The sequence below is a fragment of the Suricata suricatta genome, chromosome 16 (genome assembly GCF_006229205.1).
Source record: "Suricata suricatta isolate VVHF042 chromosome 16, meerkat_22Aug2017_6uvM2_HiC, whole genome shotgun sequence".
NCBI lineage: Eukaryota > Metazoa > Chordata > Mammalia > Carnivora > Herpestidae > Suricata > Suricata suricatta.
Genome location: NC_043715.1, coordinates 28,232,919 through 28,305,007, shown reverse-complemented (window position 1 = coordinate 28,305,007; position 72,089 = coordinate 28,232,919).

The following is a 72,089-nucleotide window of genomic DNA, read 5'->3' as shown; positions in this document are numbered from 1 at the left end:
ATAAGCAAATAGGCAAGCCGACTCTTCGGGGTCAAGCTTTATAGTCATTCTTATGACCCAGGAAATCATTTTCGGTGACAGTGGTGACAAACGCTGAACACGGGGCCTGCGGAAGTACATCCATGAATGTTGCATTACAAACCCTCAGGGTCATCGCCCGCCCAGGTCACTCCCACCCGGACCCCTGCATCGGGGCAGGTGCACACCCCGCTGGAAGAAAGAAGGTAGGAACGGTCAACACATTGACTCTTAAGTTTGTAACAGGAGGTGTAAGAGTGGGTGAGTGAGTGCCCTGCTCAACCCGGTGGTTAACCAGGTAGGGAGACGTTTGAACTTTCCAGATTCGGCCATAAGCATGGAGTAGGTGGGGACCAAAGTTCTCAAACATGGCCACCTACTGGAATTATCTTTATTATAGTTATTTATTTTTTTTTTTTTTTAAATTTATTTTTGAGAGACAGAGAGAGAGAGAGAGAGAGAGAGAGAGAGAGCAAGCAGGGGAGGGTCAGAGAGAGAGGGAGACACAGAATCTGAAGCAGGCTCCAGGCTCTGAGCTGTCAGCACAGAGCCTGATGTGGGGCTCAAACCCACAAACTGTGAGATCATGACCTGAGCTGAAGTCAGACACTTAACCGACTGAGCCGTCCAGGTGCCCCTGGAATTATCTTTAAAAAGAATCTTTATCCTGGGGGCCCTGGGTGGCTCAGTCTGTTAAGCATCTGACTCTCTCTCAGGTCCTGATCTCACGGTTCGTGAGTTTGAGCCCCGCGTCAGGCTCAGCAACAGTGCAAAGCTTGCTTGGAATTCTCTCTCTCCCTCTTTATCTGCCTTTCCCCCACTCTTATCTTCTCTCTCTCTCTCTGTCTTTCACAATAAATAGCTGAACTTTAAAAAAAATTGACCAATTTTTAAAAATGAAAAGAATCTTTATCAATTAAAACCATTTTGAATTGAAATGGTAATGATAATAATCAAGCTTTAAAATACATCCCTTCATGCCAGCTCCCACCCCTGGCCCATTACATCAGAATTCCTGGAGGCAGGATCCAAGCACCAGAGTTAAAAAAAAAACAAAACAACCCAAGTGGTTCAACACGCGGCCACGTCAGAGTGCCGGTGGTTTAAGAAACATTTGGAAATGGGATGCTGAGGGGACTCTTTGTTTTAGAACCTCGAGGTTTGATGGCTATGTTGCCGTTCTGCAGAAACAAACAAAATAATAACGATCGGTTAAAGATATGGACACGCAACAGCCTAATTCCACAAATATTGTCGGTATCCAGACGCCTTTGCTCCAGAGCCTCCGGTTTCGCCTACACAGCGTGTTTGTGATGCTCATAATGGAAGCCCTCCTCCCTCCCTCCCACTATCTATTGAACTAGTAGCACAGGGGCCGCCCTTTATCTCATATTTAAAACACAAGCAATGACTGAAATTCATTTTCAATTTATTTTCCAATCATATGTGAGGAAGAGAGAGAGAAAGATTATTCTATTGAATCTTCCTCTGGCTGGTAAAAGGTTGGTGAGGTTTCTCCTGGACGCAGGCAGAGAGCTCCCAGGATAGTCTATAGGGAGCAGAGTTAATCGAATAAACTAATCTTGGCTGTGGAGATTAACAGGAGCGCGGTGGCTACAGGAAATGAGGAGAGGCAGAATGCAAAAGGCAGAGGTCTCAAGGTGCTGGAGGCCCCAGTGCTGGGCTCTCTGCCCTGTTCCTAGGTTTGGGGCACGTGGTGGCCCTGTGGTTAGCGCCCGCATGCCTACTGGGTGTCGCTCAGCCCCGGGTGCGGAACTTTGAGGCCAAGGCCCATGTGGGATGCCTTCTTGGCTTTTCTGAAGGGGCAGGACAGCCCTCCTGGGGAGCTGGACCTTTGCCAACCATGGAGGCCCCAGGCTGAGTGTGTGCCACGGGCATATACCACCTGGAGGTGAGGATCTGGTTCAGGGCCGCCCCTGACAGTGGGTAAGCACTGACTTGAGGAACACATACTTTCAGGGCTTGAATTCCCTTTGCCAAGGCACAGCAGGCCTCCTGGGGAAGGGGGTGGGGAACAATTGTATCAGAAGCCAGCTCCCAGCCTTCCTGGCCATCAACCCCAAGGGGGGGAGGGGGCGGTGGCCGTGGAGGGTTCTGGGGTCTGGAGGGGGCGTCCTGCCCCCTGGGAGGGCTGTCTCCCTGTTTGCCCAGTTCCTGGGGAAGCAGGCTGAACGCTGGTCTCCTGGGCTCTGCCTGCTCCTGCAGCCCCCAGACCGGAGCGGGGAGGGGCTCCGAGCCCCTCACCCTGACAGGAACGCCAGTGGAAAGTGACAGCGAGGTCCCTGGAGGGGCTGCTGAGGCTCTCTGGTGAGTTGCGACCTCCCTCCTCCGGCTAAGTGCTGAGGCAGTCAAGAGCTAATTCTTTTATCCCAGGAATAAAGTAGGGTAAGTGCAGAGGTGGGAACACCTAATGCCCCTAAAAGTGCCTGCTTCCCCCACACCTCCCGCATGCCCGCCCAGCAGGGGCTCCTAATGTCTCTAGTCCCAACACTTTTAAGGGGTTCTGCAGTGGGCGGGTGTCCAGACTTCACTCTTAACCTCTTCAAATCTATTCCCCACCAATCTTGTCATAGGATGCAGGTGAGGTTATGGGTTCCCCCCATCTCAGCCCTTGTTGCTTTTAGGATAACACCGGTACCTTTCATCCCTGCCCGGTGCCTGGGGCAGTGGAGCCGACCCGCTCTGTGGGTGCCAGGGGGTGCCAGGCGGGCTGGGCTGGCTTTAGATCCCGGCTTTGCCACTGATGGGCCGTGTGACACTGGATGGGTCACACACAGATGCCTGTGGCTAGTATGGATGGCGTGGGCTCATTGTGGGGCCTGGGTGGGTCAGTACAGGCTTAGAAGATGGCTGGGCGAGTGGCAAGTCTGTTGTCACTACTGTGTCCCATGCCTACTCCCGTCACCCATTCACTGGCTTTCTCTCTGCTCTTCCTGTCTCAGAGGCTTTGCACATTCTGTTCTCTCTCCCATGCTCTGCATCCCCCCAACCCCCCCACCCCGGTAGAGAAGAGCCCTGGCAGGTCCCTTGGCTTCCCCATCATCAGCCTGATTAATGCTGAAACGTGGACAGATTCTTGCCTGCCCCCCTGAGGAAAAGCAACTCTCTCCCCTCCCAGAGCCCCGAAGCCACCTTCGAGTATGGAAGGTCACTGCTTGATGACAGCAGGTGGCCTCCGGAGAGTAACCTGGGAAGTGGTGACATTGCATCATCTCCAGAGGAGCAGAGCTATAGGAGGAGAAAGGGCTACAGAATAAAAGGCAGCAGACGCATTTGCAAGCACTAGGGTCCAACCCAGGGCACGCTCCTGTGGCTCTCGGTCAGCAGTGACCTCTGCGCCCTCGGGTTGTCCCTGTGCCTACCAGACAGTTTGCTCTGTGTGCTCTATCTGTAGAGGATTCTTATTCATCCTCAGAGGAATTTTACAGGGTCGTTATTCTTGTGTTCTTCTCACAGATAAATTGAAAGGGCTCAGAGAGGCTAAGTGACCTGCCCAAAGCCACACAGCAGAGCTCAAACTTGAGCCAGATTTTTCTGATGGTGAAGGCTGGGATCTCAAACACCACTCTCTATTCATACTCAGGGCAGGCTATGGTTCTGGTTGAGTGGCCTCCCACCTTAACTGAGCTGAAAGACTTGGCATGAAATGCAAAGTCTTGTCTTCTCACCACAGAGCCCCTTAACCATGGAGTTCTTTGTGTCTCAGGGGAAGACTAAGACCCACCATTGTCTTCAAGTTTTCACTGCACCCTCTCTTTCAAATCCCAACCCTGATGATACCTCTTCCAGGCAGTGGTTGGGGCTCCCCCAGGGCACGGCGGTCTCTAAGACAGTCCTCTGTGCCTTCACTCTACCCGGTGGTAAAAGGTAAACCCCCCACTACCCGACAGTAGGGACTGTTTGGGTTCAAACCAGCATTTCCTGACCAGTTGCTACAGTGCCAGGTTCATGGGGACTGTTTCACACACATCCGTGGACCAGGACTCACAGAAAGCTGTCCACTTCTCTACAGCAAGCTGCTGATGATTCAGGCTTCATAGCCTCAAACTCAAGTGTATGACAACAGACCTTTATTCCTTGATGACAGAACTGAACTTGGCTCTCCAGCCTGGACTCCACCTATGATCAGAAAACTGGGGCCCTGGGGAGTTGGGTGGGGGTCATCCAGGGCATCCAGCAGATGCCTCTGGTCCATCCTCATCAGGAGCTGTCCATTCTAGGTTCTGCCATTGGTCATAGCTTACTGGCAGCCATGCCTGGTGGCCTCCACACAGAGATGTGTGGTGGCAATTGAAATGGTAGTGGAGACTCGGCCCTCTAGAGAACGAGACGGGACAGAAGAGTCTGTCTTTCACACTATGGATCTTTCTCTTGCACGTCTTCAAGAATAGGAACATGTAAATTTTTTAAGCTTATTTATTTATTTTGAGAGTTAGAGAGAGCATGGGGGAGGGGAAGAGAGAAAGGAAGAGAGAGAATCCCAAGCAGGCTCCTCGCTGTCAGCACAGAGCCCGACGTGAGGGGTGAACTCATTCATGAACTGTGAGATCATGACCTGAGTCAAAATCTAGAGTCAGATACTTAACTGACGGAGCCCCCACCACCACCACCACTGGCGCCCCACGAATGCATATTTTTTTAGTATAACTTGTCTTCTAAACACCAAGCAATGGTTTCATCTGATGCTCTACCAGATGACTGGTGACCTTTGCCGACACTAAGTCTATGTGGAAACTTCTCTAAGTTTCCACACTATAGTTCCCTGCTCTTTGTTAGCTTCTTTGGAATAAGGCTCTGTTCCCACTGCTCCTGCCAGTCACACAGCTGAGGACTTACAGGGCTCAGTGCTGGGGCACTAAACGTGCAGACTCATTGGCTTCTCACCACCCAATGGGGGATGCTCAGTGGTTATCCCTCGGTTGTACAGAGGAAGAAATTGACAATCACTGCAGGAGACTAAGTCCGAGTCCCATAGATGGTAAGTGGCATCACAGGGGTTAACTGTTACTTCTTCACAGCGGAGAGGATTTAGCCATTCAGGGGCAGTAGGACTAAACTGGCTCCGATCGAGCCCCCGAAGCAGCTGTTCTGTGCGAAATAGTTCCTTGAGGGGCATCCTCGGCTCCTCTCAAACTCACTTAAAACCCTGGTGTCTGGGGTGTGTGGGTGGCTCAGTCGGTCAAGCATCGGACTCTTGATTTCTGCTCAGGTCATGATCTCACGGTTTGTGAGTTCGAGCCCCGCATAGGGCTCTGCACTGACAGTACGAAGCTTGCTTGAGATTCTCTCTCTCATTCTGTCTCTTTGCCCCTCCCCTGCCTGATCTCTCTAAACAAACAAACTAAAAAACAACCATTAATGAAAAAACACCCAACCCTGGTGTCCTTTGTGTCTTTACCAGCCTCCATCTCATTTCCACACTGCCCAGCCAGGTGACCAGTGGCCTGCCTGGTTCAGGTCGGATTCCCAGGGACAGTAGCTGGTACATAGCAGGTGCACACTAAATATCTCCGAACTAGATGCAGGACGCTGTCCCCTCCATTCTACGTGTTTCTGCCCAGTTAGTTCTCCCCAAGACGATGTGTGTCTCCTCTGCTCAGACCCCTTTGGTGGCTCTGCAGGAACACAGAAAATGAAATCTGTGCCTTTTCCTCTGGCATTTCATGCCCCTGGAGTCCCTGCTGAAGCTCTGCTCTTCTTCTCCAGCTTCCCCTGGGGGCCATTTCTTTAAGAGACTCCATACAGCTCCTCCTTCCCTGTCTTGGCCAAGCTGTTCTTTGGAGCTGGAAGATTTGCCCTTTGCAGGACGGCCCCCACAGCCCTCCAATGTGGTCTCCATGAGGACCAACAAGCCCAGCCAAGCCCCAACAGCCTGGTGTCCTCCTCTAGGTGCAGTGACTAAGGGCCCAGCCAGCTCTGGGGTCAGGGAGTCCCGAGTGCAAATTCTGGCTCTTGTCACTTCTGGCCTTGTGACATTGGTCAAGCCACTGGAGAAATTCAAGAGCAGAAAAATGGAGGGAATACACATAGGCTAACTAGGCATTTTAAGAGAAATGGTGCTCTTGAAGGGCTTGGCCCTGTGCCGGGTGCTTAATGGTCTGGGCCACCCAGGGCCCCTTGCAATCCCATATGAATTTGAAGATGAGCTTTTCCATCTATTAAAAAAAAAAAAGACTTGGAATTTTGATCGGACTCCATTGAATCTGTAGATCTTTCTGGGAAGTATTGACATTATAACAAATGTTACATCTTCCTATCCATGAACAAGCAATATCTTTCTATTTATTTAGATCTTCATTAATTTCTTTTGGCTTTTTTCCTTTTTGTAGCTTTTCACATACAAATCGTCTACCTGCTTGGTTAGATTTATTTCTAAGTATTTAGTTCTTTTAGGCAGTAATGTAAATGGAATTGGTTTCCTAATTGCACTAATAGTTGTTAAGTGCTCCCCAAAAGGTGCTCATATGCAACTGGGGTTAACAACTACTGTCTGTGTCAGAGCTTCTTAAGGCCGATGGAAGGCCGTGTCAGCCTTGTTTCTCTTCCTATAGTGCTTGGCAAGGACCCTCACACTGAGTCTTTAGTTAGTATGTCTTTTTCGATGCATGTATGCACAGCTTCCTTCTTGGAAAATACATGTTTTATTTTAATATACTTTATGTGCCTGCCTTTTCCAGATCTATCCGTCAGTTCCCAGAGGGAAGGCCTATTTATCACCAACTCCGCAACAGTGGGCTTGTGGAGGGAGGGGCTGATCTTGGCTATCGGGCATCACCCACTGGGGTGGAACTGGGGACTCCCCCCCAAAGGAAAACAAGGGTACTTGATTTCAACCAGTCTTTGCAGAGAAATGACCCCTGGGGACCGGTGGTAACAGATAGACCCATGGGGTGTGGCCAGACAGCTGGACGGGCCAGCTGGAGGAAGGAAGTGGTCTGTTTAGATTGAGGAGACCAAAACGCGCCCCCCCGCCCCCGCACATCATGTCCATACAGGCACCCCTTTACTACCACCTTTATTCACAGGTATTACAGGCTCCCATCAGGGCTTGTGTCTGGGACCCCCCAGACCCCCCAGCCCCTCTTACTTGGGGACGGGTGGCCCTTCTGCTACAAGGTCTCTGGTCAGGAATTCACAACAATGAGGACTCCAAGTTCACCAGCCTGATTGGCACCGCTCTCCGAGAAACCCAACAGATGGGCTCTAATTGCAGACCTGTTGTGGGGACATTGTTAACAAACACACAAGTAGCAGTACACAGGGCTTTTTGGAACCGAATGTGACTTGGCAGCTGGGGACGGTGGTCTAATTACCAACATCTGAGTTTCTTGTTTAATGAAGGGGAATGTGGAAAACGGCCGTGCTTGCAGCAGCCGGGATGCAGGAAGGTGCCAGGCAGGGCTATGACGACCGTGCCCGCACACTCTCTTTGTGGCCAGGCGCCTCCATGTCAGGCAGGGGTGTCCGCTGCTCTTTCTCAGGAACCCAGACATCACTTTGGGGGGATGGGATTCCTGAGATCCTTAAGTATCCACCACAGACCATTTGATGATAGTGTAAGTCCCTGGGCGCCCGGGTGGCTCAGTCAGTTAAGCATCTGACTCTTGATTTAGGCTCAGGTCATGATCTCACAAGTTCGTGAGTTCAAGCCCTGCATCGGGCTCCATGTGCTGACAGCACAGAGCCTGCCTGAGATCCTCTCTCCCTCTTTCTCTGCCCCTTCCCTGCTTGTTTCCTCTCTCTCCGTTTCTCTCTCTCTCTCTCTCTCTCTCTCAAAATAAATAAATCTAAAAAGAAAATAGTGCAGGTCTCTTATATTCATTAGGTTTTTCTTCTTAAATCATCAAACTGACACTCCAGGAAAATACACCGTCTTACCCTGCTACCTCCTATATCCTTTTGCACAATGCTATTTAACCTTGAACTACACCTACCCCAGTCTCACAGATCATAAATTTGCAGTCACATTTGCTCAGGCTCACGTAGACTCACTTAGTCAAAGTCCTGCTTTAAGCTCCTTACATGATCAGCCCATTTGATCCTTTTCCTTAACTATTTAAACATTTTTTAAATGTTATTTTTCCTAGCTTAATAATAATTTTCCATACTTAGGTTGTATGGTGTGATTTTTTTTTTTTTGAGAGACTGAGAGAGAGAGAGAGAGAGCAAGAATGAGTAGGGGAAGGGCAGAGGGAACGGGAATCCCAAGCAGGCTCCATGCTCATTGCGGAGCCTGACGCATGGCTCGATCCCACGTCCCTTGGATCATGACCTGAGCCAAAATCAAGAGTTGGATGCTCAATGAACGGAGGTACTTAAGTGCTCCCATATGGTCGGAATTCTTAAAAAGTGTACAACGTGACGGTTTAATGCACATATATATTGCAACAAGATCATCACAATCAAGTTAATTACACACGCATCGCCTCACATAGTTAACATTTGTGTGTGTGAGCGTGGTGAGAACACTTAAAATCTACTCTATTAACAAGTTTCAAGAACACAATATAGTACTGCTAACTAAAGTTGACATGCTGCACATTCAATCCCCAGAACTTACTCGCCGTATCAACAAAATTTGTACCCTTTGACCAACATCCCCCCATGTCCCCCTCACCTCATTTAATTTTTTAAATAACCCTAAGAGAGAAATATCCTTTTTATTTCCACTTTACAGGTGGGAAAACTGAGGCACTGAGAGGTTGAGCAACCTCCCAGGGAGAAGCTGGCCTCAGGCTAGATTCTGGCCCACAGGCTGGCTTGTGTGACATTAGTAAGAACTGGCACTTGGAGTAGGTGGATTGCCGAGTCCCAGGCACCGTGTTTTCCAGGCTCGGAGCACCTGCGTGAGGTCGACACTATCATTGTCTCTAGGATTTTAAACCGACATTGGGAAGACTGAGTAACTTGCGCAAGTCACAGAACTCCCTGGTGCGCTGCGCTGGGACTCGGACTCGGGCTGTCTTCTCTGGGCCACACTGTCCCTCCTCTCTGTGAGAGGCCCTGAGATGCAGCCACACTGTGAGGATTCCGTTTTGGTTTTCTCATCATGGATCATCTCTCTGGTTGCAGGGTCCATTTAAGAGGGTCCGTGGAGGAAGCTTTGCTTGGGTTTCCAGACTGGGGAAAGGCGGATCATTTCTGGAAAGATCCGATTGCTTTTGGGGGAAACGTAGGACACCAACCTCTCGCACCAGGATACACATTCCCTGGGGGGATCGTCTGAGGCTTGTAAGGGTCTCCCGTTTGGAGTTGTGACAACTTCACACCCTCCCCACTGTGCCATCATTCCGTGCAAAGGAAAAGCCACTCACTCTCTGCTCCACAAGGGCGTTCTACTAGATACCTGTGAGGAGGACTCCTGTGAAGAATCCTGCTCTCCATCCTCCCCCTTCCCTTACTTGCTGGCGCTGTTTTGGACGCATGAGCAGCAGAGAAGAAGATATGCAGGATCTCAGGGCACACAATTCCTGTACGACCATCTTACCTTGAGCTTCTCGTTTCCCATTTGACCTAATTTCTTTCTTCCTTATTACGATTTGTGGCTGATTATATTTTCCCAAATTGAAGACTACCATATTTCTGGTCTCACATGTGCCTTCAGAACTTTGCCACACCCTCCCCTTGAACCAGGATGGGCTTTTGTAGGTGCCCTGATGGATGGGGGGGTGGTGGAAGTGAGGTCACGTGACTTGTAAGGTGAAATCATAAAAGATGAAATGGGTTGGTTCTGATTCTAGCCAAGATGGGGTATGCACACCTTTCCGTGTCTCTTTCAATGAATACAGATATGAAATGCAGACGTAAAACTTGGAGCAGATACGTGAGGGCTCTAAAGAGTAAGACTAGCAGGCAGATTCATGAAGAAGACCAGAACTTGAAGTATCACTGAACCGGGAGTGAGTGTATCGTTTTTTCCCCTGGTCCTTTCCCCACCTGGTTCTGGATATAGGTGCAGTCAGGGAAATATAGCAGATTGGGATAACGTAGCCCTAGATTCTAGGATAGAGAACAGAAAAGAGATTCCTCAGTGTATTAAAAAGTACCAGGGAGGGACGCCTGGGGGCTCAGTCAGTTAAACATCTGACTTGGGCTCAGGTCATGATCTCCCAGTTCATGCGTTTGAGCCGGGATCAGGTTCTGTACTGACAGCTCAGAGCCTGAAGCCTGCTTTGGATTCTGTGTCTCCCTCTCTCTCTCTCTCTGCCCCTCCTGCTTGCACTCTTGTTTCTCTCTCAAAGATAAATAAACATTTAAAAAAAATTTTAAGAAGGACAACGGAGATAAGAAAAAGTGGAGTTTAGGAAAGCAATTCCATAAAGTGGTTTATAAATTCCTGGGCTTACTTCTGGGCTACACACAAGTGGAGCTGAGCCCAATTAGCATCTCAAAGACCTTGAAACTGAAGGGACACAAGGACCATGCCCCAAGTGCCAGACTGGCCCTTGGGTGGTGTGTACACAGAACCAGAGTCAAAGAGCCTACAAACTGACCTTAAAAACTGAATTTAAAAATCCTATCCCACTGAAGACATGTTGGCCCTTGCGGCCCTAACAAGACACGCCAGCCCTATGCTAAAACAAAATGGCAGCCTTCTTCAAAGGATTTATATAAGCCCTAGAGTTTCATAATAGAACAGCCAAAATGTCCATGAGAGTATCCACAATTACATGGTCCATAAAGAACTAGGAAAGTATCAACTTTTACGGGAAAAGACAATCAACGGACGCCAACACTGAGGTAACAAAGCTGTTGGAATTGGCTGACAGAGCAGCCGCTATACAAAAACTCCAATAAACCATTATGAGCACACGCTCGTAGTAAATGAAATAATAAAAAGCTCATCCCCACCCCACCCCGCAAAAGGATATAAAGAGGAAAATGAAGTTTTTAGAATTGAAAAATATAATTACTGATGGAAACTCGGATGGGCTCCATAGCAGAACGAGATGGCAAAGGACAAAAAAATGAGCAAAGAGGAGACAAAAACCTCCAGATTCAAGAGGCTCAGTGATCCTCAGACAAGTAAACCTAAGGGAATCATAATAGAACAGTGAAACACCAAATTGAAGAAAAAAATCTTTAATGAGCCAGACTAAGATAATATATTACCAACAGGGGACAATGACTACAATAATTATGAAATTTTCAGCAGAAACTAAGAGGCCCCCAAAAAGTAAAATAACATTTTTATTTTTTTAATTTTTAAAAAAGTTTATGCACTTATTTTCACAGAGTGAGAGAAAGAGAAAGAGAGAGAGGTAGAATGCCAATGAGCATGTGCGGAGGCAGAAAGAGAAGACAGAGAGAATCCCACACAGGCTCTGAGCTGTCAGTGCAGAGCCAGATGGGGGCTCCATCCCATGAACCGTGACATCATGACTTGAGCTGAAATCAAGAGTCAGACGCTCAACCCACTCAGCCACTCAAGCATCCCCGGAATGGCATTTTTAAAGTGATAAAAGAAAAATACCAACCCAGAATTCGATAACCGGCAAAAATATCTTCAGAAATGAAAGTGAAATAAACATACTTTCAGAGGAAGAAAAACAAGAAGGAATGTATACTACTTTTCTCCTCTTAAACTCTCTAACACATGTTTGGTGTTTCAGAGAAAAATTATAACACTGTCTGATGGAATTTTTAATGCATATAGATATGACATATAAAACAATTATATTGTAAAGGAAGGTGAGTAAAAGGTCCTATATAGTGGTAAGGTTCTTACTTTCTACTTGAAGTGCTGAGCTATTGATTCTAAGTAGACTAGAAAAGTTAAGTCTGCATATTGTAATTGCAACAAATAAAAACCTAAACAAAGAACTATGGTTAAAAACACACACACATAGAAAAATTAACATCAAATATGGAAAATGTTCAAACAACCCAAAAGAGGGCAAAAAAAAAAAAATGGAAACAAGGGAAGAAAGACAGAGATAACAAAAATGAAAAATAAATGGTAGACTTAAATTCAAACATATCAGTAATTTCATTATGCAAATGGTCTAACATCATCCACTAAGAGACAGGATGTCAGAATAGATAAAAAGACTTGGCACACCTATATGCTGTCTACAAGAAATTTATTTCAAAGGTAATCATAATTTTTTTAATTAACATCAAGTGTGGAGCACCTGGGTGGTTTTCAGTCAGTTAAGCATCTGACTTTGGCTCAGGTCACGATCTCACAGTTTGTGGGTTCAAGCCCCGGTCGAGCTCTGTGCTGACAGCTCAGAACCTGGAGCCTGCTTCTGATTCTGTGTCTCCCTCTCTCTCTACCCCTCCCCAACTCGCACTCTGTTTCTCTGTCTCTCTCTCACACTAAAAAAATGAGTAAATATTTAAAAAATTTAAAAGATAATCTCATATGAAGATTAAAAGTAAAAAGGTAAGAGAAGATATGCCATGCAAACATAAATTTAAAAACAACTATATTAATATCAGCAAAGTATATTTCAAACAAAAATGACTAGAGATATAGACATTAAATAATGGTAAAAGGGTCAATTCATCAAGTAGATATATGATCATAAGTGAGCTTGCACTAAACAACACAGATTTTATGGAGAATAAATTGCAGGCATATCTCCTTTTATTGTGCTTTGCTTTATTGCACTTTCCAGATCTTGTGGCTTTTACAAATTGAATGTGTGTGGCAACCTGGTATCAAAAAGCCTGTTGGCACTATTTTTCCAACAGCAGTTGATCACATTGTGTCTCTGTGTCAGGTTTTGGTAATCCTCAGAGTATTTCAAATCTTCTCATTGTTCTTATATTTGTTACGGTGATCTATGATCTGTGATCATGACTTGCCAAAAGCTCAGATGGTGGTTAGCATTTTTTAACAATACAGTATTTTTTAAAATATATATTTATATATTTTTTAAATAGGAAACATAAGTATTTGTTTTATTGATAGGCGTAGACCTGTGTTTACCAAGCAAGCCTAACAATGGCACCGTGGTTAGACTATACGCCTGCTTTTCCAGCCGTCATTTTACAATTTATTAAGCAAACAAGGGATCAAATGTCTCATACACCTGATGTGATCTTTTTATACACATACAGCTAATAAGTCCCATTTGGAACAGCTGAAAATCTTTTAACGAAAGTTTTGAAGATGAGCTCATAAGCTCCATTTAAATTTCACCAGTGAAATTCCGTCAAATGGAAGGGACTCAAACGAGTAGCTGCCCAATCAGGACCCATTATTTCCAAGTCACCAGCCCACACCGCCCACCAAACTTAAAACTCCACCTTTGACTCAATTATTGAAAACCCCACATGTAATGAAGTGAAAGGTGAATTTCCATCGCAGTTAAAAAAAAAAAATTCTAAGACTACTTACCAGAATCAGACAGGAAAATTAAAGTCTGCATAGTTATGAATCAGAATTGTTCCACTACAACCAAGTCTCAAACAGTTACATCAACTGGTTCTGTATACAATCTATGACTGATGAGGACAAAAATTTAGAATAGAAAAGCTGTAAGAAATAGATTCCTAACTACAGAAGTTGAAAATTTCAAACGGGTATGCAAAAACTAATGTATTCTGAGATTTTTCATCCCTTTATATTTCAAAGAAATATACTTTCTGTAAAAACATATACAATTCTCACAGACAAAAATTGAGGCTATTTTCATATCTGCAACGGTCATTATTGATACTTAAGTCAAGTATTCCTGGCCATTACTAGACTAATAAACTAAACCACTCAAACCAAGCCGAAGTAGAACAGGTATAAAAAGTCCTGAACACTTGGACTTCTATTCAAGAAGGACACCTGGGAAAAGCTAATTGCAGAGAAAAAGCTTCCCTTCACACTCTGTTGTACAGTTCCGAGGCTTCTAGTCATAGTTTTATTACTTGTAGCTTAAATCCATTTTACACAGATCACTGCCATTGTTAGTGTTTCTCTTTCAACACTACAAGAAGTTAATAATTGACTCTTAACCAACACCAGGCACTTAGATCACATAACAACTGCTGTGAATCAGATGTATTTATGAAGTTGGACTTCAAGCAGTCCAGGCTGTAATCTCCAAGAGTTCTACTCTAGCAACTAGAAAAGCAAGTGGCAAGAGGATTATGGCTAACAGGAATAAATACATGGGAAAAGTAGTCTCCCTTGAAGAGTCACTGTCTAAAAGCAAGGTTCAATTTCGGCAACAGGCAAACTAGAAGGCTCTGGAGGAGGAGTTTTAGATTTAGTGAAGGTGGTAGGATTGAAGAGACTTGATTTCCTTGTCTAGAACAGAAGAGTGGCCAGTAGCCAGGCTAGTCATAGAGTTCATTAAATATGCCCACCGAAATAATTAAATTATATTTTAAATATTTATTTATTTTTGAGAGACCGAGAAAGACAGAGCATGAGCAGGGGAGGGGCAGAGAGAGAGAGAGAGACAGAATCGGAAGCAGGCTCCAGGCTCTGAGCTGTCAGCACAGAGACTGACATGGGGCTTGAACCATGAACCATGAGGTCATGACCTGAGCCAAAGTCAGACATCTAACCGATTGAACCACCCAGGCACCCAGCAATATGGTATTTTTTAATAAAGGCACAAACATATTTTTTAGACATAATGCTATTGCATGTTTAATAGACTACAGTACAGTGTAAACATAACTTTTATATGCTCTGGGGAGCCATAAAGTTCATTTGCCTTGCTCTATTGCAATATTCACTTTATCATAATATCTCTAGGGTGCTATTTTAGAACTGAAAGGAGAAAAAGAAAAATGCACAACTATATTTGTAAACTTTAACACTCCTCCCTCACTAATACATGCTAGACACAAAACTTGTAAGATATAGACCAATAAATTCAACTAACTGGATCTAAATGATACAGGTTAGTCTTTCACTGATAGTATGTTCTTCTCAAAGGCACATGGAACATCCATCCAAAGAAACCAGATAGTGGTTCATAAAGCAAATTTTAACAAATATAAAAGAACTAAAATCATACAAGATATGTCTTCAGGTCATAATGGGATTAAACTAAGAAATTAATAATAAAGATAACAGAAAAACTTCTAAACCCTTGGAAATGAGACAACACAGTCTTCAATAATCCATAGTTCAAAGAAGGAGTCTCAAAGGAAATTAGAAAACATGTTGAACTGAATGGAAATGAAAAACAGTATTACAAAATATGTAGGGTGCAGATAAAGCAGTACGTAGAGGGAAATTCATAGCATTAAAATGCTTACATTAAGAAAAGGAGAAAGGTCTCAGATCAAAAGCCTAAGCTTCTATCTTAAGAAACTAGAAAAAGCAGAGCAAAATTAAACCAGAGCAAGTTATTAAAAGTAAATAAGAATGGTAAAAGCAGAGCTCAGTGAAATAGAAAACAGAAGAATGATGGAGAAAATCAGTAAAACCAGAAGCTGTTTCTTTGAAAACATAAATTGTTAAACCTATACCAAGATTGGCAAAAATAAAAATATCAGAAATGAAAAATCATAGACATTAAATTGATAATAAGGAAATACTGTGAAAAAAATCTAGGCACATAAATGAAATTATGTAAGTAAAAATGGACCAATTCCTCATAAACCATAAACTACCAAAACTCACACACAATAGTCCTATAGCTTACTCAACCTTAAACTAACAAATAAATTTAAAATCTACCAGAGAAGTAATTCCCAGTCCCAGAGCATTTCACTGGCAAATTTTATGAAACACTTAAAGACAAATTAACACTCATTATCTACAGCCTCTTCCAAATAATAGAGGAGAGAATAATTTCTACCTTAATGCTGAGGCCAGAAATATTGTTACTAAAATGAAACAAAGATTATAAGAAAAGAAATTTATACCGATATGCCTTATGATGAGACACAAACATCCTCAAATAAATATTAGCAAATGGTATCCAAGAATATATTAAATGTACAGTATGTTGTAACCATGTGAGGTTTATTTGGAGATGCAAGGCTGATTTGATCCTCAAAAATTCGTGTATTGCATCATAAATAGAGTCTACAGAAAAAACCCCACATGTTGATATAAATTGACACAGAAAAATAATTGACAACATTCAATGTACATTCAAGATAAAAACTTGCAACAAACTAGAAATAGACATTTTCTCAACCAAAATACAGGAACCTACAGAAAACCTGCATCTTACATAATTTTAATGGTGAAAAGCTGGTATTTTCCCCTCCAACATTAAAAATAAAGCAGGATGCCCAATTTAACCATTTCTCTTCAACATCTGGAAGTCCTAGCTGATACAAAAAAGGGGGGAAAGAAATAGAAGTCATCTATATTGGGAAGAAAAAACAAAACCGTCCCTCTTCTTAAACTACATTATTTTCTACATAGGAAACACCAAGGAATTTACAAAATTTTCTAGAACTAATAAGTCTGTTTCACAAAGTCATAGGATACCAACTGAACCCAAAAATCAGTTCTATTTTGATATACTAACTAACAGTGGACAATTGGAAACTGAAATTAAAAAAAATTACCATACATGCCTCCCTCCACCCCTACATGAAATATTTAAGTATCAACTCAACAAATCATACACAGGTTCTATGTGCCAATAACTACAATGCTGCTGGAGGAAATGTGAAAGGACCTAAATAAATAGACGTATGGTAGTCAGGGGTTGGAAGACTCAACAGAGTAAAGATGCCAATTTTCTCTAAATTCCTCTTTAGAAGTAATGATAGGATTTTCGTCATTGTTGATATAAACAAGCTAATTTTAAAATTTGTGTGAAAAGCAGAGGAGCTATAATAGCTAAAACAGTGTTAAAATAAAAGAATCTTGTCTAAGGGATCAAACTATTTGATTTGAAATCTTGTTATAAAGTTACTATAATTAAGACAGTTTGGCCCGAATAGCCAAAGTAATGTTGAAAAAGAAAACCAAAACGGGAGGCATCACAATCCCAGACTTTAGCCTCTGCTACAAAGCTGTCATCATTAAGACAGTATGGTATTGGCACAAAAGCAGACACATAAGCCAATAGAATAGAATAGAGAACCCAGAATTGGACCCACAAGTATATGGCCAACTAAAGAGTATCCAATGGAAAAAAGACAGTCTCTTTAGCAAATGGTGCTGGGAGAACTGGACGGCAACATGCAGAAGAATGAACTTGGACCACTTTCTTACACCATATACAACAATAAACTCAAAATGATTGAAAGATTTAAATGTGAGACAAGAAACCATCAAAACCCTAGAGGAGAAAGTAGGAAACAACCTCTTTGACCTTGGCCGCAGCAAATTCTTGCCTAACAGGTCTCTGAAGGCAAAGGAAATAAGATGCCTGGCCATCTGTCTTGGGACATGTATCTTTGATGCCATGAGCCCCCAGGAAGCCACCCTGGGGTTAGGGGAAAATGCCTGAGGTGTCCTACCTGTTCTAGTTCCCACACTTTCTGTCTTTTTAGCTCAGCACCAGCTATGGGAATGAGCTAGCCTTCTGATGACTCCGGTCTCAGCTGTCTGTCTCAACCATATGAAAACCTTGAGTGAGGACCACTTGGCTGAGTCCCATTATCCCTTGGAAGTGATAGTGAAATGGTCGTTGGTGTTTTAAGGTTTGGGGTGGTGTGTTACATGTATCATGGATAACTGGAAGATTATTATTTGTAAATCATTGTAAATTATTTCAAATCCATTTAGGTATCAGGTAGAAAGGAAACAATGAAGTGACACAAGAAATAGACAGTGATTGAAATAATAAGCCCCGGTGTTGTAAAGGCCCAGTCTCACCTGGCTCGTGGGTGTATGGTGATGTTAGAACCTACGTCTAGTCCCAGACATAGTCCTATGCCAAGCTACTGCACTTGGGACTGGAGCTTTCTCCTCCTAATTTCTGGATCTTACTAAGGGGTCCATTAAATCCTTTCTGAAAGAAAGAAAGAAAGAAAGAAAGAAAGAAAGAAAGAAAGAAAGAAAGAAAGAAAGAAAGAAAGAAAGAGAAAGAAAGAAAGAAAGAAAGAAAGAAAGAAAGAAAGAAAGAGAGAGAGAGAGAGAGAAAGAGAGAGAGAAAGAGAGAGAGAGAGAGAGAGAGAGGAAGGAAGGAAGGAAGGAAGGAACCACACACACACACACACACACACACACACACACACACTCCACATATTTACATACAGTTAATATATGTAACCAGCCATGGAAGAGCTGAGACACAGGCAGGGACAGTAAGCACAGGCACAACTTAGCAATAAGAACTTGTTTCTGCTTCCAGGGCTAAGGGGCAGGAAAATACATGGTATCGCAGATTCCAAGACTCATGGCCGTCATGGAAGCCAGAACCTTGGAGAAGGCAAGGAATCCTGGGAAGCAGTTTATAGAGGTCGTGCCCTGTGATACACAGCAGAACGGGGGAGAAGAGTGGGCTGGGAGAGGGAATCTTCCAAGCACACAGAGCAAGTGAGCTCCCTGGAGGGTAATCCTAGTATCTGCCTCATGCAATTGGTAAAGGATTATATAGATGAGTTAACAGAAGAGTACTTGGAACTTAGTTATCTAAGGCACAGCTACTATTCCTAGGAAGGAATTCTAACACCCCATGTATTGAAGCAGGAGGCCAAGTGAGGCTTCGAGAAGCTGATGGATTTGTCACACAGCTAGGAATGTCTTTATATAATAGGAGAAACCAGATATAATGGAAGAGAGTACAAAATTCAGATGCATTTTAGGGTTCATATAGGAAGCTTCAAAGACATTTCTACAGTTCAAATGCATATCAGACTGACTCAAGGCCTTGAGCATCTGGCTGCCTTGAAAGATGAGACATACTTGCATTTCCCACAAATGCATTTAACAGGAAAGGGCCCATCTTTGCCAGAACATGTGTTCCACTGGGATTTGTGTGCTTTATTCCCTGATGAATCTTCAGCGCCCTGCATAGCACCTAGCACATAGTAAGTGCCCAATAAATATTCATTGAATGAACAAAACACAATTGTTGACATAGTGATTGTTCTTGGTGTTAATCAGTTTGGCTGATGAAACACGAATGATTTAATGGGAGGGTATAGAGATTGCAGAATTGATGGGAGATGGAGGAAGGGCCAGGTCTTGGGAGCAGTAGAAACCAAGGTAGCTCTGGTGGTCTACAAAACAGGAAGAAGGGACTCAGAAGTTTCTCATTACAAGGGCAGCCTGGTCCAGAAATGACTGCTAAGGTCACTGTTTCCTGTGTCACCACCATTACGCTTATGAAAACAGCCTCCAAGCATCACTGCTACTTTAGATTCAGGGCGGGGGGATCTAATTTGGTGACCTCATGTCACACATGAGGAGCAATTGAGAGGATGACTCTTCTTCACCCCAAGCCTTCCCATGCTTCCCTAGGAATAGGTCACTTGGAAATCTGGGAAATCTTCCTGGGAATTGTTCTCCTGCCAGATCTAACTTGAGTGGAAGAGACGAAATTCCCAATAAGCAATAGCAGAAAACCACCAAAGAGTAATGATCAAAAGACACGGGCTCTAGAGTCAGACTGCCTGAATCCAAATCTTAATTCTGGTAGCAAACAGACTCTGCAGCTGCGGGCAAGGCCCATGCTCTCTGCCTCCAGTTACAGGTCTGAGAAATGGGAATAAAGTAGTTGAATGAGCTAATACATGCAAAGCGCTTAGGCTAGCATCTGGCCAGAAGAAACTGGCCAGTGAAGGAAGGAGATCATTAATAGTAGGAAGAGGAACAGACTCAGAGCAGCTACACATCGATGTGGGTGAATGTATCAGTTACTACCCATAATATACCACGTAACAAACACAAAACCCAGGGACTTGAAAACAAAAAGCTTTTAGTTAGCTCACGGAGCTGTTGGTTGGATGGGTGGTTCTGCTGGGCTGGGCTGGGCTCACTCAGACATCTTGGTCAGGTGACAAGTCACCTGCAGGATGATATTGTAGCTCTTGGCTCCCATTTTGGGAATTGGCTGGCTATTGGTCAATCTAGGATGGCTTTCCCTCTGCTCCATATAGCCAGTAGGCTACCCAGACTTGTTCCCTGCTGGAAAGGCATTGGCGGGGTTCTGGAACAGCAGCATGCAAAGTCTTGTGAGGCCCCGTCTTGGAGCTGGCACCACCAAGTCTGCCACAATCTATGGGCCAAAATGTGTCACAGCTTGGACCCAGATTCCTATACTGAGATCCTAACTCCTAGTACTCAGAATGCGACTATATTTGGAGAAAATGTCTTTATTAAGTAGGTGATTTAGGTAAAATTAGGTCATGTGACTTGTATCCTTATAAGAAGAGATGATGACACAGACGTATCCAGAGGGAAGATCCTATGAAGACAGAGGGAAAAGACAAGCATCTGCCAGCCAAGAAGAGAAGCTTCGGAAGAAGCCAACCCTGTTGACACCTTGATCTTGGACTTCTGGCCTCCAGAAATGAGACTGTAAATTTCTGTTGTTGAAGCCAGGCAGGCTGTGGTCCTTTGCTATGGCAGCCTGAGCAGATCAGCACAGACTTTGGTAGAATCTTCCACCCCTTGAGGTGAGAAACTATGGTAACAGTGCAAGCAATGTGTTTTCCAGTAGGTGTGAAAGATGGGGCTATTTTTTGCCATTACCTTCCTGCACTTCGAGATGGCGGTGAATAGCTGAGTTTAATAATCAATGTGGCGGAGTGACGGGTTGGAAATCAGAAGGCTTGGCTGTCCTTCCAGCTCTGCCTTCTCTGGGCCTCAGTTTCCTCAACTGTGGATCAGATCTTGCAAGGATTCCCCCGACCCAGGTCTGACAGCTGAGCCTCCCATCCCAAATGGGGATCATGCCCACTTCTCTGCTGTCTAGCTCCAAAGTGGGGGTGTGGGAAAGATGCTCCTCTACCTGTCTCTGGGGCAGCCCTCTCGGGGGACTTCAGCCCCACCAATAACAGGCTCCTGCTTTACAGACCAGAGCGCACCTGCCAGGAAATATTTACCTACCAGTGCCTAACAAGGAGAAGCTTGCTCGAAAGCTCTGTGTAGAGGAAAAAGCAACAATGGTATCTTTCTTGTTATCTCCCGGACTAGTCCCCTTCCCCTTGGGAGGGCAATTTAATGAGTATGGATTTGGGGGAGCTTTGTTTGTGGCCTTTAGAGAATTTGGCTGACAGGAACGATAAGAAGGGAAAACTCAGACAAGCAAGAATTAATGAAATCCCAGCAAAAAACAGCTATTAAAGAAGGAGGGGTGGCTGCGGAGAGGGGGGATACTTGGCAAATCTGGAGACACATCCATCAGGTGACCTGGATGAAATGAGCACCTGGAGGGGAGAATTCCCCCAGCAAGCCTGGCAGAATCCTTAATCCTGTGAAATCATTGTGGATGGAGGAGATGAATCAGCCAGAGTCTTTGAAAGAGCAAAAAATGGATGTCGCAGCTACCTGAAAATAGAGAAATCAATCTTTCTATCATCATCATCATCATCATCATCATCATCATCATCATCATCATCATCGTCTGAGCTCTTAATGTCTGCCAGGTACCGATCCACATTCTTTAAAGTGTGTGAACTCACTGCGCTCTCACAGAAGTCCTACGAGGTAAATACTGAAATGTTTTTATCACTCAATTTATAGACAAGGCATGAGGAGTACAGGGAGATTGATGGTCTTGCCCAAACTCTCACAGCTAGTAAGTAATAGAGCTGCACTTGAACTTGGGCAGGCTGTGTCCCAAGACCAGATTTTAACTACTTTTGCTGTAGAGTCTCCCCGTTTTCTGGAGTCTGCTATGTGAGAGACAGAAAGACGGCTTGTTTTACAGATGGGGAAACTGAGCCCCAGCGAGGGCTCCCAGTAACGCTAAGTGTCTGAAGTGTTGAAACGCAATATGCTTTTCCAGTCAAGGGCCTCATTCTTTGTCCACCTGGTGAGCTCCTACCTACTTGCCAAGGTTCTCCGGTGCTGCCTCCTGTGGGAACTTTCCACGCTCACCTCAGGCTGATCTCGCTTTTCCTCTTTTGACTCTCACAGACCGGATAGCATGTGTCATTAGAGTGTTTTTCAAAGGAAGTATTTCTTTTTTTTTTTCAGAATTAAAAAAATTACATAAATAAAGATTTTGAAGTATTCATGTTCCCATGAACTAGAATTTATGTTTGTTAACATTTTGCCATAATCACTATACCTTCTTAAATAAAAGAACTCAAACAAAGCAAATAAAAAAAATTTAACATTTTATTTATTTTTGCAAGACACAGAGAGGGAGATAGAGCATGGGCAGGGAAGGGGCAGAGAAAGAAGGAGACACAGAATGTGAAGCAGGCTCCAAGCTCTGAGCTGTCAGCCCAGAGCCTGATGTGGGGCTTGAACCCACAAACTGTGAGATCATGACCTGAGCCAAAGTCGGATGCTTAACCAACTGAGCCACCCAGGGACCCCTCAAACAAAGCAAATAAAAATTGAGGTATTATTGTTTTCTTTTATTGAGTTAAATACAGGTGAAGTTGAGGCACCACCCTGGACATCTACTTTCCCTCCTTTTCCACTGGTATGAATCTGTTGAGCACCTTGAGGGTTTATTTTTAAATTCATATACATGTTGGGAAACCTGGGTGGCTCAGTCAGTTAAGTGCCGGATCTCATGGTTTGTGAACTCAAGCTCTGCATTGGGCCAGCACAGAGCCTGCTTGGGATTCACTCTCTCTCTCTCTCTCTCTCTCTGACCCTCCCCAACTCCTGAGCGCACTCTTTCTCAAAAAATAAAAATTAAAAAAAAATTTAAATCTATATACATTTATTTACCAATCTATATAGTCTGTGAACTATAACTTATATTCAGAAAAAAACCCCATAAAACATAGAAATTGGTAACCACCCCCAATGACAAAAATTACATCACAAGTACCTCAGAGGCTCACTGCACTTCCTTCTTGATTTAAATCTCCCCTTCTACCACCTGTAGATTCTTAGACAGTGTAATTCAGTTTCCCCTGAATTTTGAGCTTTGCCTGAATGGAATTATTCAGTAAATATTTCTTTGTGTCTTGCTGCTTGGGCTTAATGTGTGACGGGAAAACCTGTACAGCACGCCATTTTTTTTATTTAAAAAATTTTTTTTTGACATTTATTTTTTAGAGACAGAACAGGGGAGGAACAGAGAGAGAAAGAGACACAGAATCAGAAGCAGGTTCCATCCAGGCTCTGAGCTGTCAGCACAGAGCCCGACACGGGGCTCAAACCCACAAACCGTGAGATTGTGACCTGAGCCGAAGTCGATTGCTCAACCGACTGAGCCACCCAGGCACCCCTGTATAGTATGCTATTGAATGATACACGTTAATTTTTGTATCAGTTTCTTACGTGATGGGAAATGGGTCTGTCCCCAATTGGAGCCAACTGTAAGAACCACGTTGCTACTGACTTTCTCGCCTGCATTTCCTTATGTACTTTGCCAGTTTTTCTAGGACACATGCCTCATGGAAGAATTGCTAGGTCAGAGGGCAGGTGTAACTGTAGCTGCGTTGCATGACACTCAATTGTTTTCAAAGAGCCCGAACGCCTAAGTATGGTGTCAAGGTGCCTTACCAAACGCATGCACTGAAGGAGTCAATGGTTTTGGAGAAAAACGAAATAATGGATACAAAGAAGGGATTGCATGAACTGGAATGCAAGCTTCTGTCCCCTGAGCATGTGCAGGCTCAGGACCCTGGAAATAGCTGAAATCAGCTTCCCTGGAGGGTTGTGAGGAGCTCATCACCCCCCTCCAGCTCTCTGCCTGGACGGCATCTGCTGACAAAGCAGAAGAATGTGGACTTTATCTCCTGACTGCTTCGTTACTGCCTACCCACAGTGGCACTGACAGGCAGTCCCGGGGAGGTGGCGCAGAACTCACGGTGCTGCCAGCACTGCCCTGGGGGGCCCTGCCTCAGTTTCCCTTTTGCTTTGCTGGGACTTCTGAAGACCTAGAATGATGGCCGTGAGCCAGATCCAATGTCCTCTTGCTGATTGCTCTGGTACACCCACCTCCATTCCACCTTTATCAACAATTTCCTCAAGTGGACCCCATCAGGGTCCCCTGGAATGACTGAGAAGTCCCTTCATTATCCTGCTCAATATGTCAGCCGGGCTGTTTACAGACCCAAGGATTCTCCTGCCAAATATACAGCCTGCTCCCCAGGCTTTCATGTTATAATGAAACGAAGAACAAGCAAGACATCTTAATATCCTATTCTGTGAGAAAGTGAAATTCCCCCTCCTCCTTCTCTCTTAATAGATAAATTAATATCCTCAAACATTCTGAAAAGACCTTTTATGAAAACAACTCTCTTGCCAAAAAAAAAAAGTTTATGATAAACCTGGAGAAATGTGTTTCGACTTGGTTAAAAGCCCTATTCTCAGCCGTGAATTCGGTTCCCGCTTTTTTTTTCTCCTCTTCAATTAATTTCACACTAATCCATTTCTTTATCAGATGGTAGAGTGGTTGCGGTAGACTGAGTGATGAAGATGAGGGCAGTGGAGGTGTTTGGCTCTGTAATTTCATCCTTGAATTTTGTGATTACTAACAGGACAACTTTTTTAATTTGTTCTTTTGTCTGGATTCCCTGGCTGGCAATCTGCTCGGTGAGCTCGGCTTTTTAATCAATCACCTAGATAATCAAATGTCACTGGCTATCTGCTCCGTGTAATTACTTTTGCAATTAAAAATCAACCTCAAGTTGCCTCATCTAATTAGAGGGATGGGCAGATTTTCATCTAGATTGATTTTTTAATAAATATTGACTTAAAATGCCATAATCTCATCATATTCTTTCATTTTCTTTGTACCAAAAATCAAACAAATGGAAGAATTAGCAAGCAGAAGGAATCGTGGGACTTCAAAAGCTTCTGGTTCAGACACACAAAACTATGCTCTACAGAAGCCCAGCTTAGCTAGCCTAATAACAACACTCAATGGCTTCCACCTTTTATTGGAAAAAGGAACAAAGCAATTCAATGATTATATTTCACACTAACATTGTTGCAAGTCAGAGTGTTAAGAGCTTCTAATTTCATTTATTGTGCTGCCGGCGACAATCCTTTCTATTAATGCTCTTATTGCTTTCAAAGCAATCTCATATTTGCTATTAGAATTTTTAGCATTAAGGGGGAAAAATGTAATATGTCTCCAATGGAGCCACCCCCTCTGTGAGTTTTCTTAAATACACAAATGCCACCACTCCAAGGCGGATCATTTTCTTGTTTTTGCTGTCTTGTATCTTCTATGTATTGTAATTAAAACATGGTCAATAACACAGTTCGTTGCTTTTTGGTTGTAGTGGCTGATGTCGAACATGGAGAATCCACAGTCTGGTAAGGGATTACCTCCAGGAAAATAACACACTTTGCCCAGAGAACAATCGTCCCAAGATGAAATGTAATGGTATCTTGTGTGCCTGTTAAAAAAAAAATTCATGTTGGTGACCCCGACAGAATTCCATTTAAACCTCAGCTGATTGGGGAGATGATGAAGAAATAATAATCCTCCTAGCATCCTTGCTTTACTTCAGCACAAGGAGGTAATTCTGTCTCCTTGTGCATTCACACTATAAAGCAGGAATAGCAAAATCCCTGCATCTGATTGAACAATTAAAAAAAAGCCATGAAAAGTAGAATAGAATAAAACATAAAGCCATAACTAAGGCAAGTCAAACTTTTGACCCTTGTTGGTGGCAAGACAAACAGGGGAGTAGGAACAAACCCAAACAAAGGAACCAAAGACTATAAGAAAGAGAACAGTGATTTCTCTCCCCCTGCCAGGGAGAGAAGTTCCTGCCTATGCAAATTATCTCATGTGCAATGCCTCCCAACTACCAACTTAGCATCCTGGCCGTCGTTTCCCGAAAGGATATTCTTGGACTAACAGTCCCCCAAGCATTGCTCCAAAAATGAGGGCTTTGTGGTCAAGTCACTTTCAAAAAACATACCGTTCTCTACCTCCTTGCTGGAGAGAAAAAAAAAAAAATACATGTAATCCTAGAAAGTCTCTGAGAAGTCCTGCAAACAAGGAAGTCTATTTGGCTGATAATTTATCAAATTCATTTTTCCTTAGATTGTCTGTGTAAGGTTAAAATTGATAAACTGAAAAAGTCACAAAACAGAGAGACCAGGAAGAGATCAGAACACCCTTTTCTACAGAGCTCTCTGGGGAGGTTCCCAGGTCCAGACAGAATGGACCAGAGAAGTCACACAGGAGAACAAAGGGCCGGCCTTATATAGGACAGCAGCTTCTGATGTGGGCCCTGGGGCAGAGAACCCCTTGTAAGGAGCAGAGATGCTGTGGGGGCAAATGAAGTGCTTCCGGAGAGCCGGCAGCGGGGCAGAGAGCAGCCAGAATGGTCGTCTGTCGGCCATCTTGGTGTTCCTTTCCCAGAGCCCACCAAACCTGTCATTCCGACTATTTTGGTGTTATACGGTGATGACTCAAGTCTAGCTACTTCCTGCTGACAAAGGGGCAGTGTCGGTATAGTAAGGGTCGGTGACAGGCAGGTGGAAATAGGGGTGTAGGAGCATTTGGTTCACTGCCACTCTAGAGATCTCCTGGATGTGGCCTCTGATGAATCTCAGAACACAAGGAGCAAGCATGAGCAGAAAACATACGACTAGTATTGGTGTTAATATAGGGATTAACCAGGTCATTATGGGGGATTGCCACCAATTGGAGAATTGTTCGGGGGTTGGGTATTGGGTCTTAAGGGATTCCTGTACTTTGGCCAAATTTTGTATGTTGGTTTCTAGATACCTGTTTCATTTAAGAAATAGCAGCATTCTTTGCAGAGAAAGAAGCAGGTGCCCCCCTCTGTCGGCCATCAGAAGGTCTAAGTCTCACCTGTTTTGTAGGGTTACCTGACCCAGGGAAATGATCTGCCATTGAAAAGAAGTTAGGGACACTGCTGGAACCTTGATGGCGACCTGTAGGTTCTCTAACAAATCCTGGGTGGCATCTATAGAGTGTATGAGTGCCCCTGTTCCTAAGCCCATTGCCACCAAGGAGGAGACATGGGAGATACTTAGGACCAATGGTAAGAACATAGCCCGTTTTGACCTAAGTGAAGGGGACTGGAGAGGGAGTGAACCTCAGCCTCACTGTATAAAGTAAGCTGAGGAACTAGTGGTACTGGAAGGCTCGGCGAGCACTTAGAAATATTAGGGTGTTTACTTATTGTGCCATTGTACCAATAAAATCCCCCAGGGGGAGCCGGTGGTGGAGTTTGGGTGATGGTGGGGTTGCATCTCGGATGTAAAAAGGGTGCATAGCATAAGGGAAAAGGGGTTTGGGATCCAAATTCGGTGAGGAGAGGTACCTGGAGTTGTGCCGACGTAGATGGGCCAATCCTGATCTACTGAAGGGTTTCTGGAGTGGAACGGCAATGAGAGGAGATTTTGAAAGGGACGCACAAAAAAATCAGTGGGATAAATTGCCTAATCCTGATAGGTTTGCAAGTATGGCTCCTTGTTGTACAAGTTTTATCCATGAGAATGGGTCAGTGGTGGCATTGGGCCTGGGGGGTTGCAACTGCCAGCTGAGAGAGCCTTCCTGGGAGATGAAAGAAATGGATTGATCCTTTAAGTTGGGTATGGCCTTAGGTAGGATAGTCTCATAAGATGTATATATATTTAGGAAGTAGGGTATGAGTCATGTCCGTTTTTATAAAGATTTCCTGGTATTCCACCTGCCCATCGGGAGTCCCAAGGGCCACAGGTTCTGAGCTCATAGTTGCCCCCATTGAACCTGCAGAACATACCCCATCGGCCATTCCCACAGTTATCATTTAGGTAATGTATATGGCAGGAGCCATATGGGTAGCCATCGTTTTGTTTTACATAAGTATTCTTACATTTGGGTAAAGTCTGATCATATAGAAAACAAATGGTGAGTCCAGGGGACCAGCCGGGTCTGGCCAAGATGAAGGTTGGAAAGGAGAAGGTGATGGGAATCTGACCATGCTCCGGTTGGCAGTTGGTTGTGGAGATTACTTTAGTTTGACCCTTATAGGTTTCGGTGAAATAAAATCTCCAGATGTAGGTCTTGGAGAAGCTGAATTCTGTCCATTGCTAGGGTCTCAGTGTGTTCAGTGATTTGAATGCCCAAATATGTTACAGAGGGCTGACATAACTGTGCTTTGGATGGGGTGACCTGGTATCCCCTTTTTCCCAGAAAGTTAAGGAGGGCAGCTGTATCTTCCTGGGAAGACTTCAAAGAGGGGCTGCACAGTAATAGGTCATCAACATATTGCAGTAGGAGACTGCGTGTGAAACTGCAAGAGAGATCAGTAGCTAAAGCCTGGCCAAACAGCTGGGGGCTGACCCTAAAGCCTTGAGGTAAGACTGTCCAAGTGAGCTGCTGACTTGTGAGTGATATGGGATCCTCCCAAGTAAATGCAAAGAGAAAGTAAGGGTCTGAGTGTAAAGGAATAGTGAAGAAGGGATCCTTAAGATCTGACACAGTAAAATGAATGGTTGAAGCAGGAATGTGTGAGAGGAGGGTGTAGGGATTGGGAACTCTGGGGGAGGGGGGGGGAGGGGGACTACCGCCTCGTTAATTATGCGGAGATCTTGGACTAGGCGATAAGACACAGAGGGTTTTCAGACAGGTAAGATAGGGGTGTTGCAGGGAGAATTGGTAGGAATTAATAGGTTTTGTTTGAGCAGCTTGTCTATTATTGGCTTACGGCCCTTATGGTGGGTCAGAGAAATAGGAAACTGAGGTCTGGCTGGGAAGTGAGATCCATCCTTTAACTGGATTTTGATGGGGGTATGGTGTGTGGCCACCACAGGTTTAGAGGTATCCCATATTTGTGGATCTACTGGTGTGGAGAGAGACGGGGAGTGTTAGGAGATTCATCTATACAGAGGAGGAGGAGGAGGGCTGATGGGTGTTGCTGGGAAGAAGCTGAAGTGAGCCTGATAGTAGCATGAAGTTTGTGAAGAACGTCCCGCCCGAGTAGGGGGATGGGGCAGGAAGGAAGGATTAAGAAGGAGTGAGAGAAGGGAAACCCATCCAGACTGCAGGCCAGGGGAGGGGTTTTCTGTTCGTTCTATCTATCAATCTATCTATCATCAACCAATTAATTATTTATTTAGGGGGTTCCACATAGAAATAGCCTTTCAGTATACACTCTGTGAAATACTGGTTTTTACACTAATGCACACACACACACACACACACACACACACACAAATCTCATTTTCTGCACCACCTTCCTCTCTGGGGGACAAATCATCTAGATGCGTCACTGATTATGTTTTCTAAGTGCAAAGTGATGTCTGAATTTGCTTATGGCCATTTCCGGTGACCGACTGAAAAATGAGGCAGGCAGTGGACGACCCTGAGCTTTGTTTGTGGTCGGTTCTTGCCAGAGGGAAATTCTGCCAAGCGTGTGCTCTGGCGTCACCAGGCTTTGTGCAGGCTGAAGGAGGTGCCTGGGTGTCAGCTGCTGTGGGGAAGTTCCACCAAGAGTTTGAGAAAGTAATCGGGAGAGGAAAATTAAGGGGCGCGAGGGAGACTAGCTATTTATTGAACACTTACTGGATGCCGGGCACTGGATGCCTTCAAGTGTCTTTGCATTTAACCACTACAAGAACTCTATGAGGTGGGCACTATTTGGTTTATTATTCTCCCCATAATACAGATGAGGGAACTGAGAATTCCAAAAATGAAGTGCTCATGAAAGGCGAGGGAACTAGGAAGTGGTGGAGTGGAATCCCAGACCCATGTCTGGAGGACACACAACACTTGGGGCTCTTGAACCCCTTCATCTTCTAGGAATAAGCCTGGGGACAGGAGACATGGGGCAGAGGGTTGTTGAGGAGGGTGGCTGTCACAGTCACCTGTGTCACAAACCGCTCCCAAACTCAGTGGCCTAATTAACCAGTTCTCCAGTCTATAGGTTGACTGAGAGATTCTTCTGGTCTCCACTGGTCTAACTCATGAATATGTGGTCAGCTGTGTGGTCGCCAGGGGACTCTGTCAATGTTGGCCTGCGCTCTCTCTTGTTTCAGGGCTCGCTGGCTATTGTTGGTCTAGGATGGTCTTGGCTTGCACAACTGCGCACAACTTGGGTCAGCTCTGTGAGCCATGTCTTCCAATGGGCTGGCCTGGGTGTGTTCTCATGGGGAAATCAGAAGATGAGGAAATACACAAGCACATTCCCAGCTTCTGCTCGTTTTGTGTCTGCTGACACCTTATCAACCAAAGAAAGTCACACAACCAAGCTTGGAGCCAAGGGCCACCTACAAAGTGACAGAGTGAAGGTCGTGATCCAGGGAGGATGATGGTTTGCAGAGGAGAAGTGTCCCAACTGCAAAATCAAGGCTGCAATTGACCAGAATTCATTTTATCAGACCATTGGCTACATGGGCTGTCTCATCTGTGCCGTAACAAGGTCTGAGCCCTGTCTTTCTCCCTGGGCTGCCTGTGGGGTGAGGTGCCTCATACCAATGAATGATGCACTCTCTCTTCTAGAAGGATCAGTCAGTACTTGCTGACATACCCCTCTCAGAGAAAGGCTTATAGGGCCACCTCTGGAGGTAAGCTATAGATGACCAGCAATCTGCTTCTCACCGTGACCGTCTATTGGGACTGTACTGCTGGCTGAAATCCCTGACCCCAGGGTTCCACAACAGGCCCACTCAGGATCCAGAGTGAAGCTTTAGAGACATACAAAGCCCAAGGTGCAAATTCAGATGGCAACAGCAACACTGAATAAATGAAACTGAATTATTTGAGTGCAGGCACACATCTGTTCATATGTAAAACACATAGAAATGTTTTTTTTTTAACTTAATGAGGAAATATGCCCTCTAATATTTTCCTTAAAATGTGGTCCCTTTTTGGTCCAAATGTTGCTTTCCACTTTTTTTAGTAGCATGGTTGTCGCGGTGTATGTCCTCTGTCCTAAAAAAGAAGCCATTAATCGGCAATACAAACATGAGGACAAATGGCCATTATTAGTTGGTCTTGGTATTGGGCACCCGTATAGAGTGGCGGGGACTGTGACAAATTGACAAGCACTCAGTTCCTCTGGACAATACATCTGCTTCATTCGAGCCACCTCTGGCTGGGGGGTATGGGAGGGAATTGCGGGTGCTATGTGTCATGGCTTCCTTTTCAAAAGAAGCTAGAAATCTGGATTTTGATATGAACTCTTGGATGGTGACCCTCAGTTAATGAAAGGAACATGCAGACCAAAGGAAACTCATTCATGGCCAGATCTAGCTTATGGGGCACTGGTATTCAGTCTCTTGTCTAGGCTAACGATTCCATTGCTTTGATAGGAAAACTGAGGCTGAGAGATGGGCAAGGCCTTGCCTGAGGTCACAAATAGTCCATTCCAGAGATTTATTTTTGAATGTTTGTTTATTTTTGAGAGAGAGAGAGAGAGACAGACAGACAAACAGAATCCGAAGCAGGTTCCAGGCTCTGAGCTGTCAGCACAGAGCCCAACACAGGGCTCGAACTCACAAACCACGAGATCATGACCTGAGCCGAAGTCAGACACTTAAGTGACTGAGCCACCCAGGCACCCCATGAAAGATTTAACTAGTATCAACCTTTTTCAATTGCCTCATGGCCTAGCCTTTGATACCTTCCCAGCCTTAGTTTCTGGAAGTTCTGTCTTCTCAGTTATCAAAGTATCCCTCAAACTAGCTTCACTAGAATTCTTTTGTCCTTGGCCAGACTGTTCTGTCTGCCTGGAATGCTCTTCCAGGCTCGAGTCAAATGTCAGCCCCTCTTGCAAACCTCCCTGTTCCCTTGGACAAAATTCATCGCTCTTATGCTTCAGTATTATGGTATCTCTTGCTTTGGGTTTTAGTGTTTAGTCATGTATTTGTTGACGTTAGTTTGAGCTTCTTGAGATCAAGTACCCCAGGGATTTTAACTGGGGACCCCTGGAGCCTTGTACAATACCTGGTGCAAACTAAGTGCTCAGTAAATGTTTATGGAACAAATAAAAACGGAAATGAGAGAATAATGAATGGAGTATGTGCCTGAAGGAAACAGTCCCTGCTCACCCAGCCAGTAGTCTTCGCCACACACACTCTCATCGGGGCCCCTGCCGGAGAGGAGAAGTTAATGTGAAAATAGGAGGCCATAGAGCAGAGGGGTTGAGAGGGTAACAGTCTTGGGGTCAAAGGCTGCCTCTGTCGTTTACCAGCTGCATCATCCCCTGAGAGACATTTAGCCTTGATGCCTAAGTGTTCTTGTCTGTAAAATGGACTCATAATGGCCCCAACATCAAGTGGACCACATGTGCCACGTGAGATCCCGTACATAAATATAACATAAACATAAACATGCAGATAGTAGGTGTTCGTTAAATACGAGCTATCATGATTATTAAAAAGAGGCTAAATGCTCTTTCTCCTTCAGCAACCCCAAGCCTGCTGCTCAACTCCGCAAGGATAAACAAGACAGCAACCCCAGAAAGGCAGAGTTCGGAAGCTTTTGTGGTGCTGGGACAGGAACCCTCAGCTTCGAGCCTCCAGCACAGCCCTCCTCCTCCACCCCTGCTTTGAAGAAAGACCCCTTGCAAAATCAGCACCCTTTTCAGCAGCCCACGACAGACACACAGCCGTGACTGGCTCATCGGCTTTTCCCACGTAAGCCTCGGTAAACACGTCCCCACGAGCACCTGAACTCAATATCAGCCCTGGCCGGAGGATTAGTAGGCAGAAGGGGCCGCAGAAGTGGGATCCTTGATATGTTTTCATATCTCGCCTCTCCAGGAAAACAAACAGCCTCTGCTGAGTCTCAATTGTCCTTTCCGGCAGAGTCTGTGATCGTCCTAAGAAGACAGCCAGCCCGTCAGCCACGTAAGCTGTCATGTGCTAACGCAAGATGCTTCTGGAAGCCTACCCATGCATTATAATTTCGGTGCAGGGTCCGTTTCGCCAAAATATTCTCTTTCCACATTCAATTATGGCTCTTTAATAATGGTTATTATTATAATTATAATTATTTTTATTGTTCTCATTTCAGTATTATATATAATAAGGCAATCCCCCGGCTTGAATTTATGACCAAATAAATCAGCCGACAGAGAAGAATAGCCGTGCATTTTTCAGTGTAATATTTTCGTTGTATTTGCATTTGGAGGAGGATTTGTGGTGGGCTAGAGGATTAAATCCCGTGAAATCATTATACAAATTTCAAAATGTCAAGTGCTCTGATAGAGATTATGATTTTATCTTCTTATTTTGACAGGAAACCGTGTGTGGCCACCTCTGTCTTAGTGCGAGCGAGGAAGGGAGTCCAGGGGAGACCAAATAAAGATAGAGGAGCTTGCAAGTTTCCTGATCAGCTGTCTTTTTATTCTGCTCACTTGTACGACAGAGCGTAATAGACATTTTCCTTTGCACAAAATAATAAGAGCAGTACTTATCGTGTGGTGCCTCCAGCCAGTGGCAAAAGGAAATTAGAAAAGTCCAATGAGGCTGAGAAGTAATTAATCATCATACAGTGGGCCCTGTCAAATCAGAAGGGTCCTTCCAGCTGATAATGCTCCCCAACTCAATTTAGACTGATAGAAATTAGAATTATTTTTTCCTCTGGCAAAAACAAAAGGACTGGAGTTAGCACAAACGTGGCCAACTGTTGGCTTTCTTGACTGCCTGACCCATTTACCGCAATGTCTGCATCAAGTTTAACTCAAGCCAAAATTGAAGCAACATCATTTATTCCTCAGGGCAAAGGGAAATCAAACCTATACTGTTTTAAGACTCCACTGCCCCCACCGTCTTCTTTTTCCCCTCCACCCTCGCCGTATAGCCCCAGCTATGTAAGAAAAATTAAAGTATGGTTCTATTGATCAAGTTAGCGGATCTCCTTTCCCTATAGGGCTGTGGGGAGGGAAGCATTCACCACCTTCTATAATGAGTCCAGACTCTTTGGAGATCAAGGAAAACAAATAAAATGGGTCCAATAGAGGCCACTCAGGGCTCCAGGCAGAGGGAAGAGGTGGCAAGCTGCTTTCAGAGACTCCTGAGCTCTGTCCGAGGGGGATTGGGATGAAGGCGCCTCCTCCGAAGGAAGACATCTGCTTGTTGGAACAACTTAGGCTGTTCACACCACAGTCTGGTGCTTCCCCCGCTCACCACCAGCATGAGTCCTGGTCTCACCATGATCCAAAGGGCAAGGTAACATTTTTATTGTTTCCTCCAGGCACTCCTGAAGGTGAGGGTCTCTGAGACCAGGACAGGGATTCACAGAAACTGGGATAGAAAGGAAATAGGCGAAGCTGACAGAGGATGAGCAATAGGGAATGGTGGGGACTGTGGCCGATGGGAGCTGGTTTGTCTTTCCCGAAGCAAAGAGCGTTTACTTGGTTCTAAGGAATCCCTGTTGAGGCACAGTTCACACACCATGCTGCCAGATCTTCTGATGGGCCACAATAAGCTTCAAGTCTAGGATTTAACACAAGGTCTTCTAGTTTTTGAATATAGGCAACTAATAAAATTTTAAAAAAGATACATGAAGGCATCCACCATCGCCTACCATTTGTGGCTTTGTTCTATAGTAAAGTGACAGCCTCAGCAGACACGGTGTTTCAGCTGAGGCTTTGGGTCCTACAGACCAGGGTTTGAATCCTGGCCCCACCCTTATCAGTGGTGAACTGCAAATCGAACAGCTTTGCTCTTATTACCTCAGTTTCCTCATCTGTCAAAAGTGGACCACAGTCAATACACAACTTATAAGCTGACTAAAAATGCAGAGTGCCCAGCCCGGTGCTGGCACACATCAGTGTTCAACCAAGGACAGCTGTTCATTGGATCATCACAACTAACCACTCACACTGCCTCTGTTTCAACACTGCCTCCATGCCTGCTATGGATGTCCTGTCTTCTTGGCTCCTTACACAAGCTTTCTGTTATCTCCTCACTTGGAACTTGCTATTCCGATACCAGTAATTTCCTTCCATTTGAGAGGCAAAAGCAGGAACTCACCAAGTTGTCAAAATCATTGAATTTCAGATTCAGCAGTTAGTTATGCTGCTCAAAGCAAGCAGGTTCTGATGTAGAAAATATAACTGTCACCAGCCCCCTCTTCTGTCCCAAGTTAATATGGCCGCTTCCTTGGTTGCATTGTCTTGCTTATCATTTGAGGCCTGGGGGCGAAAGTTAATTTAGAGGGCAATATGGTGATTCAGAGGCAGATAATTTTTTATACGTAGTATTTACCTAGTGGGTCTTGGAACCCAGAAGTCTCAGTGATGCCTGCTTCTTTGGCTTCTTTCATGTCCAAAGGCGGAGAAACAACCACACTGGTGAAAACCATGGTGGCCGACAGTCACTGTCATGTCTTTCATATGGTGATAGCAACGCTGCATGGTTAAATATTTCCATCCCCTTCTTATAAATGAAGACACTGAGGTTCAGAGAGGTAACTTGCCAAAGGCCACACAGCTAGTGTGCACTAGAACTAGACTTTGCTGTATGTAAACCTCAGGCTATATCCACTATTCTACTTTGGGAAGAACACCTTGGTGGGCTTTCTCCCCTCTCTCGACTTCCTTCTTTTATGGTCCTGCTCAGTCATTCACTTGCTCAAAAAATATTTAGAGAGTGCCTACTATGTGCCGGGCCTCTCCTTATGAAGTCCCAAAATGGTTTCCAGCCATAGTGATGAATGACTGGGAGGCCAGGGAAAAGAAGATGGGGGCCAGGGCTTATGGGCCTCTCAGAGGCAATTCAAGGCACCTTGCACGGGACTCTGCTGCTGTAACAATGACTCACCAATACAGACACTTAGTGAACAGAGCCCAGGGAGATACAAATATCTGACAATAGTCCTGGTGACTGCCCCCCAGCTCTGTTCCAAGTGTTAGCTCAGATTTCGGCTTCCTCTCTAGTTGCCTTGTCATCCCCTAGGGAAGGAGTCAACAAACTTACTTTGTAAAAGGCAGATAGTAAACATCTTTGGCTTTGCCAGTTATATGGTCTGTTACAACTACTCAACTCTCACCTTGGAGCAAGAGTAGCCCTGGGCGGTATTCTAATGATGGGTGTGGCCAGATAGAGCCCTTGGTGGGCTGGATTTGGGGTGGAGTTTGCCGACCTAGCCCCAGGGCACTGCCTTTGCCTGTGGAGTCTCTGCCTAGTCCAGGTTCCAGCCAGCCCAAAGTGGCAAGAGAGCTAGGAGGAAGCACCCCTGAGGTGTTAGATCCCAGAACTCCAAGTGGCACACATCGCTTGGGTCATATTTTATTGGCAAAAATGAAGCACGTAGCCACAGTCAGCTGCAAGGGAGGCTGAGTAATATAGACCAGTTGGGCCAAAGGACCAAAGGAGAGAATGGACTTTGTGTGGATGGGGTGCAGGTCTCACCACAAAACTTAACCAGGGAGTCTGCGTGGATGACGATTCTCTTTTCTCAGTGACAGAGGCTCTCTGCGACCAGCCATGACCCTTCTGGTCCCATGATCCGCCAGGGGCCATGAAACCCATTTGGAGACTGCAGGTGAGGGTCGTGCAGCCATGCAAATCTCATTTAAGAAATCCTTATGATTCTGGGGTGCCTGGGTGGCTCAGTCGGTTAGGCGTAAGACTTGGGCTCAGGTCATGATCCCATGGTTCGTGGGTTCAAGCCCCATGTCCAGCTCTGTGCTGACAGCTCAGAGCCTGGATCCTGCTTGGGATTCTGTGTCTCCCTCTCTCTCTGCCCCTCCCTGGCTCGCTCTCTCTCTCTCTCTCTCTCTCAAAAATAATAAACATTAGGGGCACCTGAGTGGCTCAGTCGGTTAAGCGTCTGGCTTTAGCATAGGTTATGATCTCACAGTCCATGGGTTTGAGCCCTGCGTCAGGCTCTGTGCTGACAGCTCAGAGCCTGGAGCCTGCTTCAGATTCTGTATCTCCCTCTCTCTCTCTGACCCTCCCCTGCTCGCGCGCTCTCTCTCTTCTCTCAAAAATAAATAAAACACATTAAAAAGAATAATAAACATTAAAAAAAAAGAAGAAATCCTTATGATTCTTAGTCTGAGCTGTGAATTACATTCTGAAAGATCTTCATTTCACTACAGGTCCTTTCAAAAAGTTAACTATGCTGGAGCATTTAGGGGGAAAATATGATATTCAAAATTTCTAGTAGTACACAGGCAGTGAAAGACGCACTCTGCTTTTTTCAGATTCCGTCTGTTCTCCAGGGCTCCTTCTGTCCTGGAGAATGAGCTCCAGAGAGTCCGGAGAAGACGCTCTCCATAGGGTGCCCTGACACCTCAGGTCAGCCGCCTCTACTGGCAGCAGATGTCTGAGAAATGGGCTCAGAGCTTTCGTCTAGTAGCACCATAGATGAGGTATGGGAGGCAGAGTCCCTCAGGCCTTCAAGTGGGAGAGACTGCAGCCTCCATCCAAACTGCCCTGGGCCTGGTGGAGAATCCGGAGGCCCCAGGGTGTCCCGGAGATAGGGAGGAGCACCTCCGGGCTCTGTTTCCTGCAGCCCCACCCCTGTGGTCCAGGAGAGCTGGGAGTATTCAGGCCACCTCTCCTGAGCACAGGGCTTGGCCAGAAGGTGACTGTGTTCCCTCCGGTGATGCGAGCCCCCGGTCTGCTAGCCTCCCGACAGGGCTAGCTTTGAGAGCCTAAACACAGCGTTTCTCGGCATTTGAAATATTGCCACCCCACAGCCCTGCTGTCCCTCGAATGCTGGGGGCTGGAGCAGCGGAGGGAGAGGCTTGGTCAGGCCAACCTCTGCTGGCCTTTGGGAGCGCAGAGCGGCAACACACCCTGAATTTGCCTCCATCCATCCTCGAGGGGATGAAGGCGCAGGTGTGACTATGGGGTGCCCAGTCCGAGAAGGCACTCAGGTACTTGTGACGAAAGTGTTTGTCCCAGACCGCAAGGTGGGGTACCACTTTCAGAGTCACTGATAACTCCATGAAAACAGCCTCAAAGCTTCCTGCATATTAACAACAACAACAACAACAATAATGGCACCAGCCAAGATGGTACATGCATGACGTGCCATTCAAACTCATTTAGTCGCCCTGTCAATGCCATGGTGTGGTGCTGTTGTGGTCCCCACTTTACAGATGAGAAAACTAAGGCACAGAGAGGTTATGGGAATTGCCTAAGGTCACACAGCTAGGACCTCCCCCCCCCCCCCAGAAGTCAAGCTCAGGAGTTTGGTTTTGAGTCCATGTGCTTGCCATGCTTTTGCTATCTCTCGGTACATGAACTAAAAAAGCCTACATCAAAAATACGGCCAATCTATTTGGGTTTTTTGTTGTTGGTGGTGGTGGTTGTGGTGTTATCTGCAAGTGGCCCAAGGAAAGGAAGGGAGGCAGGGAAGAGAAGGCAGGAAGAGGAGGAGAAATGAAGGAGCAAAGAGGAAATCCAAAGAAATAACGAGCAAGAGGGAGAGACCGGCCTGCCCGAAAGCAAACCACCCTCCCACTGCTGTCGAAATCTACGTTTTCTCCTGGCTTATTTACAGACTGGGTGTTAGATCCTAATAAATGGGAGGATTTTTAAAAGGTCCTCAGGATAGCAGAGCCAAGCTAAGCAAACGGCTCGTGTACACAAGCCCAGGCAAGATGAAAGGCCCCAGCCGTCCAGGACCACTCAGGCCCCTTATCTGCCGCTGGCTGGCCCTCTGTGGGTTCGAGAAAGCCCAAGTGGGTGGCGCTGGCGGAAAGTTCAAAGTCATTTTTGAACAGATAGCGCAATCAAAAGTTTGTCTATCTGTTGAAATATTTAGGAGAACAAGATATCGCTTTGACCCGCCTACACCTGGGACCTTTCTGAATGCTGTTAAGCCGTGTTTCAACCTTGTTTGTAGTCTTAATCTTTAATGGGCTTCTGCGTTTTTCAAAGGGTAGAATTTGGCACAACAAAACCAACCCCCCCACCCCTCTGAGAAAAAAGATATTTCTCCCCCATCAAGAGAGGTATGCCTGGTGACCTTCTGGAAACGAAAAGGGAAAAAAGACGTATGGTCCTACCTCAGCCTCAGTGTGGTAGCAGTTTCCTTTCTTCAACCTAAAGTGCTAAGATACAGAGCTGAAGCCTCCACCTGACTCCCCTCTCCCAACCAGGTTCCCTCCCGCCCCCCCCCCCCCCAGCCTCCGCCAGAGACAGGCCTTTAAAGAAGACAGGAAACCCAGAAATTAAGCTTCAAGTTTATGGTGAACTTGTTTTTGGCCTGGGGGCTCTGGGTGTTTGAAACCAAACAGGATTAGTTTACAGAAAATTAATCTAGTAATTGATAAAAGAAAGAGGGTGTAGGGTACAGTAACATTTAGGTAAAAACTGGGGTATCTTGATTCTCTTCCCCCAGACCAGGCTGTCCCTGAGTCTTACTGGGACTATACAATGGCATCAATACTGTTATCATGAGCTCTGAAGATATAGAGTCTTGGTAAGATGTCCACATGGTGCTTGGCATATAGAAGGAGCAAAATGCGGGTTGCAAAAACAAACAGAAAATTTAGCTTCTTTTCTCCTCCTCCTCCTCCTCACCATCACCATCAATCATCAGGATGACTCATATGTGTCCCCCAAAATATACCTTCTTCAAGTTGATGGTGGGAGGCGGCACTTTGTGAGGTCTGCCTCTAGTTGGTTCTGTGGAGACCCTGGCTGCCTGGGTGATCTTTCCTCAATCACAGGGATGAATCGATGGCCAGCTGTCCTCTCCCCAGTCCATGAACCAAAAAAAGAGAGCCCTATCACTGACCTTCACGTTCCTGGATTGAGTCTACCTGGAAGTAATTAGGAAAATGGCAAGCATTGTTCAAGATGGCAGTCCCTACCTAGTTACCGTAGTCTTTCCATGTGGTGGTGATTCCAACAAGCTGGTTATGGGTTACAGGCTATTGCTCACCACTGTTACCTTCCCTGCTTATGTTTCTCTGAATCTATCTTAGAGCTAGGATGTCTCTGGATCCTGATTCCTCATCTATAAAATGGGGATAATCACAAGATTAATCATCATAGTAATACTTAACATTGATGGAATAATTAATAGGTGCTATGCACTGTGATAAGCAATATTGCTGATTTTAAAGTTTATTTATGAGGCGTCTCAGTGGCTCCATTGGTTAAACCTCCAACTTCAGCTCAGGTCATGAACTTTCGGTTCGTGAGTTCAAGTGCCGCATAGGGCTCTGTGCTGACAGCTCAGAGCCTGGAGCCTTGCTTCAGACTCCATGTCTCCCTCTCTCTCTCTGTTCCTTCCCTGCTTGTACTCTGTCTCTCGCTCTCTCAAAAATAAATAAACATTTAAAAATAAATAAATAGAGTTTATTTATAATCTCTACACCTAATGTGGGACTTGAACTCATGACCCGAGATCAAGAGTTGCATGCTCTTCCAACTAAAGTTGTACAATTTCATTTCAACCCCATTAGTTAGTAAATAGCTGCCAATTAAAACTGCCGTGTGATACCTTAGCATTCCCATCAGTAGGCCACAGTTAAAGATGTCTGACAATACCAAGCATTCGTGAGAGGGTGAAACCACATCACTGTGTTGGGAAAGAGTTGGCAGCAACCAGTAAGCTAGAGGGGTGCATATCCTGTGAGTTAGCCATTCCCCTTCAGGCCCCCCCCCTGGGGAAAGTCCCACACATGTGCTCTGGGAGACGCATTAAAGGATTCTCATAAAACATTGCTCCTGATAGCAAGAAAGTTGAAAATAATGTAAATGTTCATCCCCCAACAGAATATTCTATGGCAGTGAAAATGACTACTTAGTGCCACGCATATCAACGTGGATGAAGAAAGCATGTGGCAGAAGAATATGAAAAACCTTGTGTAGAGGACCTCATGTAAGTAGTTCAAGTCTAAACAAATACTTGGAAACTAGCAACCTCAACTCAGAGCAACCTCTCCCCCTTGGGATGGGGAGGATGGCAAAGCAAGAGAGAGACACAGAGGAGGTCTACTGTATTTGTAATATTAATTTATAAAATTAAAAAAAATTATTTATTATTGAGACAAAGAGAAACAGAACATGAGTGGGGGAGGGTCAGAGAGAGAGGGAGACACAGAATGAGAAGCAGGCTCCAGGCTCTGAGCTGTCAGCACAGAGCCTGATGCGGGGCTTGAGCCCACAAACTGTGAGATCATGACCTGAGCCAAAGTCAGCTACTTAACCGACTGAGCCCCCCAGGTGCTCCTGTAATATTACATTTCTTAAGCTGGGTGGTGGGTGTATAAGTGTTCATTATGTGATTTTAAAAAACATTTTGGGGGGGTGTCTTAAATATTTCATAATTCATTGGTAGAAACAAATGTATTAAAATAAAACAAACAAACAAAATTAAATTCAACCTCTCAGAAGGCAGAACCTGTTGGAAAGTAACAGGCTGGGGCCACGGTGGTCACCTGGGAGCCCTGGTCCCCCTTCAGAGGCCGGACCAATGGGTCAGGAAGGCCAGCTCACCTCGGGGTACAAAAGCACCCTCCTCAAGGCCACATGCCCTGGCATGAATTCTAGGCACAGGAAGAGGCAAGATGGGGAGCAGAAAGCCCCTGGGTCCACAAAGGTCCCGTCGTGAGTTGGAGGGAAATGATGGATTTATACATTGAATGGGAAGGAAACTGTGGAATAGCAATAAAAGTATGGCCATGTAGGCAGGTATGTTTGGTGTGTGTGTGTGTGTTTAAATCTACACTCTGGAGCTCCTGCTCTGGGACAATTCTTTTGTTAGATCAGGTAATATTTTTGAAAAACAGCATTACAAAAGGTTAAATGTAGAACAGATGTAAGTTATAAAATACAAGCTGATCAAAGCTGAGATTTTGAGACAGATATGTTAGCAAATGATGATAAATCCGTCCCAGTAGGACTGTAAGAAGCAGACAAATGTAACTATGGAAGAGCGAAAGTCAAGGGTTGAAACGGGGGGGAGGGGAAAGAGTGAAAACAAATGTTGGAACTAATTCCCGGGAACTCACGCAGAACATCAATGAATCTGCGCCGGGAGAGAGGACCAAGACAACGGACACAATGTACTCCGTTTTCTTTCAAAGAAGAATCAAATTCCTGGGTTTTGAATAATCCAATTATAGATTCCGATCCCAGAGTCTCAGCCATCTCCCCTTTTACCGGTTTCTGACTGTGGATTCCAACCTTTTTGAGCAACAGATGCTGGGTTCTGGTTTAAGGCTTTTAAAACTCGCCTTTCGAAGTTGGGCACCTACACTTCTCATTAAAAAACCAGATAATTTATAGTCACGTCATTAAACCGCTTCCTCAGCCTACCAAGATCAACTTATCATTCGGGGTGGAGGGTGTGGGGGGGAAGATTTCAACAAAACATTACCACTGCTTTCTGGGAAGGCAGTAGAGAAACAAAATTAAATAAATCAAGCCTCTCTGTGTCAATAAATGAAGCCCACGAGAAGTAAACTATTTACTGAGGCTTGAGTGAAACAGAAAACATTTAAAGATCAAGAAAGAAAAAAGGAGGTAATTGTTCAGGCTGTCAGCAGGGGACCGCTGTGATAATTTGATCTGAACTCTGCTAACAAATGACCAAGCCGTTCTTCCAACTTTAGTATCTGTTTATGCTCCTACAAATTGAAACCCCGCCGCTCAGCTGCACAGAACAGGGCCCGGTACAATAGCACATCAGCCCGTCGATTAGTTCAAGGTGGGGATGGATTAGCTGTCCAACCCAGGCCTCCAAGCCCTCCAGAATATTTTGTCTTTCCCTGCTGGGGTAAAAGGGTGCAGACATATGTAACTAATAAAGAAACAGGCTTCTATGGACTGGAGGTTGAATGGAAAGAATGCAGAACAAAACTATAAAATAATAATAGACAAAGGGGCAGTGAGGATGCGGGGGGAGGACTCAATACCTCCTCTGCTTACCCAGGCACTACTGCAGCACCAGCGGCCCCCAAAATTTTTCAGAATGCAAGGCAGTCTGTTGTGTGTGTGATCTCCCTAGCGCAGGGCTCTGGGCCAGGCATGCCAATGTTCAGGACTGACATGAGATCAAAAGCCTGATAAATGAGAGGGAAGGGAATGTTTGACCCACTAAACCATATTCTACAAGAATCCCAGGCTTTTAAAGTAATAAGCAAGGCCATAAATTACAATGTCTGGGGTATATTCTGATATATTCTGATGCACATGAATGCTATTCGTACATAATATTTTTAGAGAGATCTATGAGCCCTTGAATGCATAAGAGTCGAGTTCTCTATTAGAATTCTGCATCTAGGATCCCCATTTGGAGAGAAGCAACTTATCTTCCTGGGGTTTCAGAAGCTAAAAGGGATAATTAGGTGAAAAAATATGCTTTAAAGAAATGGGAGCAAATTCAAAATGTCACCAGACATCCAGACACCGCTTTATTGGATCAATAATGAGTCACATTTAGAAAGGGAACTTTGGGATGGAGTGGAAAAGAGAAGATGAATAAACGAATGTCAGCAGTATAGCGCTGGATGAAAACCATGCGCCGTCGACTGGAGGCATGTCTCCACCATTTTGAGCTGGGTGATCTTGGTCCACTCATTTGGCCTCCTCAAGGCTTGGTTTTCTCGTAGCACTAATAATAGCCCCTGAGTCCCAGAGCGATTGAGAAGGCAAAAGTAGGCGGGGCACGTAGGGCACAGTGGCACAACATGTGGTGGGCATTCAAGAAATATTAGGTAACGCTTTGTTAATGTGGTTATTTTAACTATCACTAAAGTGTATGGATGGAGGGATGGAAAGAAAGTTTTGGCTAATCTATCAAAACAAACAACTCTGCTGAGAAATCAGAAAGCTTGTGGAAACAGTTCTAAAGAACGCCACTGCCAATGTTTCCTACAAACTGGATTGTTTCATTGGCTTTCCTTGTGTGCTGCTGCTACTTTCTAAATTTGCAAACCATTTGCCCCAACCTACTCTGAGGCAATGCTGACGAACTTTCCAGCAGAGGGCACTGGCCCCATTGACAGCTGGAGAGACCATTTTGAAAATGGCTGCCTTAACTGTCCCAAAGAAAACACTCCCGCTAGCCACTAAGACAAAAACATTTCTTTCTGTCCAGGCGAATTTGCCTTCAAACCAAAAACATCTCAAGATGGCCAATGGTTTTGCCTGCTAGGCTGTTGCCAGATAAAACAACTGCTTACTAGGACCCAAATAACTCCAAAAGCCATGTGATGAGGAAAGCAATGCTGAAGGAAAAGCATCTTTAACCTCAAGCCCTTCCTCCTTCAGCTAGTGGGGTCATTCTCCACCAAGGGTGATTTTGCTTCCCAGGGGATATTGGCAAGGTCTAGAGGCATTTTTGATTGTCATTCTGGAAGAGAAAGGGGTTGCTACTGGCATCCGGTAGGTAGAGAGCAGGATGCTATTAACATTCTACAGGATGTCTAGGACAGGCCTCCACAACACAGAACTACTGGGTCCCAAATGTCAATAGTGCCAAAGTTGAGACACTCTAGACTAGACACAGATGTGACACTGGTCTTCCCCCGGCTCAGCTTGGCTGGGGGACACGTTAATGCTGCAGATGTGATGTGATGGAGTCTGAGTCTTAGCAAATTAAAACAAAGAGTGATCATGAACAAAAACAGCTTATGGCTGACCAATCTTTAATCAGGAAGGAGACAACACAGGTGCTGAGAACATGACTTTGGTTTTCTAGTCCTAAACTCCAGAGAGCCCCGTTCTTTTTATTTTCCCAAAGTGGAGAAGCTGATGGCCAGAGACTAAATACTTCCGGCTATACTTAGAACCCCTGGGGGGTGCTAAGTACTCTAGAAATTAACCAGAGATGGTAGGTAGATAGCTTGGGTGTGGAGGAGTCCCGAATGGCGTCAGTCTGGATCTGTGCTTAAATCCCAGCTTAGTCTCTTAATAATTGTGTCACCTTGGGCAAGTCAGTTAATCCCTCTGGGTCTCAGTTTCTTATCTGCAAAACAGGGTTAACTTCATCCACCTTGCAAGATTGCAGTGAGGATTAAGTTAAATAACGTATCTAAAGTTCCAAATTCTTCAAGAATGAAATCCATGCACCCAAGTGCCCAGTAGATGTTTATGTTCCGTTTTAAAGTTCAGCAACATTTACTGAGCATTCTGTGGGGACCGTGATTTACATTGATTACCTCACTTTTGCCTTAGACTATTATCCCTATGTTACAGACGGGTAAACTGAGTAATAGAGGCAGTTTGAACCATAGCGGTCAGATGCCTACATTCGTAACCTCTACCCCACCTGCCACATTGAAAGAGGTTAGAGCTGAAAGAAATATCAGAGAACATTTTGACAATCTTCCTAATTTTCAGATGGACAACTGAGTCCCACAGGGACTGAGCAGTTTGCTTGGGATAAATCTGGCATGGAAACTGGGGGTGGGGAAGGGTCCTGACTTCCATTTCTTCCAACAAAGAACAGCTCTGAATTTTTTTTTTTTTCAAAATCAGATACCATTTTCCCAGCACAGGGTAAACACAGGACAAATCACTTAGCATGTGTATCTTAATAACCCAACTTGACTGAGATGAATGGATTCACATTCAGTCATCATATAAGCCTATTAAATATTCTAGGAGGCTGCAGTATACATTATAATGGATGTTGAAACACTAAGCGTGTGTGTTTATGACTCTTAATCTTGCCAGTTTTACTAATATGATTAGTTCAGGAACCATTTCACATTAAGACTCAGATATCAAGAGAGAAACACAGAAGTTTCTAGAACATTTTTGACCTTGAATTTTCTTTTTTTAATTGGAGTATTTGGTTCCCACCTAAGAGCTCAGTTAGGAAAGGAAAACACAAATGGCCAAAATCATGACTGTAGTGCTTCTGAGGCATCCAGGGATAGAAATCTACCATTGCTTACTGTGAAATGTTCTCCTTCATGGTTATTAGTATAGTTGTGCTACCTCCCTTTTGGGGGACCCCAGGATCTTACAGGCCACACTCAAGTTTCAGGCATGAGGAGCCACAGGGCACAAAGGGGAGGTACCCTCAACCCTGCCTCTTCACTGCCTGCCCCTGGTATTTATCTGCTCACCCACCATGCCACGGTGAATGGCGGCCAAATGAGGAGCTCAGTGTCTGGGAAATGATTGAAATGGCCAAGTGCCACAGTGAGAGTTGTTTGTTCTGGGAATGGAAAGAGGAAATTGTCAGAGGAAGTGAAATCGGAAATGAAGAGATCAAAGGGAGGAGGAAATGAGATTGAATTGAGTCCTTTCTGGATTCAACTTTGCACTCTTAACCCATATGAGGCAAAAAGATTAGGTTTGAAGCAGCTGAGGTGGGTGAAACACTTTCCAGCGGGTGCATCCTGGCGATGGCAGCCCTCATATCCCACCCCACAAAGGGACAGTGGCTGGGAAGCCGAGGGTTAGCCAGACCTACTTCCCACAGAACGTCCAATGGTGAGTGTCCCAAGCAAATCCCCAAATGCCAATTGAACCAACCCCCTTAAACTATGGAACATGGTGAGTGTGTAGAGCTGGAGCCCAGACTCTCTCCGCAAAGGAAAGTGAGTTCTCTCTGAGAACCAGCCATTTTCCTAGTTACCAGGAAGGGAAATGCGGTTTCCGAAAGACAGAGTTAACAACAGGGGTTGAGATCCAGGGCATAATGGGGTTATGAGCTACAGGGAATCAAGCCCCAGTGTTAATATTTTGTCCTGGCCTGAATGTCTGGTCATCGCAGAACTTTGTAAGGACCCAAAGGTGACAGTTGGCATCTTGTCCTAGAATTAATACCTACTTATCCAGTTGGGGTTCTGGTCCCTCAGCCCAGATGGCACAAGGCTTTCAATAACAGAGAGTTATTGATCACCTAGAGTGAGATATTAGGGATATAGAGGTGGATAAAACAGAGTAATATCTCTGCTCTCATGGAGCCATTGTTCTAGTGGGCCTGCAGGCAGTCAAATGAGACCAAGAGGTTCAATATATGGAATGTTTAAAGGTGATAAGTACTAGGGAGAAAATAAAGATAGGAGGGAGAGAGTGTTCTAGAAAAGGGGTCCAAGGGAGCTTCCATGAGAAGGTGAAGTTGAAGGAAAGCCCTAAAGTGGTGAGTTAATGAGACTGGGGGAACATCTGGGGAAAGAGCTCCTTTCTTACCCTCTTCTCCTTATGGCACACACATCCACATCCTTCTTGGGTCTTAAGAGGGTTTTGCTTCTCTCAAACAGGAAAACTGGTAAGAAACTGTGGAGAACTGGTAAGATGGAAACAAATAAAAGAAGGTCTTTTTCCTATTGCAGTATCTCCCAAAGGCCTACTGAAATGCTAAACACCAGATTTTGGGTGCCCATCTCCACACCCTAAAACCAGGCTGATCTGCATTCTAGAAAACACAGTTGAAGGGTCTACAATCCCAGGCATTTTACCTAAGGAAGAGGTGGGGGAAGGCAGGGATGGAGGGGGATGGGTGAGGAAACAGCCCTGGGCCTGGAGGATTACCCATGGGCTAGAGATGGCATCTGTCCTTCTTCATCACCTCCTGCTATGCCTCTGCAGACTGTATTGGGACATGGAGTGTGGGTGGGGCGACTCCACATGGTGGAGAAATCCCAACAGGCAGAAGCTGGGACAGAAGAATGGGGTGGGAAGGTGATTTCCAAGGCTACTACTCTGGGGAAACTCACACATGTAGAATATAAGGGGTGAGGCTCTTGGGACAGCAATGGCCACTGTCCCTGCTCTAAGGATCCAAGCAGCTGGCTGTAGACACCTGCACTCCACAGCTTTGCACAATGAAGGATGAGGAGATCTGCGGTGTCAACAAGCAGTACTAAGATACACACACACACACACACACACACACACACACACACACTCCTTTCTATACCTAGTAAAGTAGACTTTGTTGAAGGTTTGGGATGACAGATGAGGAGGAACGGCTAGAGATTTGGATCACAGCTGCGCAAATAACTTCTTAGTAGCCATCCCTCCTCTTGGAAATCCTTCATGCCCAGCCATCAAAGATTTTTCAGCAAACTGAGTCACTCCACATAGCCAGCATCCAACCATCTCCTGTCTTCTCCTAACATGCTGTCCCATGGAATTTGTAACTGAGTTCTTGCCAATTCCTGTTCTCACACTCAGACCCAAGACGTCTACTGTGAGCAGTCCCAAATCTACCGAGGTGTTCAGCAGAACCCAAAGACCTTCTTTTCAGTAAAATTCACTCTTGCTGAATAAGCTGTATAATTTGGGGGCTCAAATGGGTTAGTCCCATGGCAGAACAACTTCTCATCTCTCCACGATGCCCCACATGATACCAGAACACAACTAACATATACCTCCTGGTTGTTTGGTTGAGTTAAAAATGTTGTTGGGACAAGTCTAGGGGAAAACTCCCGGGGACTTGGGGAAGAATGAAGCCTCCGAGAGCTGAGAGAAAGGTGAGGAGTGGGCATTGATCTGTGATGTGAGCCAAGAGAAAGCACTAAGAAGAGATTCTGATGGATCTTTACTCGGCCCCTGTCTCTTGGCATCTTACCCATTTGTGGTAGCTATCTTTTACTTTCTGTTCAGCATCGTTTTCCTTTGAATGTCTACTTATTTTGGGGAAAGAGGGAAAGAGAGAGAGCATAGGGAGAGGCAGAGAAAGAGAGGGGGACAGAGGTTCCAAAGCAGGCTTTGTGTTGACAGAAGAGATCCCAATGCAGGGCTCAATATCATGAACCAAAAGACCATGACCTGAGTTGAAGTAGGATGTTTAACCGACTGACTCACCCAGACCCAGGTGACCCAACATCTTTTTTTTTTTAAGTTTATTTATTTTGAGAAAAAGAGAGAGTAGAGAGAGGGGGAGAGAAAGAATCCCAAGGAAGCTCTGCACTGACAGATGAGGGGCTCAATCTCACGAGCCATGAGATCATGACCTGAGTCAAAATCAAGAGTCAGATACTTAACCCACTGAGCCACCCAGGTGTCCCCAGCATCTTTTATTCAAGAACATTTACATATATCTGCCAATAATCACGTGGCCCCAACTCCCCATCTCTATGGTGGGCATGTGATTCAGGCCAGCCAGTTGACATAGCACACTGATTCCCTGTCAGGGGCATCTGAAGTCTTTTTCCAGAGCTTAGGGGAGAAGTGTGCTCTTGTCTCTGAACTCTAGCCATAAGGATGATGTAAATGTCTTGGGAGTTGTTTTCCTCGGGAAGATATGGGCAGGTGTTGGGGTTTTGAGCTCCGTTGAGGAGCTCCTGCATCCTCAGACTTACTGCCCAGGGTCAAATGGTGCCCTACTGTCCCTTCTCTCCCAGGCTGGATTCCTCAACTATTTTTCCTGTCACCCCACCCTTCTGTGCCCTTCCTCTGACCTGCCCCTGGTGGTCATTTGCCATCTGGGTTTAATGCTTGATTCCAGTAATCCTGAGTTTCCCAAACTTTAGTCCTGTATATATCCCCTTCACTTTTTGTTCTTTCTGTTATAACCACTTACAATCTAGGTACTAATTATTTAATAGTTTTCTTTAAGTAGATTCACTATGTTCTCAACCAGCTTGTTTTAAAAAAGATTGTATTTCATAATAGTAAACTGAAAACTAGGGGGTTCTGGCATAAGTAGAATTAAATAAAGATACAAAACTGGTGTTATTAAGTGCTAGCTAAGTTAGTGCCTAAGGTTGTCCCCTGAAACTTGTGCTTCTTGTGTTAAAAGGGAAGCTGGCAAGATTTCTCAAAGTATTAAAGGCATCAAATTTAGACTTTCTCTTGTCATTATGGAAAAATTGAGAAGGGATTGAAGTGAACTAATTTTCTCATTAATTCATTTATTAACGCTGTGCGCATGTACCACTTAAAGTTGCTTGAGTGCCCCTAGAACTTTGGGAAATGCTAACCTAATGAACAATAGATACTTATGCCCTTTTATTTTATTTCCTCCTGTCCTGTGCTCACCATGTTTTCTCCAACTATACTACAAATCCCTCAAATGTAAAGGACAGACTAGTATTTCTTTTTTTTTAATTTTCAACGTTTATTTATTTTGGGGAGACAGAGAGAGACAGAGTGTGAGTAGGGGAGAGGCAGAGGGAGAGGGAGACACAGAATCTGAAGCAAGCCTAGGGCTCTGAGCTGTCAGCACAGAGCCCAATGCAGGGCTCAAACTCAAGAACTGGGAGATTATGCCTGGGCTGAAGTCAGACCCTTAACTGACAGAGACACCTAGGTGCCCCCAGACTCATATTTCTTAATAGTTCTACCTAAGAACCCACAATGGTGGGGCTCGTAATAGTCATTCAATAAATGCTTATTGTCCTGATCAAAGGTTTGGAACTCTTGGCAAACAGGGCTTAGGTTTTTCTGAAACTTTCTGGGGTACTCTTTTGCTAAGAATCTCTAGATGACAGGGAATCAAATTCTCAGAAATTACTGACTTCTCTCTAAAACTCACAGAGGAGAGACTTTTGGAGGTCACATCTCCTTGCTGCCAAGTTCCCCATGCACCCAGGCTGTTTTCTCTATATTGCCCTTGAGGACTGCGGTGAGACAGATCAGCTCCGCAATCAGCTCATCAGACATGATCCCACAATGCAATTTTTTCTTTCCGTGATGAAATTGATCCATAATATGGTGCTCACACACATGACAAATACTGGGATTCTGAATTAGATCTTAAGGTCAGTTTTCTTTTCCATGAGTATTTTATGGTGAGATCAGGTTTCAGAGGAGAAGTACACAGCAACTCATGAGTAATTTTGTCTCATTAACAACCCTGGGGAATCCTAAACCTCTCTTCACTGTCCTGCCTCATTTGTTTAGTGGAGGGATTGTGGGTGGCTGGGGCGGGGACGGGGGCGCAAGGGAAGAAGGAGTGGATAGAAAAATTGGTATTGAAAATTACACTTGAGAACATAAATCCTTTTTGAGAAGTTAGCAGACAGAGTCCTGATTTGCCACAAAAGTAGGTTCCTAGTCTTCCTGGACTAGGAATCTAGTGTTTGTTTTTGTTTTTGTTTTAAATTAGCCCAGTATTTAACATTTAAGGACATTATCATATATTGCTGTAGTTAAGGCCTGAGTAGAATCTCAATGAACCCCCCAACAGGAATGATTTGTTAGCAGGCACTTGAGATCACCAGCGACAATTCATTTCTGTAGAGTAATGTAAACTAATTATCTACAATGCAGAAGCAAGGACTGTGTCTGCATAGTAAATTGCAGAATATTGCATTATAAGAAGAAATATTAATTCACATAACATAACATTAAAATTGATGACAAACTTTTTTATTTTTTAATTGTTTAATTTTTTAATTGCTATTGTCTTACAGCAGCAGACATCACGTGCCTCAAGAGGCACACAAATGTATTTGCCTGAAAGCACATTCTTTGCAAGAAAAAGAAATGGTTATTCAGAAAATAACTGTTAGTTCTTTTGCTCATTTCATGGAAATTTATTTTCTCTCCTGGGAAATAAATTTTAATATTGGGTAGGGGGGAAGGATTTTTTCATTGTGTCTTAGTAAAGTTTTAGCCAGAGAAAGTCTTAAACTTTTAATAAAATAAAGGAAGCAAACCATCAAGATAAACACAAAATCCTAAGAATTAACATTCTAACTGGAAGGTTGCACTTTATACTTTCTCTCAATCACAAATTGTTATTTGCCACCATTTTCTGTCCCTGAGTGCTTAAGATAAAACTGACAACTTGATGGAGAGATTCCTATCACTTAGTTCTCTCTATAGGTATAGCAGAAAAATGTCTAATTGAATTATTTATTTCTTTGCTGTTCCAAATGAAATTAACAGTGCGGGCCCAGAATGAGTGGATCTTGCCAAGGATGTCAATCAAGCAAGTGGCTCTCAGGTCATTACACTTAGATTGGATTGGGGTGGTGGGGAGGGGGAAGAGGGGTCGGGCTTTCCAGGGCACCATATTGTCAGCTCCAGGGCTCATTCTTCATTCAAACAACCAATCAACTCTTCCCTGGATTTCTCTATAGCTTATAGCTTTGTGGTGCCCTGGAACTTTCTGGGGTTTGGCCATTATGACTCATAGCTCCAAATGAGTGGGCATGGACTGTGTGACCTTGTTCCCTCCCTACCAACCAGAGCTAATTGAACCAGAGGGTCTGACCCAAAGGCAATACATCTCTAGACAGTTCTATGGCATAGTCTGGTACCAAGAATTCTGCCTAATTCGAGGTGAGGGAGTCAGTCAGAGTCCCCTCCTGGGAAGATGGGCTACATTAGTTAGGGTTGTGCAGACAGGTAGTGTAACTTTGTGGCTGGTGGCCATGTTGAGTCAGTGGAGTCCAGAAGGAGGAGGAGAGACAGAAGTAGCGAAGGCAAGTAAAAGCAGAGATAGGAAGTTATGTGCTTGTGAAGGAGAGATGAAGAGTATTGACTAGCCCTGGCTAGTCAACAAATCCCCCCAAATCTGGTGTATTGTCCTTGGATTGCAGGAGACCTTGGCACCCTCATGATAACCGCATATTTTCATTTCCACTAGTTTGACTGGCTTTCTGTGCTGCGCTACCTAAATCTCCATGACTAGCTCATCTTTGGAAGAAGCACTTCAATTATTTCTTGACAGTCCTGCTCTCTGACCTCTGGAGGTTTGCACACATGGCTGTCTGTCCGCTGCCCCTCTTCCCTGCCTTCCTTTGCTGAATCAACAATCATCCTTCCCTATGTTTCAGTCAGGGACTCCCTTTTCCAGAAGCCTGTCCAACCCACCCTGAGGTAGGTGCCTTCTCTGTTCCACAGTCCCTCTGCTGTGGCCTTCACCACACTGTTCAACAATTAACATCTTACATGTCCGATCGTGAGCCCTGTGAAGGTAAGGCTATAACACCCATCTCTTACTTTTAGGAGCTGGAATGCCAAAAAGGTTCTATTCCTTTTCATCGCAAAATTAAAAGTCTAAAAATCACCTCAGAATCTAGCTTTGATGTTCTTTGGCTTGGCCTTCAAAACACTTTTTAATCTGACCTTAGTCACATTTACGGACCCATTTCTCATGACCAAGTCCCATAGTCTGTTCTGTTCAATACACAAAAACTTCAAAGAGCCTACTTAGATGTTTATTGGTTTTGAATCCTGTAAATCATTTATTTCTTCACCTTAAGACTTTACTTGAAGAATTATTTTTATAATAAATGTCTCTCCTCATCCATCTCTAGTTCTCAATATCCCCAAATTCGCAAAAGCTCCTCCCTGAGTCCAGCTTGGAAACAAGTTCCTTCTCAAGGTGGGGTCTCTGGTCCACCTAACTTACCTCCTAGCTTAACAGAAAGGGGGAGTGCCTCTCCAGGAATCCTTTGCACCTTATGTCCACCAGTTTTACAGCCTGTCAGAATTTTCTGACCTAGATCTTGCCTTGTGCTCTCCACTGAAAGCATAATCTCCTCAAGGGCAAGAGCCATGCCTTGTCCAGGGTGCCCTTACCCCAACACAAAACATACATGAATTAAATGAAGAATTTTTAACACTTCCAGCATTGTTGGGCTTGGAGAAACTTAACCTTTCTTTATTTTCTTTTTAGTTTTTTAATGTTTATTTGTGTGTGTGTGTGAGAGAGAGAGACAGAGCGTAAGCAGGGGAGGGGCAGAGAGACCGGGAGACACAGAATCCAAAGTAGGCTCCAGGCTCTGAGCTATCAGCACAGAACCCAAAGAGGGGCCCAAACTCATAAACCTTGAGATCATGACTCGAGCCAAAGTTGGATGCTTAACTGACTGAGCCACCCAGGTACCCCAAACTTAAGCTTCCTAGGGAACTCACAAGAAAGAAGGAAATGATGATAAACTAACATATTGCAGATTGAGGAAGAGTCTTCCAAAATGATGCCTGGGATGTTCAGCCCAATACCTATTTTTGATCCACGGCGTAGAAGGATGTAAGTCTCAGGTCACTCAGGCTTTCAGTCTATAAAAAACGGTTCACAGATGGCCACTGTTACTTCCTAGGTCATCTAAGAGGCTGGTCCATCTTAGAAAATATGTCAACAGATATTATTCGCATTTACTCAATTAACCTGGGTCTTGATCACTGAATTACTGTGTCTCCTCTTCTACTGAAGTGCTAAGAAGTTAAAAAAAAAAACAAAAAAAAGCACTGGGCAGGAAAGATCTTACCCTATTCAGTGTTTTTATGCCTCAGCATTAGTACTTCCTGTTACTAATGCCCTAAAGAAAGACTGGGTATCATCTCTGTAAAATAAATAAAAACAAAATAGAATTGTAATAACATGTTACTTACTAAAAAGACATGTATTTTTTTTACTTTTTATTTAAAAAATATTTTTAGTGTTTACTTATTTTAGAGAGACAAAGAGACAGAGCGAGAGCAGGGGAGGGGGCAGAGACAAAAGGAGACACAGAATCTGAAGCAGGCTCCAGGCTCCAAGCTGCCAGCACAGAGCCCAATACAGGGCTCGAACTCACAAACCGCAATGAGATCATGACCTGAGCCAAAGTCAGATGCTTAACCAACTGAGCCCCACTGGCGCCCCTAAGAAGACATGTAGTGAACACTTTCTGTGTACCAGCTACTGTTCAAAGAGCTTTGTCTGCATTAAATCAATCCTCACAACATCCCTGAGAAGTAGAAGCCGTTTTTGGTAGATGAGAAAAATGTAGCCCATGAAGATTAAGTGACTTGCCCAGTATCAGAGCTGGTGTGTGATGGCATTTCAACCCCAGCTGGCTGGGCCCCTCAGCTGCTCTTCTCAACTGCTGTATTTTTCCTTTACAGACCTCATGGGTGAGCTGGGCTGCCAACTGCATGGCTTTCAAGCTAAACTTCCATCTGCTATTAACCGATCACTTTGCTTCGTACTCTTGCAACTAAGAATTTCAGAGGTGGATTTCCTTTATCTTGTCTGTCCACCAATGAAGTAAACAATGAAACAAAGCACATCAAGGATATTAAACCCATGGCCTACACAGGGTAGGATCACAAAAGTTAACTTTTTTCCCCCAAATCTCCATTTCCCCCCCTTTTTACCCCTGGCAGTATCTCCAGAATTCAATGCTCCATCCACCAACTCCCCCCCCCCCCCCCCACTCCTGATGCACTTTCAAACCTTCACCATCCTGCTCTTTGCCCTGGGAGCCTGACCTTTCAGAACGGTATCTCCCAGCCTCTTCCTTGACCTTGGCTTTGGCCTCTGGTTGAGCTGGGTTGCTAGAAGGCATCAGTGGGATGGGGAAAGATTTCCCAGCTTCCCAGTGGGGCAGCTGTCTCCCTTGGCTTTGGGGAAACCCTCCCCTCCCCTTACCATTTGGCCCTAGGAGGACCAGCATGGCTTCCAATTGCTGGTCCTTTAAAACAACCTTCTTTTTTTTCTTTAAGTTTTTTTTTAAGTTAATCTATTTTTGAGAGAGAGAGGGACAGAGAGAGAGAGAAAGAGGGAGAAAATCCAAAGCAGGCTCCACACTGTTAGTGCAGAGCCTGACGTGAGGGTCGATCCTGTGAACCGTGAGATCATGACCTGAGCTGAAGTCAAGAATCGAATGCTTAACTGACTGAGCCACCCAGGCCCCTACAACAACCTTCTTGATTTTGCCTTATCTGAAGACTACTTCTATTAGTATTTACTTAGTATTTTTCTTAAAATCAGTGAGCTTATTTTACGTTTAAATTCTTTTTAAAGTATATATTCAATTCCTATCATCGGAATGAAAGAGACATGATCACTTATTCTAAATCAAATATAAACGTTAAAAAAAAGCAGAGCAGAAATTTTAATATCATTAATTCTAGGCAGTCACCATTGCCTACAAAGGCCCTGAGACTGAGTCCTTCCCGCTCTTTGGCAAAAATGGAGATGAGTAAGTGTTTAAAAGGGTATTAAAAGCATCTTACTCACAGAGACATCCTGATTGCCACAACCACAAGGATCTTGAGAGGACTGTTAAGGTAGGAGCTTTCTCATTGTGGAAATCTGTGTTCTTTAATACCCCATCCAAAAGGCGATTAGCATCCCAACCTTTGGATAACACTGCCCCACAGTCACCAGTAGCAACATGCTACTGACTTGGTTTATAGCCTCGAATTAGGTCTTTGAGATGAAATTAGAAGATACTAGAAGGTACGAGATGCTACTAGAAGATCCTAGAAGAGGACACGAGCATAAGGAAACATAACGTTGACTCGCACAATTGCATGAAATAATTAGCTTGTTCTCAACACCAACAGCAACAATCCTGACAGCAAGAACAAAGGTACTTGCTTTTGGCTTCCAAGAGACACTGGCCTTTGTCTGCTAATGCTCTTCACAACGCAAACTGGACAAACCGGAACAAGTGGGTAGGTCAAGTGTCAAAGTCAACATGCGTGTGTGTGCATAGGTGTGTGTGCCTGTGAGGCTGTAGGTATGTGGGGAAGTTAAACTTTACCAAAGCAAACAGTCTGAGGCATGCACACGGTGGCCCTTGTGATTGGCTGGTGTGAATGATCCAGAAACATCAGCATGCTTCTCTTTCCCAGTCTGATAGCCAGGAACTGTTAATTCCACATGCCTGGCAGTGACAACATTCATCAGACATATACATTCCTAGTTGGGGTCCCAACTAGGATGAAAACAATGGTTTAAAGCAGGTCCAAAGGCTTTCTTTTGTTACATTCGCCCAACCCTGTTGCTCCTGCCGTGTTTTATTGGGCAAATATAAAATTAACAACACAGCAATAATTATTTCCTAAACTGGTTCCAACACAAATTTCCAATGTGAGGTCAGATGTATTGCCTAATAAAATTTTTACAGCTGCCGTCAAATTGTGGTAGTTAATTCCTGGAAAATACAATTCTTAATTCGCCAGAATTAGTTTTAAGTCTTGATTCATCCTATAAAGAAGAATGTGTATTACTGCAATTTATACAAAATGTTCAAACAGTAATATCCAATATAATAGCTTGCATAATTTCAGCTAATTCTGTTAGAGGTATTTGACCTAGTTATACTTTCACGGAACCATACATCACGGCTTTAAGATCATTGGGTCTGATCTTTCTAAATTGCCCTTTCTCGAACTGTGCTAAGTATTGCCTAATGTTATGCAGCTAAACATGGAATCATGTCAAAGAGGAAAGAATAATTAGAATATCCATGAAGGAAGGTTCTATTTCTACTCCTCTTGCTACCAGGGATTTGTTACTTCAAGACCTATGCCGTCATCACAAGACTTTGAGCCCTTGTTCTGAACTGGAAAATTCCCACACGTGTAGTTGCAGAATTTGACATTTCATCAGCTCAGGTGCCCTAGTACCTTAAAATTAAAAAGTAAATTAAAAATATAAATAAGAAGCTCAAGAAGAATATCTATAGCAAACACAGCACCTACTGGGTGCCAGGCCTCGTTCTAAGCGTTTCACCTATGTTAACTTTTTAATCTTTGCAACAATCCCAGGAAACATGCGGCTGCATGATTCTACCCATTCTATAGATGAGAAAACAGAGGCACAGTGATAGTAATATGGCAGATACAACCACAATGCAAGACAAATGGAAGATGTGGGATTCGAGCCCAGGAAACCTGGCTCTAGAGCCTCTGGGTTTAACCCCTTGGCAATATTGTGTAAGATATAGAATCATACCTTAAACAAGCGAATGATCAGTAGTCACTGCAGATGGTTAAGTCCTTCTGTTCTTCCAAGCTAAGTAAAGACAGAGGCAGAAACGACTGGCACACGTCTTCTTTGAGGATGTGTCTCACCTAAACATTGTTTTCTAAGTGTCTAAGACAGGCTACTGCATCAACCAAAATTGCGAAAATTCTACAGGCTTCTGGAAGAGGCCATCTTCTACAAAAACAAATACAGATCAACTTCTGGCAAGAACCGTGCAAGTTCAGTCATGCTTTCTTTGGCTTCTAGAAATAATTTGTTCCTTGGCACCTGGGTGCAGAGTGGCAGAAAAAGAAAAGATTTCGGACCCTGACAGGCCCAAGTTCATTCCCATTTAGGCACGGTTCTGGGCCTTCATTTTCTTTACTTGTAAATGGAGTGTGCCTGTCTCTTCCTGCCTGTCCAGATTTCTCTGTGTGTTAGGATTCATGAGTCGCAAGCAACAGTAACTGAGCATTCACTGGCTGACCTAAGCAGAAAGAATTTATTGGAGAGACAAAGAATGTAAAAGGAAAAGAATCAGTTGGGGAAGGAATGAAAAGAAGAGCTTCTCAGAATTGCAGCACAACTAAAAGGATAAGGCATGCCAAGTCCGTGTATGTTGAACGTGCTCAATGAAATTTCATTCTTTCCCCTTCCGTCCTGGGCTTCTTTTCACCAAATTCTCCATCCATTTCAACACATACGGTGCGCCTACTCCACGCAAAGCACAAAGATCAGTATAAAGAATGTGAAAAGGAATAACTCAGTCCCTGCCAAAAAGTCAGCCATGCCCTCACCCAGAGTATTATTTTATGTTGTTGAGAAATACCCAGATGAATCATTCATCTCTGAAATAAATGGCTAGTGTCAAAACATTTACTAATGCAGACAAAGCTGACTGAAATAAATGGTTGAATAACCCATTGTTTGAAGATCTACAAGAGTAATATATATTACAATCAGATAAATCAAAATTACAAAGGATTTTCTGCTGCTTTTCAAAACGCTTGCCAGAAGTTGGTCAAATGACAGTAAGAAGAATAATCAGTTTAACAAGTAGTTGCCAGTTACCTCTAGGGAATGAACGGGGAGGGAGTTCTGAGGCACTGGAAGGAGCTGGGGGGGGGGTAGTCAGGGAGGAAGACCACTTTTCATCTTGTAATCTCCTGGAGAGTCTTGATTTTCAAATGAAATGTGTTTATTTTAGAGCAATTAAATAGCGAGTTTAAATAAAAAGATGCTTATCGGGGCACTTTGGGTTGATTAAAAACAAACACGGAGACAGCTTGAGCTAGCCTAGGCAGAAAGGGGGGATTTAGTGGGTCAAGACTGTAAGTAAGGGAGGCAGTAAGAGTGAAATCAATAGGCTGGACATTCTCTATCTCCATCAAAGCTTCTTGTCTCTGAATCTCTCCCTGTGGCTGTTGGAACTTCATTAATGGTGATTCCTGGCCTCCCATCTTCACAGCTTTGTGTCTGGACCAGAAAAAGATTTTCTCTTTAGCTCCTGTTGGAAAATCCTTAGGGGAGGGCCCCAATTGACTTGGCTACGGGCTTCTAGCCACCCTCGGCCTGGGGTCGAAGGCATGTAATTGACTGAGCTTGGGTGAGGCGCTGACTCTTTGACCAATCAGCGAGGCAGACAGGAGGTCATTCTCAACTGCTTCACAAAGAGGGAGGAGGGGGTGAGGCGGGGTGATGTCAGTCTAGTCACGAGAGGCCTGTGGCCCTCTTGGTGTGTCCACCCCTGAAGTCCCTAATCTCCAGGCTCTAAGAAGACCTTAGAAACTGAATCCCCAATTTGGGACAAGTCTTATGAAAAAGAACTTGAGGTGCCTGAGTCTTTCATACTAAGTCACAAGGTACACAGTGTGTTTTTAAAGTCTTGCTTCCGGGGCGACTGGGTGGCTCAGTCAGTTAAGTGACCGACCCCAGCTCAGGTCATGATCTCACAATTTGTGGGTTCAAGTCCCATGTCGGGCTCTGTGCTGACAGCTCAGAGCCTGGAGCCTGCTTCGGATTCTGTGTCTCCCTCTCTCTCTGTCCCTCCCCCACTCATACTCTGTTTCTCTCTGTCTCAATAATAAATAAACCTAAAAAAATTTTAAAAAATACAATAAAAGGTAAAGTCTTTCTTCCCTTCTAAGCTAAATCCCATCAAATAAAGAACAGGACTTTAAGTCCTTTGATTTCTTTGCATCCTCAAGGCTGTTCATTCACCCCAGAAATATTTTTGAGCACCTACTATGTGCTGGGTACTACAGGCATACAGCCACTGGAGCACATGGTGTAGCGGTGGAGACAGGCAACACACACAAACACACACACACACACACACACACACACACAATGATACAGATCTTCCACAGTTCCAGGTTATGATGGAGGGTGAAGAAGAAGCCGAAAGCCAGGTAAGAGGATAGAGTAATGGAGGGGATTTTAGAGTGTGGTCAAGGACAACCTTTAGGAGGAAGTGATCACCCAATTTTCCAGGCAGATTCAGCAGCACCTGAGGCCCAAAGGTGAAGATAAAGTTGATGTGTTCAAAGAGCAACAAAGAGAGTATCCTGGTCAGGGTGGCGGGGGTGCTGGGGGAAAAGGAGGAAAGGAGGCAGGAGAGGGAAATGAAGAGGGAAAGGCCCTAGGCCCTGGTCATAGGGAGCCTTGGGGAGCAGAAGACCCCGAATGTGGTGAAGAGCAGCGGCGGAGGGTTTTAAGTCGGGGAGGGACAGGATTGGATTCACTCGCCTTTCAAGCGCCTGGTCAGTGGGAGGCTCTCAGTAAATATTCGTTAACAATTACAAAAATACTCAGACCCCTCCAAAAATTTAAGAGTCTCCTTGGCAGGAGAGAGATGGTGCTCCTGGCTCGTAATTCACAGACTGACATCTGCCCAGTGCTGTACAGTTTACAGAGCGCTTTCACCCCGATGATCTCATCTGACCCCCATTTGGACACAGATCTATGACCACAGACACCAAGGCCCTCGTGCGCAGCACAGACCTGTCTGCAGGGCGACACACAGGTGTCTCCAACAGCTGGCGGTCACCAGCACGGCCCTAGGGCTCCCTCCACCCCCACCCCTGCCCTTAGCATGTTCTCCCAAACCAAGCAGGGAGATTCTCACACTCATCTTCCGGAACCGTCCTGAAGGCTTAGCTTTGCAAACCAGGGGCCCAGGGAGACCAGATCAAGAGGAGATTATGTATGCTCTGGGAGCTTTCTTTCTTTCTTTTTTTTCTTCTTCTCTTCTACTCAAACATAAGGGTTTCTGTGGTGGCTGAAAAAGAAAAATGATTTAACTTGCCCCTCAGGCTTGGGATTAAGGCCATTAGAAACCAAGGCAGTGGGGAGCCCCTAAAGGAGCCCCTGATTTAAAGAGCTGGTGTCAAGGCCCTCAGTTATATCATGGGGCCACTCTGGAGCTGGGTTGGATAGTCACCACCCCCAGACTCACGGCGCCTCATGCCAGAGGCTTGGAAATCACAGTGTCCATTGGGTGTCTCGACCTCAGTGAAAATGATCTCTCCTGTGCAGTTCCTCCATCCATACTGGAGAGGTGGACTCTCACTCTTTCTTCTGGGCAGCCCTGGAACACAGGGAGGGAGGGCGAGGGGAGGCAGGGAGAGATCTGAGGGGGACAGGTCCCCCAGGCCCCCTCTCACAATCTCAGGTAGGTCAGGGTGCTGGTTCCAATCAATCCCCTCGCTAAGGATCTCCGTGACCTTGGGGAATGGGCAGAAAGGCTGCCAGGCCACAGAGTGCCAAGTCTGAAGCTCAAAGGGCTCTAGTTCAAAGGCAGTGATAAAAGATTAAGGCGTTTCAAGCGCAGGCCCCTTAAGATGTGGCCCAGTGCTTGGAGCCTCACAGCCCAGACTGCACTGGTGCAGGAGGTTGGTCGTTACCCTCGAAATGCCATTTCTACCCTGGCATTTCACTTGAGCCACGGTGCTTAAAATGTCCTTCGTCTCAGTGTATTTTTAAACATTTCTTCGTGCCACTTTCCAGCCACTTCTTCCAAGAGTCGTGAGATAGGGCCTTTAGAATTCGTGGAATGAGCACGATTGTTCACTGGCGGCCACATAATCATCCACAAAATACATGGGTGCATTCTGGGCTCCAAACTACAGTCATAAGGAAAGAAAGCAAATCTACATTTTCTGTTGTCAATCACGTTTATTAAATTAAAAAAAAAAAGTCCTCTCCCAGGCTGTATGAAAAGTTGGGGCGGGTGGGGGGGAGCGGAGAAATGAATTTACTCTACGTTGGAGAGCTAGGCTACAAATGTCATTAACAGACGCAATTATGCATTCTGATGCGAAGTGCTTCAAGCTGACAGCGGGGGACTTACAGTGGGGCTCTCCCAGACCACAGGTTGCAAAATCGCTAACAACTTTATTCATCTCCTCTCTGAGTATCTCCTGCAAATAAAAGGCCCCATTCTTCGGCTTCCCCGGGCTTTATGCGGAGTGAAAACATCACTTTGTGCCCACGTTGTGTTAAAATAACAGATCTGTGTTCGTTCCGGAGGTTTCGGGCAAGGGGACGAGGCAGACTATCTTCAAGGCGGATGGTGAGGCGCCTTTTTGGGAGGAGGCTGGAGAGAAAGGTTTCCACAGGGAACCTTTGTTCTGAAATGCAAATGAGCCTGCGCACACCGCGCAGACAATGCCAGCCCGGCCCCAGCCACGAACCCATCCATCTGCAGCTATTTTGTTAAACTGATGTCTCATACATTCTTTCTCTCGCACCAAACACTTGATGTTGACAGTTGTGAATTTTAAACAACCATTCTGTGTGTGCTTTTCGAATTCTGTGTATTCAGATTGTTTCTCCGTATTGGGGGCCGGGAAGGGGGGGTGTTGGAAGCTAAGTACCTTAGATTCTTTCCTCCGTGTAGAGATTTCATGCTTTGGCTAAAGTTGCAGACGCTCTGATTGGTAAACACGGGAGAAATGGAGCGCACCCCTGGGCAGCATTTCGGATGGCCAGGGTGTGCAGCAGCACTTCTGAGACAGAAAAGCGGACCCACCCCCCACAAGCCACAGTGGCCCGAGGCAGGACTCTGGAGTGACAAGCCACTCAGACATACTCTGGTGGCCCCTAGGAGCTGGGTCCTCCTTCACATCTGCCTTTGCTTATCTGTAAAATGGACCCAAACAACCTTCTAGAAAGGCTGAACATGAAGGTCTCCATCAATCCAATTTTATTTCCTCTTTCCGATGATATGTCCAATTATATTGCTCTGGCAGCCAATTTTTCTTCTGAGAATGCAGAGAGCTAAGTTTGTAAGCATGTAGGAAAACAGAGAGTGTTCTCAGATTGAGAGCTTGTATTTATAAGATATGAGATTGGCTGCATGATTTTTTAATTTAAGTATTTATTTATCCCTCTGCCTTTTTTTCTTAATGTTTCTTTATTTTTGAGAGAGAGAGACAGAGTGTGAGCGGGAGAGGGGCAGGGAGAGAGGGAGGCACAGAATCTGAGGTGGGCTCCAGGCTCTAAGCTATCAGTACAGCCTGCCGCGGGGCTTGAACTCATGAACAGCGAGATCAGTCCTGAGCCGAAGTCAGATGCTCAACCAACTGAGCCACCCAGGCCCCCCATATCCTTCTGCCCCTTTGATATGACGCAGTTCCCAACGAACCACACACACATGCTAGCAACAGCTCTGACCAAGAGAAAAGAAGGTTGCAAATGGGACAATTATAAGGCTCGTTTTATCTGCTATGACTGAACTTTGAGATCTGACTCAGAGCCTCTGAGCAGCAAGAGTGAAAGGAGAATGATGACCAACAACACTGCCTCACTTTGCTGGAACACACAGTTCTCCAGAGGGGAGAAAAAATTTCCAGACGCTTCATTTTTAAAATAAACTCTATACTCAAGGCTCTTCAAATGGAGGTAACGAAAACAGAAGTTCGATGTCCGCAGGAGAGCAAACACAGTTGCAAAATTCCCAGAGCTAGAGCAAAGAGGTAGGGCACATGGGTGCCTGCCTGGTGTCCGCCCCAGTTGCTTGGTGGTGGGTTCACAGAACCCTGTCGTGAGAAGGATTCAAGGCCACATGGAGGCTGGACAAAGTAGAAGGCAGATGATTGACTGTGCGTGCTACTACATATGTCTTGACCGTGGGCTAAATGAACACAGCACAATTCAGCAGCTTTCTGGGGTCCCACTTAATCCAAAGACAAGACTCTGGGGTTTAGACAGCGTATGACTATCATTCTCCTTAGATGTCCCTGAATAACACTGTTCCCTGTTGGGTCTTCCAGAAGAGCTGGAAGGCTGCGGGGGTTTCTATCAGTGCCTGGAAGTCAGAGGAAGCTGATGGCAGGTTGAATTAAGCAGCCGACATTGTAGGAACCTGCCCCGTAACCGCATCTCCATTCAGAGCCAGAGCCACGTGGGCCTGGGCCGCTTGCTGCTGCTTCTTTTATTTTTAATTGTCAAATATTTATTTTTGCAAGACTTTGAGGGGCGTCCACTTTCTTTTACTTTTCTGTATTGTTTGAACTTCTTATAGCACATATGGCTTTGATGATAAAAAGAATGGTGGCTGGATCATTTTTTTTCTTTTTTTCAGTTTATTTATTTATTTTTGAAAGAGAGAGACAGAGAGAGTGTGTGAGGGAGGGGCAGAGAGAGAAATGGAGAGCCAGAATCCCAAGCAGGCCCCACAGTGTCAGCGCAGAGCCCGATATGGGGCTCAAACTCATGAACCCCGAGATCATGACCTGAGCTGAAACCAAGAGTTAGATGCTTAACTGATAGAACCACCCGGGCTCCTAGGAGGTCATTTTAATTTAGTCATTTTTCTTTCTTTCTTTCTTTCTTTCTTCCTTTTCTTTTTTCTTTCTTTCTTTTTTTTTTTTTTTTTTTGCTTCAAGTCACATCAACATTGGGGCGCCTGAGTGGCTCAGTCACTTAAGTGTACAGCTTCGGCTCAGGCCATGATCTCACGGTGCATGGGTTCAAACCCCGTGTTGGGCTCTGTGCTGACAGCTAGCTCAGAGCCTGGAGCCTGCTTCAGATTCTGTGTCTCCCTCTCTCTCCGACCCTTCCTGCTCATGCTGTCTCTCTCTGTCTCTCAAAAATAAATAAAAAACATAATAAAAAAATTTTTTTAAAAAGTCACACCAACATTCTGTAAGGGCTAGTCTCACAGTGTGCTACAACACAGAACTGATGAACAGAACCTTATCTAACTCAATTCCAAATATCCGGAACTGTTTCGCTCAGGCCCCCCTTGGAGAGGGACAGAAGACAAGAAAACGGTTTGGAGAATCCGTGATGTCTACGGAAGACTCATGGTTCTGAGTCGCCCACTCACGTCCACGGAATTCCTCATCCACAGGACAATGGCCAGTGCGGGGTCCCGGAGGCCACAATCAAGAAGAAAAAACCCACTCACTAATAGTCAGGGCAGGAAACACAAGGAGGAAATACCTAAAGGACAATTTTGCAAAACTCTCACAAATGGAAGGGGTGGTATGAAGGACGTACCTTCTGGGTACCTTGGCGGGATCCGCGGACACTGCCTTCCACCGACTAGGGGTCTGTGCGCACGGATGCCCCCTCCTCTCTCTCTCCCTCACTTCTGAGATTCTGCTTCGCTGGAAGCCTCTGGCCACATTTTCAGAAGACTTTGCAGTAGGGCTGGATTTCCAAAGCAGTTTTTCTGGTGAGCCTTCAATTAACCAGAAAATCAAATTAATTGTGCATGAAGTTCTATTTCCAGGACACAGCCTGACCCATGGAATATGCAAATTTGGGTAAAAATAAGTCATGTTAAAGTGGGGCTCTCTTGTATTTGTTTTAGAGCGTGGAAGAATGGAAAAACAAGACAGTGAGGGCCCGGGGCCAAAGAAAATGCTATATTTAGATGTGAAGGGCTTTGTTTGGCCCCGATACCAGTGTAGACGCAGCCAGTCAGGAACAAGGGGGCCATTCAATCAATCCACCTGACAGGCTACTGTCGCCGGCCTGTGCGTTCCGCAGGCACTGGGCTCGGAGACGTCCTGAAAGGGGCTGTCGGCTGAGAAGCGCTAACAGCTGCTCTGTGGCAATTAACCAGCAGTTTCTGTTGCTGAAGGAGATTATTCTGGATGGCGTAAAGAGATTCAAATAAAAATGTCAACGTGCCCATTATGGATGAAAGTTAGAAAAACTTAAGTGGCCCCGAATTAATCACCATTTGACAGCGAGGCACGTAAATGAGTACTGAAAATCCTCCACAAATCTATTTTCCTGCCTTTTTGGTCATTGTAAAGAAGCTCGCTGGGGGTGGGCAGGGCATTTCTGGGCTGCAACCTTAATTCATCTTGGAGTGAAGATTTAATGACAAAGTTACAAGCCCTTAAAGTAGCATTTATTGAGGGGCTAATGAGCGTCCCTAAGAACTCTGTAAAAAAAAAAAAATAGAGGCAGTCACCAAACATAAGAGGCCTTTGAAAATACCGAAGAGAGGGGAGTTCATTAGTCTTTTTTTTTTTCTTCCCCTTTCTCAACAATGAATATTTCTGCTGCCAAACCTTCAGGAATAGGGTTGGTTTCCTTTCAAGTAATTGATGCAGTTTTTGCTTCTGCACGGAGTCCAGACAACCTCTCCAACGAGAAGCAGGAAATCACGCCGTCAAAGGGAAACTGTGCATTCCTTCCTCCCTGGCTGGGTCGCCCCTCACAAACACTGGATTTATGCTGCCTTGCCAAACCGCCTCCTATTTCCATGCCTCCCACGGCTAAGATAACGGAGGCTGTCTTCGGCCTCTGAGCGGCACTTATTTAAAACTCCAGCTATGCGGCAACAAAACCGGCTGCCGTCCCCCCAAATCGAGCAAATGAGCTGCTGTCCTACAGCATAAAAGGTAAGAGAGTTATTGAATGTTCCCCGCGGGGAAGGCCCCGGTCGCCCTTGCCCTCTCTTGGCACCCCCCACCTCCTCCTGGAATCTTCCAGGCCCTCTCGCCTCCACTCCTCCTTCTGTCTCGGGGAGCACAGGAAAGAATAGCTGGAGCCCGTCTGTTCTAAACAGATCAAGTTTTCTCAAGTCAGGGCTTTTCTTCTTTTTTAAGTAAAAGTAGACATGGGAAGGAATGCGGTGAAGAAAATAGAAACTGGCAAAGCGCTTTAACTTCAAATATTTTCTGGTCAGTGCTGATGCACAGAAGTACTGCTCTTCTGCAAGTAAATACCAGGAACAGTTCTGGGAAGTAGGGAAGGAACTGGGGGGGGGGGGCTGCAACCCCCAAATGTGAAACAGGTATGTGACTCTCCCCTTGCTCAAGTAGCAGAGAATCATGTGGTTTTTGAGCTACTCCCCAAGGAGTCTCGAAAATGATCCGCAACATGCAGTGAAATTGACACGCACAAAACATGTGTATTTAGAAAATATTCCCGGCGTGGTTTGCGCCAAGCCAAAACAATCCGTTTCTCTCAGGGTAGAAAAGAAAGCCTGCGCTCAAAGTGCCTCCATTTGGAGAATACATTTATTAAAATGCCGTTTTCCACGGCTGCGTTCGTGCGCAATCTGGGAGGCGGTTTCTGTCTGTAGGGTCCGCCCCTGCTTGCGAGGTCTACACCCTCTGGCAGGACACCAGGGCTCCGGGGACCTGCTGGCCAAGTCTGAAAGCAGCGTCTGCTTGGTATCACCCAGGAAGGACTCACCGAGGCACGCCTGGATGTCGGAGAACATCTCTCTAAACAGTCACATCCTGAGGGCTGCGCATCGTCCTTGTTCCTTCTGAAGGTTGACAAAATTCAACTGGCCTCGTTTAAATGGATTTTTTTCAGGAGCATATAAGTAGTCCTCCATTCCAGAAGGGAAGCCCGACTGAGGCTGAAGTCACAAGGGAGAAAATGCTCTTGCTCTAGTCTTCAGGGCAACGGTGGTGAGGACTGATGGTGTTAAGGGTGACTAATAAGGAGAATATGAATAGGGATTCTATATGATATGTTAGGACCACAGCAGGAGGCAGTGTACCCCTGGTAAGAAAGAGGTCACGGATTGGAGTCAGATGCCTGTTTTTGGAACCTGGCTCCCCCATCTACCTACGGGCGACCGTGTGTAAATTTCCCAGCCTGTGAATGGGAATGTTAGATATTTCCATCTAATAGGGTTGTTGTAAAAATAAAATGGGAGATAGTATTTCAGTGTAGGATCGTTTTTGGTACCCGTACCACTACTCAGTTAATGTTACAGAAGGAAGGGAGGGAGGGAAAGTGAGAGTGGATGGGAGAAAAGAAGGAAAGAAAAAAAAAGGAAAGCAAGGAAGGAAAGAAGGAAGGAAAAAGAAAACATGAAGGAAAGGAAAGGGAAAAAGAAAGAGGAGACAGATTGGAAAACAGGAAAGAAAGAACAAAGGAAAGAGAGAAAGGAAGGAAAGAGGAAAGAAAAAGAAAGAGGTGAGGCATAAAGGAAAGAAAGAAGGAAAGAGAAAAAATGAGAGAAAAGGGAGGGAAGAGAAAAAGAAGAAAAAAAAGTTAAAGAAGAGAAAACCAAAGGAAGGGGACGTGTTCTACTCACTGGATCACCACGAAGGCGGGCCATCACCCACAGGCGACACTGGATAGGGTAAAGAGCATCTCAAAGCTTCAGACAAGCCTAGTAGGCAGCCCCGGGGCCTCTCCCGCTGTTTACTGACTCTACACCCTGAGTGTTAACGCTCCCCTTGCACAACCTCATCCCCACAAGCTCCCGAGATGGTGCCAACAGCTTCCCGGCCTCTCAGCTTCCCAGCTTCCCAGCTTCCCAGCCTCGCGGACCTGCGGAAGGGAAGCTGTCCGCTCCCAGCCTTCTCAGCACTGGCCAGGTCATGTGACCTCCCTGAGCCAATCACCAAGACCTAAGGACTACCACGTGTTGATGGGCTTTCTCTCCTCACGTGCTTCATACTTGCTCGGGAATCGAGTCCCCCAGCCTGAAGGTGGAAGAAGGAATGATTCTGTAGAGGGAAATGGGGGTGCAATTACCCAGAAAAGAATGAATGTAGGAGCAGCTGGTTGATATTTACCACACTGCAAGATTTGCCTGCAGAGAGCACATCCAATGCTCCTTGGCAATCGCTTGTTTCTGTGTAGTTGGGGTTGCTCTAGACTGAGTGCTTGGGTCTGAATCTTGGCTTCATCGTTTACTAGCTGTGTGACCCTGGGCAGGCTAATCCGCCTCTCTCAGCTTCAATTTCACTTGTACATGTGGTTAGTAATCGACCTTTCTCGTGGATGGCCAAGTACTACTTTCATGCAAACAAAGTGCTGAGCATAATGAAAGTATAAAAGGCACATTTTTGCCTTTCAATATTCGAAGGTTATTTGTTGAGCACCCAGTAGGCACCAGACCGGATTGAGTAGGAAGGATGCATTGGTGAACAAAATAGAACAATGGCAGACCCCTCAACCTTGTAGCCCTACTATGCTAGTGCAGAAAGGCCATAAACAAAGAACAAGGTAGTTATATACAAGTTACATAGAATGGTATGGAGAAAAGAAAGTAGGTCAGGGTGAAGGGGATTTGAAGAGCCGTGTCCTGGGGGACTGGAGAGTCAGGGTTGAGCTCACTGAAGTGGGGACATGTCAGCCCAGATTTGGAGGGGTACAGTGAGCTATTGTTGGAGTGGGGCTATTCCAAGAAAGTGGGGGCAGGCAGTGCAGAGTCCCAAGGTAGGAGCCCACCTGGAGTTTCTGAGTAGCAGCAAGGGGACCAAAATGGCTGGAGAGAACAAGAGAGGACAAGAGAGGTAGAGGAGGTAAGAGAGGAGATCAGGAGGGGGCCTGGGGAAGCCAGAAAAGACTTTGGATTTTCCTCTGGGAGAGGTGGGAGCCTTTGACAGGTTTTGAGAGTGCAGGAAAGCACGTGTGACTTACTCTATTCAGGGCTTGGGTGGCTGCTATGTAGACTATAGAATAGTTCTGGTCATTATTGACAGATGATGACTACAGTTCAATTCAGAGGTTGAGAAAGCAAGTACATTGTAATGTTCGTGGCAGGCGGATCCCCCAGAAAAAAAGATGCCAAGGGGGCTGTCTTGCTCTTATCTGAAAAATCTGATGTACCTCCAATGCGCCTTTGGTGCCTTTTCTCTGCCAGACCTTCCAAAGAAACAAGACCGAGAGATGGGCAGATTCTTGATATTTTAGCCTCATTTGATATTGTAAATTACTCCTCTGAAGAGGCCTCCTCCTTTCAGACAAAACATCTGTCCAGGAGTACCATGGATCTCTGGGAAAGCATGGTCTCCTGAATCAACAGCTATGATGACAGCTTGTTGAAGATTTACATGGCTTCTGATTTCAGCCTGATAATTCTATTTTAACATGGTGAGCTGGCGGTATTGGCACTCAGCTTGCTGAGAGTATCTTATGTCATCGGATCATAAGAACTGGCCGATGGAGCCTAAAAGATAAGTCCAAGGAAGTAGATTAAGAGTGTCTAGGGTGATTCTCAGCAGCGAATGGATTGAGTCCCAGAGGGATGGGGCCTGACGGGAGGTAGATTACATGACAGGTGCTTTTAAGGGAATTCAACACAGTCTTCTAGTTACCTCACTCTGTGCTGGATAAGGTTTGAGCTTTCTTTGCAGAGATGAGAAAAGAAGGTCCCCTAGGTAGAAGTGTAGGACAGAGGGACTATAACATCCATTAGCTTTGCAGTTGGTTCTGTCCCCTGCACGATTGGGATGGAAATCCCTGGAGACTGTTCAGAGGAGAAAGACACTTATTTAAATGCTTAGGATCCTCAGTCTCTTAGAAACCATTAAGGCATCTCATTTGCAATTTGTCTAAAATCTTTGGGGATTCATTGAAGCTTCCAGCTAAGTTTCATCTGTTAAGGCTAATAAATCCCCTATGTTTGGTTTTCTACCTTTTGGTCTTTTTAAAACTTTGTATTAAAGTATACAATTTATACAGAACCATGCACAGATCATATTGTAGGGTTAGAGGCATTTTCCTGAAGTGAACAGCTTGATGTAACCAATGCCTGGGGTGTATAGAACATTGCTAGAACCTTAGAGACCCTTCCAGTAGAAACTACTCTTCTGACTTCTAATATGATAGCATAGTTTGGGCTGTTTTTTAACTTCATTTAAATGAAACCCTTTATTAATGTTTGTATAGTTATATGAAATTCTCTGTTAACTTTACACAAACGAAATTCTACAGAACATCTTTTGTATTAATTTCTTTGGCTTCTGTTGTCTATGAAATTCGTCTATATTGCTGAAGGTCACAAGAGTTCATTGACCTTTAGTGCTATATTCATTTTATGAATATACTACAATTCTATAGTCAATTAACTGACAGAATATTGAGTTGTTTCTAACTTCTTACTATTATAAATAAAACTGTTGTATGTATCTTTTGGTGAACATCATTCATGCATTTCTCTTGGGCATGTACTACCTAGGATGGAAATGTCTGGGCCATTGGAGGCACATATGCTTGGGGTGAGTACATTGTGCCAAAAAGTTTTTTCTAAGTGGTCCTACCAATCTGACCTCCCTTGGCAATGCGTGAGAGTCCTCACTTCTCCACATTCTGGACAACACGGGCATTTTTCTGACTAGCCATCCTGATATGAAGTGGTAGCCCACCTTCATTTCAACTTGTCTCTCAACTATCAAATACTTTTTGGATGCCCCCTCTGTACTGGGTTACTTCAGCAGACATTGGTGCACCCATTACATCTCACAATGGCCTTATCAGGCTCAAAGGCTTTATCTGACTTCCCGTGATCACACGTAGAGTCTCAGTTTGGCCAGGACACCAGACTTTCCAATGCCAAACCTGGAAGAGTCCCAGAAAACAAGAATGGTTGATAATCTTAGAGCTAAAAAATGCCAGAGCAAACATTCAGAGATTTCCTTGCTCCAGGTTTTCTTCTGCATGCATTATGCTCTCAGTGCTCAAAGTAGTGGACCAGCAACTGATGCTGGACCAATAGCATCAGGCTCGCTCGGGACCCAGTAAGAAACACAGTAGCTGAGGTGCCGGCATTGACTTTCTGAATCAGACTTGGCCTTCCAGCAAGATCCCCAAGAGCTATGTTTGTGCCCTCACAGTTGGAAAATCACCCCTCTAGGCCGATAGTTCTCACATGTGGTTGCACTTTGGAGTCATCGGGGAGATTTACTGTTAACTGTGGCCCGGATCCCGTCTCTATGGGTTCTGAATCAGTTGGTCTGGATGTGGCCTGGACGATGGGATTTTTTAAAAGCCTCCTGGGATAGGGCCAAGTTCAAGAACCAACACTCTCATCTATGCCATGCAACCTTGGACAGTATCCTTTTAGGGTGGTCTTTTCCGGATTTTATTGTCAAGTGTGTGATCACCTTTAGTTGTGTAGTTTAAAGAATTTAAAATTTAGGTCATTGTCTCTTTAGACAGCACCCTCCCATGCTGAAGCACCCAGTACTGGTCCTTGTTTTCCACTCATCCTCCTGCCCTTGAATGAAAACACTACAGCTCCCTTCCAGTTCTGAGTCTAACTCCCCCTGAGTGGATCGGAGAGCCTAAGGAAAAAGAAAAAGGGTTCAGGCCTATATAACAGGTCAGAACTCAGTCACACAGACATTCCCCAAAACTCCAGACTGGAGAGCACAG